Genomic DNA, 72,089 nt, shown 5'->3' with positions numbered 1-72,089 from the left:
GTATTTGGATTTTCAGGAGGCTTTCGATAAGGTCCCACAGAGGAGGTTGGTGAACAAAGTTAGAGCACATGGAATTGGGGGTAATATACTGGCACGGATTGAGAATTGGTTAACAGACAGAAAACAGAGAGTAGGAATAAACGGGTCTTTTTCAGGTTGGCAGACTGTGGGGTACCGCAGGGATCAGTGCTTGGGTCCCAGCTAATCACAATCTATACCAATGATTTGGATGAGGGGACCGAATGTAATATTTGCAAACTTGCTGATGACACAAAACTAGGTGGGAATGTGAGTTGTGAGGAGGATGCAAAGAGGCTTCAAAGGGATATAGACAGGCTAAGTGTGTGGGCAAGAACATGGCAGATGGAATATAATGTGGAAAAATGTGAAGTTATCCACTTTGGCAGGAAAAACAGAAATGCAGGGTATTTTTTAAATGGTGAGAGATTGGGAAATGTTGATGTTCAAAAGGACCTGGGTGTCCTTGTACATGAGTCACTGAAAGCTAACATGCAGGTGCAGCAAGCAATTAGGATGGCAAATGGTATGTTGGCCTTTATTACAAGAGGATTTGAGTACAAGAGTAAAGATGTCTTACTGTAATTATATAGGGCCTTGGTGAGACCCCACCTGGATTATTGTGTACAATTTTAGTCTCCTTACCGAAGAATGGATATACTCGCCATAGAGGGAGTGCAACAAAGGTTCACCAAACTGATTCCTGGGATGGTGGGATTGTCGTATGAGGAGAGATTGAGTAGACTAGGCCTGTATTCTCTAGAGTTTAGAAGAATGAGAGGTAATCTCATTGAAACATACAAAATTCTTACAGGGCTCGACAGGGTAGATGCAAGGAGGATGTTTCCCCTGGCTGGGGAGCCTACAACCAGGGTTCACAGAATAAGGACTGAAATGAGGAGAAATTTCTTCACTCAGAGGGTGGTGAATCTTTGGAATTCTCTGCCCCAGAGGGCTGTGGAGGCTCAGTCATTGAGTACATTCAAAACAGAGATCGATAGATTTCTGGGTATTAAAGGCATCAAGGGATATGGGGATGGTGCAGGAAAATGGCTTTGAGGTCGAAGATCAGCCATGATCTTGTTGAATGGTGGAACAGGCTCGAGGGGCCGGATGGCCTACTCCTGCTCCTATTTGTTATGTTCTTATGTTCTTATCTACTTGATGAATAGTACTGTTTTGTCAACTTACCTTGGCAGTTTCATTTAAGTTTACTATTTTCTGTATCTTTTGCAAGGTCCAGATGGGTCTTTCAACTCTTGTTCATGTTCTCAGACTATTGGCTAGTAAAATTGATGCTCAGATGTGGATGTTGTAAGTTACTCAAACACATCATATTGAAACTTGCCATAGGCTGTTAAAAGTACATAAATAGTTACGTTTTAGGTTGTTGTTCGTACCATTACAGTACAAAACCATAATTCGAATTATATTTATCCAATTTAGGTATCTGGCTTCATACTGGATTATTTTGAGATAGGAGCGATAATTCACAAGTGCTACTTAAAGGTGTGCTGTCCTAATGAAAAATTGTGGGAGTAACCTATATTTATATAATTGCAAACATATGAATTGCATAAAAATGCATCATCATACATGTGTGTGGCATCACCAAGATGAAAATAAGTATTCTCTTAGAAAAACTTACTAAGTTTTTCTGGCTCTGACTCTTCCTACTCCTCTCAAAAAGAGGGACCTCAACACCAACAGGTATTTGATCCTAGCAGAAGTGCCAGGATCTACCAGTCAGGAGCCTCCACCACTGATCAGGGAAGATTTCCTGATTTGTATCCTTGGATGGGCACCTGTGTCACTATGGGTGCACTTGCCTGTTCCAGGAGGCCTGGTACCCGACTAATGTTGTCTAGCTTCAGGACCTTCCCCCCGGAAACCAAGAATATGCAGCCCAATGGCCCCGTTTTTCAAATCCCTTATACCTCCATTAATTCTTGGACACCCAAGGTGGGTCCCACATATGCTGTACCTGGGGGTCAATAAGCCTCTTCCTTCTTAGATACGGGGAACTACTTTTTTGCAGTCAGGGGTTTCATCCCAAGCAAGGCCCTCTGGAAACTGGCAGTGCAGGCTAGGACCTGGCCTATCCAAGTCCCAGCCTAATTTGTGGACCATCTGTTGAAGTTATAGCAGGAGTAGGCCCAAAGATTTTTTTACAGCCAAGGTAACAGGGAGATCGCACTTGTTTAAATAAAAAGCAATTAAGTGGTACAGAATACAATAGAAAGTAATGGTAAAGAAAATGTTGCTACATTAATTGAACAGACAACTTCATAAAATTATTTACAATTTGGTGAAGTAGACTGCACTGTGAATGACATCATGTCAAATTGATACCTGGCACAATTTTCTATCAGTTTATGAAAAGCACAGAAACCATGAATATAGGAGAGTTGACACTACTGTATCCAAAAGACAGAATTCTATTATGCTTCAGCATGCTGGCAGGGTGGTTTTATGTTTCTAATTGGAAATGTTTGGTAATTAAGTGAGCTGGGAGTAAATTGAGACCATCTAATAAAGGAACTATTTCAGCATTAAGGAGAAAGAGGTGTCAGCTTACAAAAGGTAATGGCCTATAGTGCACAGTATCTCTAAAGGAGCAGAACTTTTATTCAACTTGGATTCCTTTTTGTTCCTCACAGCTGCTCCTCAAATCCATGAGTTCTTCCTCCAGCTAGAAGGCCAAATTGAACAAATTGGTGATACTTCCACAGCTTCTGAAATGAACGTTGTTCAATGGTTGGAGGAATACAAGAATATTTACTTGGCTCAAGAAGGATGAAATATCAACTCACTAAATGCAGAATGCTCTAATTACTGGTCTGACTGAGATCTGTTCATCTCCACTGAAAAATTAGCTGCAGAGTTTGTCAGCCCACCAATACAAGAACCATAGAAGTTCACAGCACAGGGGATCATTCAGCCCATGTGTCTGTGCCAGCTCTTTACTCAAGCAATCCAAAACTATTCCCACCACCCTGCTTTCTCCCCATAGACTTGTATCTGCCTCTGCAACAAATATTTATCAATTTTTCCCTTAAAAGAAACAATGGTCTCTACCTCAACCACTCCCTCTGGCAAAGCATTCCATGCTCCAACAACTCTGCATGAAGACATTTCTCCTAACTTCTCCTCTTACTCTCAATAATAATTTTAAATTAATGTCTCCCTTGCCACTGACTCCCCAGGCAAAGGAAACAGTCTCCCTTGTCACGATCAAAACATTTAATGATTTCAGAAACCTCTATTAAATCGCCACTCAGCCTTTGCTCCAGTGAAAATAGTCCCAACATCTCAAGCCTCCCCTTATGACAATAGTTTCCCATCCCTGGAACATCCTGGTGAATCTATGTACTGAACAGTGTCTATGGCTTTAATGTCCTTTCTATAATGGATGCCCAAAACGGTACACAGCATTCTAATTGTGGCCTAACCAATGTTTTGTATAATTTTTACTGTTATACTCTATGCTCCTATTTATAAAACCTGAAATTCTATTAGCCTCTTTTTAATGGCTTTGTCTATCTGCACTTGCGCTGTTAAGGAATTATGTATTGTAATCCCTAGGTCTCTTTTTATACGCACCCTTCAGTGTCTTTCTATTAAATGCACACTCCCATTCTTTGGTTTATTTTTTGCAAAATACATCACTTCACACTTATCTATACTAAGTTGCATCTGTCATCTGTCTGCCCATTCAGCTAACCTGTCAATATCTTATTGAAGTCTTTTACAGTCTTCATTATTTGCCAAAACTCCTTTTATGTCATTTGAAAATTGAGATTGTGTTCTCTATACTCAAGTCCGAATCATCTATATATACACCCAAAACAAAAGTGGACCCAGCACTGATCCCTGGGGTACACCACTTTCAACCTTTCTCCTGTCTGAGCAACACACTAACTTTCTGGCCTAGAAATTCAATGACACTGCTGTTTTACAGGCAAAAAACAGGCTCCAAAGCTTCCAATATGGTGGGCGACGTGTGCACGTTCCACGCTGGAAGTGAGCTGCCTGCTATATTGGTATAGGCATCAAAAGAGGCATCCAGTGGCCGCCTGAAACAGGTATTAGGCCCTTTGCAATAAGGTGCCTCCTTTATTAAATTGGTTTGCCCTGAACGCAACCGAGCCAGGCCACCACCAAAAAAGGAAGATTTTTAAAAATACTTACTTGAATGTGGAGCCAGGAGATGCAGGAGTGATCCTCCTGACTCCCCATTAAAACCATGGACTGCTGCCGACCACCGCTCACACCCCTCCCGATCGATATCTCCCCGACTCTAGTCACCCAACTCCTGATTGCCCTGACCCCCCCTCCCCTCCAGTCGCCCCTCTTCTCCCAAGACCTATCTGACCTTTTGGCGATGCAGCGGCCCCAAATTCAAATGTTCTTCACCAACCAGCTCTCTCAGGATGCCGAGCAGATGTTGGACCTCAGGTCTGGGGATCGGGCAGGAAAGTGGAGTTGAGGTCAAAGATCAACCATGATCTTATTGAATGACGGAGCAGGCTCGAAAGACTGTATGGCCTACTCCTGCTCTTATTTCTTATGTTCTTATGTTCTGCCCGATCTGGCACAGGGACCAATTTCTAGGCCTCTGTTTCCTGTCTGCTAACCAACTTTCTATCCATGTTGTTACCTTTTCTCTGATACCATATGCCTGAATTTTTCTAACAAGCCTTGAGACACCTTCTGAAAATTGATATACATTACATTCTCTTTATCTATCTAATCAGTCACTTCTTAAAAAAAACTCTTAAATACGTGAGACATCACTTGCCATTAAAAAATATGAACCAGCTACCCTTGATTAACCCAAGTATTTCTAAATATCCACCAAATTTATTTTAAATGATGGATCCTAATGGGCCTGTTTTAATCCTGTCTGCTCGATGGGAACGGGCGGGTGGGTGGTTAAAATAGCAGTCAAGCGCTTCCCACTCTTTTCATGATGCGTTCCCGCCCACCGCCATTTTAACCACGCGGTTTTTGGTTTCAGGAAAGGCGCCCACCATGGGCAGGCAGGGGCCTCATTGATACGTAAAAGTCGAGGTCCTAATGTGCAATTAGGAATGCGATTCTATTTTAATTCGAGATCACACAAGTCGCGCACATTACCAGACCTGCGCAAGTTGGAGCAGGCCAGAAGAGGCCCAACAAGGCATGTAATTTATTATTTTATGGGTTCTTTGTGGGCCAGAGGAGCCGGGGTGTTTCTCTGGGCCACACAAGGAAACCTTGGGCCTCCCTTTTCCTCTCTTGACCGCAATCCCCCTCAGACCCCCCACCCACCACCCCCAACCCACGCAGATGAGGCCTAAGAGTTAAAATATCCAGGGCCTTATGTTGCGGGGGTTCGGACAGTTTGCAACCCGTCTTGGCCCCCACCCGCACGACTCTGGTTGGAAGTTAAAATCTAGGCTAACAAGTTTGCCCATAACGGACATTAGACTGACTAAATCTAGATCTATATTTATGCGGTCTATCCCTCACTCCCTCCTTAATTATTCTCATGATTATCTTCAGTATCATTAGTTCTAACCTTATCTTATGACTCTCTTAAGTTTCAGTTTATTCTCTCAATTTAGCCACAGAACCTTGATGCACCCACCTTTTGCCTCCTTTTATTTTGATTTTACTCTATTCATCTCATGGTGAAGATTTCTCACTGCTGATCTGTTCAAATCTGTTTGCTAACTTTTCCACCCAGTTAATTTAGGCCAGATCCATATTGTCTCGCTGAACTGTGTCTTTTTGTAGTCCAGCACCCTTATCTTCAACTCTCCATTTTACATTTGTTCTTATATTGAGCCTATGTTGTAATTATTATTTACCAATTGTTCTCCTACTCTCATCTCAATTATTTTCCCCACTTCATTTCCCAGGACTAAATCAAGCAATGCTTATTACCTTTTTGGACTAAAAACATACTAATCTATGAAGCAGACCCAAATTTTTTTTTAAATTCGTTCATGGGATGTGGGCGTAGCTGGTGAGGTCGGCATTTATTGCCCATCCCGAATTGCCCTTGAGAAGGTGGTGGTGAGCCGCCTTCCTGAACCGCTGCAGTCCGTGTGGTGAAGGTTCTCCCACAGTGCTGTTAGGAAGGAAGTTCCAGGATTTTGACCCAGCGATGATGAAGGAACGGCGATATATTTCCAAGTCGGGATGGTGTGTGACTTGGAGGGGAATGTGCAGGTGGTGTTGTTTCCATGTGCCTGAATGCATTCTTGAAAGTATTCCCCACTCTGACCACATGCATTACCTTTATTCCAGTCTATTTAAAATTACCCATATTATTGCACTGTCATTCTTAGTTATCTCTCTGAACTGCTTAATGATGTCCCCTCTATCTTGTGAGCACATATGAAAGATGCGGATATCCAAATCAGATCACAAGGGGGTACTATTGTTACCCCCCTGGGTTACACTATCGTATAAGTAGATATGGGCAGTGTGATCCACTTATGGGAGTGACTGATGCCACTGAACTGCAGAAGGCATCTACGGAACACTCTAAACTGGTAACAGATACATTGTCCAGCACAGCCAGCATTTGCAACTTCTTTCCCAATAAATAGCAACAGCAGCATGGCACAGGTGCCAAATTTAATCACATTTTTGGATTCCCCAAAGCCCATGTGGTCATCCATAATGTTCAGACATAATGCCATAGCTACAAGGACCAAAACGCAATTCCATCAATGTTTAGCTGGTCAGCAACCATGGACTCCAGGTTGTGCAGGATAATGACTGCTTCCCAGGCAGCAGTCGCAATGCCTCAGAATCTGTGCCACCTTTATTTCTAGCCTGCAGGGATGGCTCCTTACAGACCAAGGCTACCCTTTTCAGTCACAGCTAATGACACCCTTGCACCAACCATAGGCAGAAACACAGTAGATACAACAAGGCCCACACAGCAAACAGAATCATTGTGAAATATATCACTGCCACCTTGAGCCAACACTTGAGATGCCTCAACAGATCAGAAGCACCTTAGAGTGAATTCTTTTCCAATACAAAAAGGTCTAACCATGGAGGGGAATAAGGACACCCACAGCCAAGGCCAGAGCAGGTAATGTTGACAAAAAGGATGTTGTTTCTGAAACACTTTTGCAGTCAGGAAGATGATTGAGCCAGGTGGTCACAGAAGAGATATTCAGCTGAATGCCAGAGCTGGCACTTCGATTCTTGTTGGCATGTGCTCAATTAAGTGACTAAAAACACTGAACACAGCCTACCATCCATGATATCGCTGCTTCCTTTGCTGCACCATCAGAAAGCAGCTCTCTGGACATAGATCAAATAAAGTGCCACCAATTTATTTTCTTACTTTATTTTGTGGTATGCATAGGTGATGTTACTATTTTTTGCTCTGGTACTTCTCCTTAGTGCTTGTATATTGTCTATGCCTTTTTACTCATAACCTGTGACTTCTTCCAAGTGACTCCCCAATGGAAGGATTAAGTGTGTTGGCTTATTGTTGGGTCTCAGTGGGAGCCACTTGGGATAAAGGTGGCCTCGTCAGGAGATGGCCCTCCTACTGCTTTAGTCACATCCACTGCTGACTAGCCCTGATAGAATTCCTCATTAAGATGGAGAGTGAAGTAGTTGAATCCGAAACTAGGGTCCTGAATCTAAATAATGGAAATTACAAAAGTATGAGGTGTGAGTTGGCTATGATAGATTGGGGAACTTTACTAAAAGGGATGATGGTGGATAGGCAATGGCTAATATTTAAAGAACGTGTGCAGGAATTACAACAATTACTCATTCCTGTCTGGCGCAAAAATAAAACAGGAAAGGTGGCTCAACCTTGGCTTACAAAAAAAATTAGGGATAGTATGAGATCCAAAGAGGAGACATATAAAATTGTCAGAAAAAGCGGCAAGGCTGAGGATTGGGAGCAGTTCAGAATTCAGCAAAGGAGGACAAAGAGATTGATTAAGAGGGGAAAAATAGAGTATGAGAGTAAACTAGCAGGGAACATAAAAACTGACCGTAAAACCTTCCATAAATATGTCAAGAGAAAAAGATTAGTGAAGACAAATGTAGGTCCCTTTCAGTCAGAAATGGGGGAAATTATAATGGGGAACAAAGAAATGGCAGAACAATTAAACACATACTTTGGTTCTGTCTTCACAAAGGACGACACAAATAACCTCCCAGAAATGTGCGGGAACCAAGGGTCCAGTGAGAGGGAGGAACTGAAGGAAACCAGTATTAGTAAAAAAAGTGCTAGGGAAATTAATGGGGCTAAAGGCTGACAAATCCCCAGGGCCTGATAATCCACATCCCAGAGTACTAAAAGAAGTGGCCCTGGAAATAGTGGATGCATTGGTGATCATCTTCCAAAATTTTATAGACTCTGGAACAGTTCCTACAGATTGGAGGGTGGCAAATATAACCCCGCTATTTAAAAAAGGAGGGAGGAAAAACAGGGAATTACAGACCAGTTCGCCTAACATCAGTAATGGGGAAAATGCTGGAGTCTATTATAAAAGATGTGATAACAGAACACTTGGAAGGTATTAACGGGATTGGACAAAGTCAGCATGGGTTTATGAAAGGGAAATCATGCTTAACAAATCTACTGGAGTTTTTTGAGGCTGTAACTAGTAGAATAGATAGGGGAGAACCAGTGGATGTGGTGTATTTGGATTTTCAGAAGGCTTTTGATAAGGTCTCACACAAGAGGTTAGTGTGCAGAATTAAAGCACATGGGATTGGGGGGAATATACTGGCATGGATTGAGAATTGGTTGACAGACAGGAAACAGAGAGTAGGAATAAATGGGTCTTTTTCCGGGTGGCAGCCAGTGACTAGTGAGGTACCGCAGGGATCAGTGCTAGGGCCCCAGCTATTCATAATATATATCAATCATTTGGATGAGGGAACTAAATGTTGCATTTCCAAGTTTGCAGATGACAAAAAGCTGGGGTGGAATGTGAGCTGTGAGGAGGATGCAAAGAGGCTCCAATGTGATTTAGACAAGTTGGGTGAGTGGGCAAGAACATGGCAGATACAGTGCAACATGGATAAATGTGAAGTTATCCACTTTGGTTGTAAAAGCAGATTATTATCTGAATGGTGATAGATTGGGAAAAGGGGAGGTGCAATGAGACCTAGGTGTCCTTGTACAACAGTCGCTGAAAGCGAGCATTCAGGTGCAGCAAGCAGTTAGGAAGGCGAATGGTATGTTGGCGTTCATTGCAAGAGGATTTGAGTACAGGAGCAGGGATATCGTACTGCAGTTGTACGGGGCCTTGGTGAGACCACATCTGGAGTATTGTGTGCAGTTTTGGTCTCCTTATCTAAGGAAGGATGTCCTTGCCATGGAGGGAGTGCAACAAAGGTTTACCAGACTGATTCCTAGGATGGCAGGACTGATGTATGAGGAGAGATTGGGTCGACTAGGCTTATATTCACTAGAGTTTAGAAGAATGAGAGGGGATCTCATTGAAACATATAAAATTCTAACAGGACTAGGCAGACTAGATGCAGGGAGGATGTTCCCGATGGCTGGGGAGTCCAGAACCAGGTGTCACAGTCTCAGGATACGGGGTATGCCATTTAGAACCGAGATGAGGAGAAATTTCTTCACTCAGAGGGTGGTGAACCTGTGGAATTCTCTACCACAGAAGGCAGTGGAGGCCAATTCATTAAAATATATTCAAGAAGGAGATAGATATATTTCTTAATGCTAAAGGGATCAAGGGATCAAGGGATATGGGGAAAAAGCGGGAACAGGGTACTGAGTTCGACGATCAGCCATGATCATTTTGAATGGCGGAGCAGGCCCGAAGGGCCGAATGGCCTACTCTTGCTCCTGTTTTCTATGTTTCTATGTGTCAATGTTTGACAAGTAGCAGGCAAATCTGTGTCCACTCCAGCAAGCCTGCTACTGGGGACTCCTTAGCATGACCACTGATCTGTGTGGGAGCATGCATTGGAACAAAAGGAAACGTAGATCAGCAAGGGTAGAGGTGATGGGTGTAGTTGGACAAGCTACCAGACTGCGTTAAGATCGCAGTTCCTGTTCTGATCAATGCAGCTGCACAATCCACTTCCTCATCTGGAGGTAAGGAAGCCCAACATGGAGTGTCTCTTTTCAGGTAATACACTATAGCCTCTTATGGAGCTTCAGCTATTTGAGGGAAATGGAATACCTATTTCCATACATCTGCTGCTACAGTCTACATAGGAGGATAATGGGTATGCATGGTGTCCGAATACCATAGAAGCGTACAGCACAGAAGTTAATTCAGCCCATTTTGTCTGTGCCCGCTCTTTGCTAAAGCAATCCAAAACTGATCTCACTGCCCTGCTGACTCCCCATAGCCCTATTTTCATCTGCTTCAAATGTCCAATTTTTCCTTAAAAGATGCGATGGTCTCTGCCTCAATCATTGTGGCAAAGCATTCTATGCTTCACCAACTCTGCATAAAAAAATGTTTCTTAATCTTTCTCCTCACTAACAATTTTAAATTGTAAGCCCTTCTCACTGACTTGCCAATTGGAGAAAATAGCTCTTCCCTCTACAAAACCACAGAAAAACATGTATCTTGCTGGGCATGCTGTATTCCTTGCACCTTGACACGAGTGGCCTTAAGGATATATGCAATTTCCCTGGACCCACCAGTAGTCTAAGGTTAAGGGTCAAAATACATTCCAGTTATATAAAACTATTGTCCAAGTACTGCACAAGTAACACTTTTAAAACGAACTAAATCATATTAATGGTCTATCTGTAATGATAGATCAGAATATGAGACTTTGGCTTTGGATTCTTTTTTGGTGGTGGCAATCAACAGGGCAGAGAATCTCCATTTTCAGACAGAAATGTTGACAGAAGAAGTGCAAAGAGAAATTTAGGCTGCTTGGCAGCAGTAGGTTACCAGAGTCACTGCAGCGACAAACATCCAGAGGATGTGGGAGCAGATGAGGAGAAAAGTTAATAACCTCAGGAAGTCTGCTAAGGTAAGGCTAGCCAGCATTGCTGTATATCAAGTAGATGAGCATAAGAGGCAGGCTACAGACAGTTTCCTCTCACCCTTGTACAGCCTGGCTGAGGCTGCATGATAAGCCCCCACAAATTGAGTGATTCACATTGGATAGATTTCTTTCAGAAAATAACATTTTAGGATACAGTATATGAATAATTTGAGACATGACATGTGGTAAGTGTAATATGCTTGAGAGGAACAAGATGACTTTGGAACTAGGGTTCCCAAAGCTCTTCACCACTGGGGTTTTCCTCTTGTCATGTCTGTTGTAGATTAATTGATAGAGATTGATTACTATCAGTCAACAACTCCATTATCATTGCATCATGCGACTACCAGGATGGTAGAAGGCGATCTAAATGGAGGGTGGTTTTCTTTCGTCAAGCTATTCCTATGTTCCTTAAACAGCTCTTTTCAAGCTTCACATACATTCCCAGACAGTAGCAGCGCATATCTTATTTCTGCCACTTCACCTGGAACGACTGTTGCATGACTATTTGGAAAGGTGATCCCACAAAACAAACTTACCAGACAACTAACTTACATGTTGCACATTCATTTACTCACTCACTCAGAAACTGGGACGCAGATGGCCACCTCGCTGTCTTTATGTGCTCTTTGAATTTCCAACATCGCAGCACTATTCTCTGTTGCAGAACAAAGTGACGCATAACTTGAGGGAGTAGACCAAACCCTCGGAACTGGTCGTGCTGGACATGGTGGGGCCCGAGATTATAGAGTGAGTGCACCGCAGTGAACCTGGAAACATCACTGAAGCTCAGGGTTAGTATTGCCCTTTTACTGTTATTCTCCTTTCCCTTCACTCATCTATGCAATAGATTTAAATATTAAAATGAGGCTCCTGCCTGTTTTCAGTGAGAGTTCCTAATGCTGCCTTAAAGCCTGGCCAGAAGTTTGTGCATGGCAAAAATCTAGCAAGATCAATCTATTCGATTTTGCAACCCTATAATAGCATACATTTCACTCCAGCTCCACCAATGGTGACTGAACAATCTATTATATATTCAAAAATGCTGAGTATGTTGTAACATTCCATCTCAAAATATGTTGAAAACTCAGATGTCAGGCCTCATTATAGGAAAAAACATTTTAAAAGTGGCAACATTTATCTGCAGTACCTGTTACACCTCGAGGGGACACTGATAGGGCTCTCAATGTTAACTGTGACATTAACCCATAAAATAACAGCTATGAGAATGTAGAGAGTCAAAAATTTAAAAAAACTGGTCGAATCTGCATGAAGTTTCAGGCTCTGGCCACTGAGTATCACTGTAGAACAGCTCAAATCTTACAGCTTCCATTCTATAAGCTATATTGGTATAAGTAAGTAAAGGAGATAAGTGGAATATTTAAATGTAATTTAATTTTTAAAATATTTTGCCCCATTACAGGTCCTGGAGCTCGAAACCCATAGACTGCAGTCTTACTCCCAGCTTTGGTCCTTTTGGTGTGCTGTCTTCATATTCCCACTGGGTCCACAAGGCCACTGCCATTGCCATGCGTGCTACTCAAATGCACAGCTCCTGCTGGCTCCCATTGTCCCAACACTGCCAATGTCTAGTCCACCCTCTCCCCTGCTGGACTTCATTGTGTTCGCTGGTAACTCAGGGCCCTCCAGCCCAAATGCTCCTGGTGCAGTTTCCCCCTTCCACTTAGCTTTTGGCCAATTTATGGACCAGCGATCCTCTTCCCCTGGCTCCTGGCATTTTTTTGTTCCTTAGGCTGTATAGCTTTCTAAGCAGCAACTGACTATTGGGAATCCCCCTCCCACAAAGCAGCATTTAGGGCCTGTATCCTTTGATCACCTCCTCCTCCTCCTCCACCATCAAGACACAATTTAGCATTGAAACTCTATCCCCCAACAAGCATTTTGGCCTTTTTCTAACTCCACAGTTTTTTTTAACATCTCTTTCCCTCTCCTCTTGCTTCCCCCATCCCCATCCCCATCCTCTCATTGTCCAATTACCCTCCAACCTCCCACAACCCTGTTTGACTCCCTTTGTACAATTCAGGGATATCAACATGCATCCTATAATTTTCATCTGATCTGATGTACTCAGTACAAAAATAAAGTCTTAAAAGAGTCAAGAATTAGTTCTCAGAAAGTAAAGAAATAATTGTCCTAAATGTTTAAACTTGTATGTAATGCCAGGATTCTTCAAACACCACAGGCAGTACAATGTCTCACAAAGTAAATTAACCAAAATCAAATGATATTGAGCAGTAAATGTCCATTAAGTTGCTTTATAAAAATGTGGAAACAAGATTTAAAAAGGCATGAAATTATTAAGATTATATATATTAATGTTCAGCTATATGCTGGCTGTCTTTTACAAAAGTTTTTTTTTTGCTTTAAGGCCTCCACAGAAAAACTAACCCTTTATCCATAGTGTTAATGCTCCACTAACCCTAAAACATAATGAAATTTAAACCAGATCAAAGTCCTTGCTATAAAACAGAAATGGTATTATCCAATCAAAGTAAAGATGTTTGATCCTCCCTACATGATGAACTGAAACACAGACCAAAAAAAACACATAAAAATAGTGTTGGGAATTCTAAATCAGAGTGACAGTGCACAAATCAAGTTCTATTTATTATTTTGAAAACAGCCACTGGAAAAACAACAGTCTAAAACACTCCTTACATTTTACTGCAGCTTTGACTAGCTCAAGCCTTCTACAATATAGCTCCCACCCAGTAACAAATGATGTCATATGTCCACCAGGAGTCCAGATGGTTCTATAGAATCTGATTGGTAGGTACAAAAACCTACCAGAAAATTCCTACAACTCGGGCCAGAAGCTCCTTTCTGCAAAGCTTCATCTGGTGGGCAAATGAAAGAATTGCAACTTCTCTTCACCAAGGAAAAGTCAGTCACATAACCTGCAATATGAATTATATACAAATTAAGGTGAAAACAAGTTAAAGATGATATTTAGCATGTTGGATGTGTTCCATTTTACTAAGACCTGTTGCCTTTTACTAAGTTCACATTCTGAGTTTTTCCATATGTTTTCTCCTGTAACAAGCTGATGCCAGCCCAGTGATCATTAGACACACAGACTAGATCTCCAAACAAGTGCAGTTTATTTCCCCCCACATTGGGCTCAATTTTCAAAGGGCTGGGGGGGGGGGGGGTCAATGGGCGTGCGGGTAACCCGACGAATAAAATCTTACCGTTTCCCACGCGATCGCGAGTTAATTGGTGGCCCTTAACATGGCTTCCGGGTTTGCTGTCCGAAAGCTGCGCAGTGGGCGGACTGACCACCCTCATGACAGGCTGTCAGCTGGAGCGGCTCTATTTAAAGGGCCAATGCACCAAAGGATTTTGCTGCAGCAAACACCAAAAAGGCACAGTGGAGCAGTACAGGGGCAAGACTGCTCCAAGATTTAAAGATGCCTCACTGCAGCAGCTACTGGATGGGGTAAGGAGGAGGAGGGAAGTGTTTTACCCCGTGGATAGAAGGAAGTGCTCTGCCTCTGCCACCAAGAAGGCCTGGCTCAAGGCGGCAGAGGAGGTCACCTGTGGCAGCAACATCTCTCACACCTGGGTCCAGTGCAGGAAGTGCTTCAATGACCTAACTAGATCAGCAAAAGTGAGAACACTATTAATTCTCCTGCATTCCGTGTTCCACATCACCACCACCGCACCCCCCACCCCACCCCCCGCCAACTCATTCTGCACTGCCAAGATTACTCCATCACATCACTCCTCACACCCACTTAAGGCTCAGCCTCAACTTATCTTAACTTCCTGAGCACTTCCTCACCTCCCTATGAGTGACCCCGCCACTACCACTCACCACAATCCTCATCCAATATGATGTGATGGCCAATACTGGCATCCCACAAACGTCTGGTGACACAACTTTAACATTCATCACACACAGTATGAATTGATGTTAACAATGCTTGGCATGTTGAACACCTCAGTATGCTCATCGCAACTTGACACATCTGTGATGATGCTTAATATTGCCTTCTGTTTTCTTACAGGCCCTTCAATGACCACAGTGATGGCAGAGGGCAATTCCTCAGAGCAGCTCCTGACATCTGAGGATGCACCGTCACATCTTAGCGAGCCATCCACCAGCACAGATGCTCACACATCGGCGGGTCCTAGTAGTTAGTCATTTGAGTTGGTACCTGGTGAGTCACCACACACAAGTGAGCATGAGCAGACACTGGTGGCAGGGGCAGCTGCGGAGAGTCCGCGTCGATGGGCGCATTCCTCTCCAGGCTCTGCTCAGCTGGACGCAGATGCTGATCCCCGGGGGCCATTCTTTAAAAGGAGAATGATCGAGGGACAACAGCACACTTGAGGTACTGGAACAGGTGCCATGCACACTCTCCACAATAGTGCAGAGGATACAAGAGTCCAATTCCTGCATTAGTGGAATGGTGGCACAGGTAAGTGTGCGAATGTCTGCAATGGAGAGAATGGCAGCCTCCGTTGAGCTTCAAGCACGACTCACAAATTGGCGCTGCTCTTTCCAGGTGGTGTGAGGACTGGACTCTTCACACTTTCTGATGTTAGGAGAACCATTCATATATCAGTGACTCCCTGGCTTCACAAGCAGCCAGGTTAGCCGCTGCTCTGGCCATGGTTTCTTCCTCCTCCTCCTCCATGTGGATGGGGCTTCAAGCGGCACCCCTCTCTGCTTGTGCAGGACACAACACACTACTACAATGCATCCCATTCTGTCTGGTGCGTATTGAAGTGCTCCTCCAGAACGATCAAGGCACCTAAATTGCATCTTGAGCAGCCGTATCGCATGTTCAATTATAGACCTGGTGGTGATGTGGCTGTCATTGTCTTGATACTGTTGCTCGGTGATGGGGTTCTTCAAGTGTCATGAGCTACATGTGCGGGGGTATCCCTTGTCCCCGAGGAGCCAGCACTTTAGGGTGTTCGGTGCGTGGGAAAGGGGCGGGATGTTGGATTCCCTCAATGAAGGAATCGTGGCAACTGCCAGGGAATCTGGCGCACACGTGAAGGAATCTTTTGCGGTGGTCACAAAGGAGCTGAGCGTTGATGGAGTGATACCCCTTTCTGTTGATGAACAGTTCTGGCTCATGTGGAGGTGCTCTGATTGCTATATGGGTGCAATCGATTACAGCCTGCACCCATGGGAAGCCAGCCACAAAGTGGAATCCCACTGCGCTCTCTGTCTGGCTGAGGGAATGGGGAAGGTGACACATTTCAAGGCCTTGTGGAACAAGCCATTGGTGACCTGCCTTATGCACTTGTGTGTGCAGGTGACAGAGTCCCCGGTGATGGCCCTGGTGGCACAGAAGTTGAGGGTTGTGGTGACTTTGACAGCGACGGGTAATGAGATGCCGCTCGGCCCAGCCGTGAGCAGCTCGGCCTGAAGGAGGCTGCAGATGTCTGCGACCACCTGGCGATTCATTCTCAGCCTCTGTATGCACTGGTCCTCAGAGACGTCCAGGAAGCTGAGCCTCGGTCTGTAGACCGTCTGGCGAGGGTAATGGCTCCTGTGAAGTCGCTCTCTCTGTTGTTCCCCTCTGTGCTCTTGTGAAGGTGCCTGTGGCGCAGCACTGTTTTGTGGAGCTCCAAGTGATGAAGTGCACGTCATGCCTGGTGAGGCTGGTGATGTTGCTCATCCTCGGATGTAGTGGTGAATGCAGCCATGGCACCCCCCCATCCTGATGTCAATTTGAGGGGGTCCAAAAAGTTGGTAAATGTGTCAACAGAACAATTCTGAGTGGAAACTAAGAATTTTTAGTGTAAACACAAAGATCTCCCAGCCAAAAGTTTGTCTGAAAGAACTGAGTGCCCTGCTGCAATAATTCACCCTTTATCCCCATCTGTCAAACAAGCATTTCAGTGCCCAACTGGCTGAAACACGTCTCCTTAAACATGGAATGTTTCCCTACAGCACATGAACCACGCTGAGGCTGAATGAAAATCGGTCCCCTGCCTCAATCACCATGAAATTAACTACTTCAAATACTTAAACTATCTAAATAACTGTTTACAATCATCCCGCCAGCTTTAATTGCCAGTGGGACTTCCACATTCGTGAAGCGCACACAGACACGTCTGGGAACCCGGAAATCGGCAGGTTGGAGTCAGCTTCTTCACCTGCTCAGGATTGCCCCAATTTTCAGAGCCACACCCACCGCCATCACACCTGCACTTCATGAAAAATCAAGCCCCTTGTATCTTTACTTACAATAATGACCAAGACAGTGCCAGTATTACTTCTCAGCCTACCACTTATCCCTCTCCAAGGCCCCCTGCTCAACTGAACCATTTCCCAGCCTTTTATTCTTACAGGCTGGGAGTCATTAAAGGCAATTAAGGTCTATGATTTCTTTAAGTTTTATTCCTATCTCAGATACAGAGTTCTCAACATCCTACATCCATTGCTCTCATCCTGTTACATATCCCCCTCGCCAGAAAAAGCCAGGGGCTTGAGTGATTCTTGTCATCAGGCACGATATTCGAGAGAGGGCATCCGCATTCCGCATGAGAAAAATCTGGTGTTCAGCTCCTTGGACTTCTTGATTAAGGCTTTCTTCTGGGCCTCGTCAAACTGATGAACCTGGAGATCCTGTTCACGGTCAAGCGGCCGTCGCTCCTGGGGTCTGTCCTTCTCGTCTTATGTGCATGTCGAGAAGGGACTCCGATCATTTGGATTCATTGTACGTTGCATCCTCCCTGGCCATCTGTTTATTTTTTTGGAGAGACTTGGATACTCCAGTTCTTTCCCAGGGGAGTCTTTGGGAGCTTTCCTTTGCTTGTCAGTCGGAGTATCTGTCCATATGGGCCGGGCAGGTGACCCTCCATTTATACGCCTCTTAAACGTGCTTACGCCCAGGCCTATGCTTTGTAACTCCGGTGGTAGTTCTATCATCCAAGACTCTCTGGATGTATCATCTGTGGCCCTAAGGATTGGCGCTTTGCCTGATCAAAATACTTTTAGAACCCAATCACACTCTGGCCGACTCTGATCACCATGAATACACATTACTGGCCATCCATTTCTCCTCATTCGACTTGTAAGCTCATCACCCCTCAGTTTAATCTCAACCAAAATTATCGTTTTGTTTTCTTTTTCACTCATTCTTTCCTCCATCAACCGCACCAATTTGTCATCTTTCTCAACTTCTTGGCACACAACAATCTGCAGGATGTTGTGATTGGCACAAAGTTCCAACGCTCCAATGTTGTATCTTGTTGAGCTTCAATTTGCATAGGCAGTCTCCACCACTGCTTTCTGCAAGTCAAAATCTGCCTTGACAAGAAGCTCCTTTGGACAGGTAAAGTGGAATGTTCTCTCCGTCCAGAAGGAGGAAGCATCCAGTTTTGTCAATATAATAGTTTACGATTCTCTCTGAATCACTGTCAAATGAACTGCTGTGTTCAATTGCCTTCATATCTAAGCCTTGAGGTGGCTTCTGCTGAACTTTTGCAAACTCTGCTCCACAGAGGTAATTGAGATTGTCAATTGTACCCTCATTATACACGTTTAATAGTAGCTTCTTCTCAGGGTAAGGCTCCAATTCCTGAAGCTTTAGTGTAGCAATACCATTTGCCTCATCCAGCTTAGTTGTCTTATTTCTTCTGAATGGTAAGGTGTCTGCTTTGTCAGGGTAATAAAAGTCTGTGTTTCTGGTAATATCCTTCCACAGCTGCAGTCCCATACTGCTCCTTGGCACTCCCAACAGCAGACTATACAATGCAGCTGTGGGGTGCTTATAAAGCCATAATCTTGGCAAGTTCCCCTCGAGGCACTCACACCCTCAGTAACAGTCTGGGCAAGCTTTGTTTCACACTCCTGCCCCTTTGCTTTATGCAGTCTGCATTCCACTGATGTTAAAATTCACTGCACCTCCCATAACCTCTCCTCTTTGGACAAGTCCTTCAAGACAGCCTGCAGGTCCCTGCACAAGCAACTCAAATTCCTGCTGCCAAATTTCTTCCTTAACACTCTTCTGTATCTCAGGCAAGGCTGGCATCGTTGCCACACCAGACCAGTGAAGTGGCTTCACTACTGGCTTCAGCTCTATTTCCCCAAACAGCTCTCTGCCATAAGTGAAAAACAGGCACAGTACACAATTACTGACCTGAACAGTAGGGCTAAAGCCCATGGAGATGTTCTGGACATTTTTGTTTCACTTTCCCTCCAAATGACATGGTCCTTATGATTTCTTAAAGTGGTAGCCCTATCTCAGATACAGATACAAGCCAAGAAAAGAGAAGGTACTTGGATACAGGCAGTTCCTTTAATAGATGCTGGCATTCACCCTCTGAATCTTTTCCACATGCATCCTCAAACCGGATCATGAGTTCCTTGGTGAGAATATTTTCAAACAGCTCACGAAGGTATTGTTTCCATAAGCTGGCCATCATATTTCCATCATAATCCTCCAGATTGGGAGACTCTTCATGATCATACACAACTTTCAGCTCATCAACTTTTGATTTGGTACCGGATACCCTATAAATACCTTCACACTTCATGCCATAATTCTCCATATAGTCAATGCACTCTCGAAAAGCTGTTGGCAGCTGGATCCCATCATACAGTATAGTCCTCTCTGCAGCTGCAGCCAATGGACCAAAGGTAGGCCTGAGGGAAGAATGAGTATCCATCAGAAATGCTTCGTGGTCTGGAGCAGGCTGCTTCTTTTTCTCTTTCCACTATTATGATTATATCCTAGGATTTTTTCTCCTTGTGTTTTTCATCCCTTGGCTTCTCTTTGACCTTAAAGTCTTTTTCTTTCTTCTTGGAGAAACTAGGCTTTTTGAAAACATGGAACCCTTTGATCCTTTCTTGCTTGATGGGCTCTCTGCTTCATCACCTGAGCTGTCCTCTTGGGAGGCCTTATACCCCTCAGTTATGGTCCATCCACTGCTCCGGCTGGTGTTACCCTTGTGTTTTGTTCCTCCTGCCTCAGAGGAATCTTTCTGCACCTTTCCCTGGTTTTCATCCTTATCTGGCCTCTGAAGTGCTGAATCTACTTTGCATCCTTCAATTGAAATTTTAGTGGAGGACAAATCTCCAGGAGACTCCAACTTGATTAAAGGTTTATCAGTCACTCCATTGGCTAAATCCACATCATCCTCTTTTTGTTCCTCAAGACCATAAGAGATAGGAGTAGGCCATTCGGCCCCTTGAGCCTGCTCCGCCATTCAATGAGATCATCTGATTTTTTACCTCAACTCCACTTTCCCACCTTTTCCCCATATCCTTTGACTCGCTTGCTGATCAAAAATTTGTCTAACTCAGCCTTGAATGTATTCAATGACTCAGCCTCCACAGCTTTTTGGGGTAAAGAATTCCAAAGATTCATGACCCTCTGGGAGAAGAAATTCCTCCTCATTTCAGTCATAAACGGGCGACCCCTTATTCTGAGACTATGCTCCTTAGATTTAGATTCTCCCATGAGGGGGAACATCCTCTCAGCATCTACCCTATCGAGTCCCCTCAGAATCTTGTATGTTTCAATAAGATCTCCTCTCATTCTTCTAAACTCCAATGAGTATAGACCCAACCTGTTCAATCTCTCCTCATAAGACAACCCTTCCATACCTGGAATCAACCTAGTGAACCTTCTCTGAACTGCCTCCAATGCAAGTATATCCTTCCTTAAACAAGGGCACCATAACTGTATGCAGTACTCCAGGTGTGGTCTCACCAGCACTCTGTACAGTTGTAGCATGACTGCCTGCTTTTATACTCCACCCCCCTAGAAATAAAGGCCAATATTCCGTTTGCCTTCTGGATTACCTGCTGCACCTGTATGTTGACTTTTTGTGTTTCATGTACGAGGACACCCAGATCCCTCTGTACCGCAGCATTTTGTAGTGTTTCTCCATTCAAATAATATTTTGCTTTTTTATTTTTCCTCCTAAAGTGGATGACTTCACATTTTCCCACATTATATTCCATCTGCCAAATTTTTGCCCATTCACTTAACCTGTCAATATCCCTTTGCAGATACTTTGTGTCCTCATCGCAACTTGCTTTTCCACCTATCTTTGTATCATCAGCAAATTTGGCCACAAGACACTCTGTTCCTTCATCTAAGTCATTAATATATATTGTAAATAGTTGAGGCCCCAGCACTGAGCCTGCAGCACCCCACTAGTTACAGATTGCCATTTTGAAAATGACCCTTTTATCCCGACTCTTTGTTTTCTGTTAGTTAGCCAATCCTCTATCCATACCAGTATATTACCCTCAACACCACGAGCTCTTATCTTGTGCAGTAATCTTTTATGTGGCACCTTATTGAATGCCTTTTGGAAATCCAAATATATTGCATCCATTGGTTCCCCTTTATCCACCCTGCCCGTTACTTCCTCAAAGAACTCTAATAAAATTGTCAGACACGATTTCCCCTTCATAAAACCATGTTGACTCTCCTTGATTGTATTATGAGTCTCCAAATGTCCTGCTACTACTTTCTTAATAATGGATTCTAGCATTTTCCGCAATGACAGATGTTAGGCTAACTGGTCTATAGTTACCTGCTTTCTGTCTCACTTCCTTCTTGAATAAGGGTGTTACGTTTGCGGTTTTCCAATTCGCTGGGACCTTTCCAGAATCTAGTGAATTCTGGAAGATTACAACCAATGCATCCACTATCTCTGTGTCCACTTCCTTTAAGACCCTCGGATGCAAGCCATCAGGTCCAGGGAACTTGTCAGCCTTTAGACCCATTAGTTTACCTAGTACTTTTTCCTCCAGTGATAGTGATTGTTTTTAGTTCCTCCCTCCCCTCTGCCCCTTGATTTTCTACCATTATTGGTGTATTATTTGTGACTTCTACTGTGAAGACAGATACAAAATATCTGTTCAATTCCTCTGCCATTTCCTTGTTTTCCATTATTATTTCCCCAGTCTCATCCTCTAAGGGACCAATGTTCACTTCAGCTACCCTCTTCCTTTTTATATACTTGTAGAAGCTTTTACTGTCAGTTTTTATATTTCTTGCTAGTTTACTCTCAATTTATTTTCTCCCTCTATTATTCTTTTAGTCATCCTTTGCTGGTTTTTAAAGTTTTCCCAATCTTCAGTCTTATCAGTAATCTTTGCCATGTTGTATGCTTTTTCATTTAACCTGATACCATCCTATACTTCCTTAGTTAGCCATGGTTGGTTCACCTTTTTTGTGGAGTCTTTCCTCCTCACAGGGATATATTTTTGTTGCGAGTCATAAAATATCTTTTTAAATGTTTGCCATTGCTTATCCACCATCATACCATCTAATCTGTTTACCCAGTCCACTTTAGCCAATTCCACCCTCATTCCTTTATAATTGCCCTTATTTAAGTTTAATACAGTAGTTTCAGACCCAAGATCCTCGCTCTCAAACTGGATATGAAATTCTATTATGTTATGATCACTGCTTCCCAAGGGATCCTTTACTTTGAGATCATTAATTAATCCTGTTTCGTTACCCATTACCAGATCCAAAATGGCCTGTTCCCTGGTTGGTTTCCCAATGTATTGGTCTAAGAAACAGTCTCTAATACACTCTATGAACTCCTCCTCAGAGCTATTTTTGCCAATTTGATTTGTCCAATCTATGTGATTATTGCATTACCTTTTTTACAAGCCCCCCTTATTTCCAGATTAATATTTTGCCCTATAGTGTAGCTACTGTTAGGGGGCCTATATACTACTCCCACCAGTGATTTCTTTTCCTTGCTATTTCTTACTTCCACCCAAATTGATTCAACATGTTGATCTTCTGAGCTAAGATCATTTCTCACTATTATACCAATTTCATCCTTTATTAACAGAGCTACCCCACCACCTTTACCTTTTTTTCCTATCCTTCCAAAATGTTAAATAACCCTTACTATTTAGCTCCCAACCTTGGTCACTTTGCAACCACGTCTCTGTATTGGCCACGAGATCATACCTATTTGTTTCTATTTGTGCCATCAATTCATCTATCTTATTACGAATGCTGCACGCATTCAGATAAAGAACCTTTAATTTTGTCTTTTTACCATTCTTTCCTATCCCGGCCCCATTTGCTAGTGCACTCTTATGTTTGTACACTCTGTCCCTTCTTGACACACTCTGTTTATCATTACCCCCATCACTTTCCTGTACTACTTCCTTGTCTTTTCTCTTTATCAATCTAAACTTTGCCCCACCTGAGCCCTTCCCCCCCCCCCCCTCTATTTAGTTTAATAACTTCTCTACTGCCCTAGTTATTCGGTTTGCCAGAACACTGGTCCAGCATAGTTCAGGTGAAGCCCATCCCAACAGAACAGCACCCTCTTTCCCCAGTACTGGTGCCAGTGCCCCATGAATCGGAACCCACTTCTCCCACACCAATCTTTGAGCCACGCATTCATCTCTCTGATCTGATTTACCCTGTGCCAATTTGCTAGAGACTCAGGTAATAATCCAGAGATTATCACCTTTGCGGTTCTGCTTTTTAAATTTAGTCCCTAGCTGCTCAAACTCCCTCAGCAGATCCTCTTTCTTAGTCCTATCTATGTCATTGGTACCTATGTGGACCACAACTGGATCCTCCCCCTCCAAGTTTCTCTCCAGCTCTGAGGAGATGTCCTTAACCCTGGCACCAGGTAGGCAACACAGCCTTCTGGACTCTCGCTCTTGGCTTCAGAGAACAATATCTATAATGTCACCTACAACAACAACATTCCTTTTTACTCCCGCCACTTGAATGGCCCCCAGAACCACGGTGCCATGGCCAGTTTGCCTTACCAGCCCTTTCAGTGCCTTTACACTTTAGGTAAAGCCACTTCGGTTTCCTTCTAAGTTCCATTTGGATTTCTTCCTTCATTCCCTCAAGCTGCACTGATTGTGATGACAAACTTGAAGTCATGCAAAGACCCTCGACTATTTCAGTTTCCACCTTTACAAGCTCAATTATGGCAATTCCAATTGTTTCTTTACATTGTCCTTGACTCTTGTTCTATAATTTCAGTTGCTGGAATCGATGTTTCAACTATTTGTCCCTTCGTTCTCTGCTCATCAGTTCTTTCAAGGGTTTTAGTGATCTCTTCAGATACAGCCTGCGTCATTTCAGTTTCCACATTCTCAGCAACAGCTTCCCTATGCTTTTTGGCTTCAACCAACTGTTGCACACTCAACTGCAGTGAACTGCTCTGTTATCATTGTCGGTTGCCACCTTTTGCACATCCTCTTCAATCTCTTCCTGCTTTGTAATTTCAATACTTCCTTTGCCTTCATGCATAGACTTACTCCCTTCAACTTTTCTAGGGGAAGGAACTGGAGGTGGCCTCATTAGTGACTGGACTCACTTCACCATTTTTGCATCCTTCCACTTCTTGCTTGGGTTCACTGCCCACCTCACCATCTTCATCCTTTTTCATAGTCAACAGCTGCATGGGCTCTGACTTCACCGTGAATTTAAAACCCACAAACTTGAAGGGCTTCTTAAAGCCGATCTCGCTGGCTTCTCCCTCCTCGGGCTGCTCTCCAATTCCTGTGGGCAGATCTCTGCATTCCTGAGCATCTTTCTATCCCTCATCTTTGGCCTTGACGGGCATCTCCTTCTGGTCAAGCTCCATTTCCTCCAGCTCTTCCTCTTGGAATGTGTTTGGCAGTTCACCTTGCCCAACTTCTCCTGGAGTCCATTTAGCTGCTCCAATTTTCCATTGATTGCCTCTTGGTCCTAAGATTTCCCATAGATTACTGAAATCTGGCCATTCTTCTGAATAGGCTTTCTGTCCACCCCCTCCATGTGCTGTCTCTCCTGATCACTTGCCTCCATAATGCTGGCTAGCTCTGCTGTGAGGTCTTCAAAGTCACCTTCTCTCTCTTTTGATTTTCTTATGCTGTTTGAGTGTCCAGGATTTCAACAACTTCATGTGAAGTGGAAGCCTGCTCTACAGTTGAAGGTTGTGCTTTGGCTCTATGGTCAAGCATCTCACTATTAACATCTCCAGTGGCATTGACCTGCTCCTTGTTTTCCTTCTGCTCTCTGCTTGATTCAGTCTTCTCCTCAATGACAAACAGCTCATCTTTAGCCTTCTTGAAACTCGTCTTCCTTCGCAATCCCAAAAAAAACCTTGTTTAAAAAAATCTCTTCAGTGGAGAATCCACAGCGGGGCTTTGTACTGGACTGACCGCAGACTCCACCAGCACTGATTGCCCCTTGGGGTGCTGTTGGTTTCATTTCTGCCTGGCCAGGGCACTCTTCCACTTTCACCCTCATGATCTGTTTCATTTCAGGTTGGAGTCCCTGAATCTTGTTAATCCACTCCCATTGTTCCAATGTGGACAGCATGAATGCTCTCAGCATTTCCTCCATGATGGTGGGTCTTGGCTTTTCTCAGAGTGCCAAGATCTCACTTCTGACATCACATGTAATAAGTTGATGTCAGCCCAGGACCCAGTGGCCATTCAGACACACAGACTAGATCTCCTAACAAGTGCAGTTTATTCACCCACATCGAGTCTTTACTTACAGGACAGGACTAAGTTCCTTATGCTTCAAACTCCCCTGCTCAACTAAACCATTTCCCAGCCTTTTATTCTTACAGGCTGGGAGTTGTTAAAGATAATTAAGGTCTATGATTTCTTAAAGTGGTATCCCTATCTCGGATACAGAGCTCTCAACATCTCACACTGTTACATCTCCATATAGTGATACATTAAGGCTGGTTTTGACTGATTCTTCTGTAGTTTTACAGTTTAATGATCTGGGGCAGTATTGATCTATTTGTGGCTAAAACAGATATTTGGGCAGGACCACCCAAGTGATGATGCACAATTTAGTATATTTTTCATGTAAATTTATTGCTGATTAAAACTTAATTCAGTAAATATTTATAATAATTGTCTCAATTTAACTGGCCAGAAATTAGACCTTTGTTTATTATAATTTGGTGTGGAAAATACCAGCAGCATAATATTAAGCAAAATGGCAGCGCTTTCAAAATGAAGCAGGAAGCCAGTCTTCACAGAATACATGGCAAGGGTTCTGAGCAGACGAACTGCTATTTCTTTTTAGGAAATAAGCATAAGTCCACTAAATCCCAGAGGTTGTGGAATGGCCTGGACAGAGGTGACTGAGCGATCATAATCCAATCTGGCAGAGTGAATGATATGAAGAAAATTGCCAAGGAGAAGGTTACAGTTAACAGCCGAACTTACAGAGGTATTTGAAGACAATGTCACACCCTGAGACCCAAAATATCCACGGGTGAGAGAGTGTGGTAAAGCCTTCTGCTTGGAGTCATTGGAGGGAATTGGTGGTTGTGAGGCTGATCACAACAACATGGATTCTTACCAATGTTTCTAAGTTAATATAAATGTACAATATAAATGTAGTTCTTTTGAATGTATGCACTATTCCCCTTTCTTTATTAATTCCTGCACTTGATCTTCTTTAACAGTTCAGGTCTAATAATTGAATGACCCTTCACCATTCATTCTCTTCCAATCAGCCAGGATATTATCAAAACATCCATAATTGTGGGAATTAGACTCTTCCGCATGGTTAATGAGATGTCTGTGTCAGTGCCTTCTGTTCCATAATTAATCTTAATAATACAAAACTGAATCAGACTACAAGAATATTAACCTTTTTTATTATATCAGTTTGCTTGTCTACTTAAATAGTGTACATTACCACTATTGATTGGGGTCTATTGAAAAATTATACAGTGGACAAATTTAGAAAGAAAAATAATGTGTTTCTCAACCAGTAGTATTTAATAAACTTTTTTTTTTTATTCGTTCACGGGATGTGGGCGTCGCTGGCAAGGCCGGCATTTATTGCCCATCCCTAATTGCCCTCGAGAAGGTGGTGGTGAGCCGCCTTCTTGAACCGCTGCAGTCCGTGTGGTGACGGTTCTCCCACAGTGCTGTTAGGAAGGGAGTTCCAGGATTTTGACCCAGCGACAATGAAGCAACGGCGATATATTTCCAAGTCGGGATGGTGTGTGACTTGGAGGGGAACGTGCAGGTGGTGTTGTTCCCATGCGCCTGCTGCCCTTGTCCTTCTAGGTGGTAGAGGTCGCGGGTTTGGGAGGTGCTGTCGAAGAAGCCTTGGCGAGTTGCTGCAGTGCATCCTGTGGATGGTGCACACTGCAGCCACAGTGCGCCGGTGGTGAAGGGAGTGAATGTTTAGGGTGGTGGATGGGGTGCCAATCAAGCGGGCTGCTTTATCTTGGATGGTGTCGAGCTTCTTGAGTGTTGTTGGAGCTGCACTCATCCAGGCAAATGGAGAGTATTCCATCACACTCCTGACTTGTGCCTTGTAGATGGTGGAAAAGCTTTGGGGAGTCAGGAGGTGAATCACTCGCCGCAGAATACCCAGCCTCTGACCTGCTCTCGTAGCCACAGTATTTATATGGCTGGTCCAGTTAAGTTTCTGGTCAATGGTGACCCCCAGGATGTTGATGGTGGGGGATTCGGCGATGGTAATGCCGTTGAATGTCAAGGGGAGGTGGTTAGACTCTCTCTTGTTGGAGATGGTCATTGCCTGGCACTTATTTGGCGCGAATGTTACTTGCCACTTATCAGCCCAAGCCTGGATGTTGTCCAGGTCTTGCTGCATGCAGGCTCGGACTGCTTCATTATCTGAGGGGTTGCGAATGGAACTGAACACTGTGCAGTCATCAGCGAACATCCCCATTTCTGACCTTATGATGGAGGGAAGGTCATTGATGAAGCAGCTGAAGATGGTTGGGCCTAGGACATTGCCCTGAGGAACTCCTGCAGCAATGCCCTGGGGCTGAGATGATTGGCCTCCAACAACCACTACCATCTTCCTTTGTGCTAGGTATGACTCCAGCCACTGGAGAGTTTTCCCCCTGATTCCCATTGACTTCAATTTTACTAGGGTTCCTTGGTGCCACACTCGGTCAAATGCTGCCTTGATGTCAAGGGCAGTCACTCTCACCTCACCTCTGGAATTCAGCTCTTTTGTCCATGTTTGGACCAAGGCTGCAATGAGGTCTGGAGCCGAGTGGTCCTGGCGGAACCCAAACTGAGCATCGGTGAGCAGGTTATTGGTGAGTAAGTGCCGCTTGATAGCACTGTCGACGACATCTTCCATCACTTTGCTGATGATTGAGAGTAGACTGATGGGGCGGTAATTGGCCGGATTGGATTTGTCCTGCTTTTTGTGGACAGGACATACCTGGGCAATTTTCCACATTGTCGGGTGGATGCCAGTGTTGTAGCTGTACTGGAACAGCTTGGATGTTTTGATAATATCCTGGCTGATTGGAAGGGTCATTCAATTATTAGACCTGAACTGTTAAAGAAGATCAAGTGCAGGAATTAATAAAGAAAGGGGAATAGTGCACACATTCAAAATTCGTGGGCTGCCAATCCCGGCATAAGTACCAGGATCCGCTACTGGGAATCTTTGCTGGAGTTAGGAGGATGCCTGATTCGCATTTGACTGGCGAGCACCTCCGCCCATATGGACATATCCTGGGTGCCTGCCAGGGTGGGGTAAGGGTGGGTAATGCAGTGCTGGGTAGCCTCTTACTTCTACCCAGAAACCCCTGCCCAAGTTATGGGATTTGAAAGGCCTGTTGAAAGAACCCCACTGGCGAGTTTTCTTCAGGAGTTAGGCCAGGACCCAAGTCTAGATCCCCAGGTAGGCTTTACATCCAATGCTGAACAGGCCAGTGCGCCTCATTTCTCCTGGTGTACTAGCCACTCAGCATAATCCAGGCTACAGCTGAGGAAATTTCTGCCCTGGGAATTCCCTCCTTCTGGCCAAGTACGGGGGTGTGTTTGGGCAGATGGAGGCTCTGCCCAAAATAGGCCCCCCCAGAAAATTTACACTGGGAGTATGCCGCAAAGGCCTGTAGATTTCCAGAGGCCACATAGTATCATAGTAGGTATAGCACAGGATGAGGCCAATCGGCCCATCGTGCCTATGCTGGTTCTTTGAAAGAGCTATCCAATTAGTCTCATTCCCTTGCTCTTTCCCCATTGGCCTGTAAATTTTTTCCCTTCAAGTATTTATCCAATTTCCTTTTGAAAGTTATTATTGAATCTGCCTCCACCACCCTTTCAGGCAGTGCATTCCAGATCATAACAACTTGCTGTGTAAAAAAATGTTTCCTCCTGTCGCCTCTGGCTCTTTCGCCGATCACCTTAAATCTGTGTCCTCTGGTTACCGACCCTTCTGCCACTGGAAAGAGTTTCTCCTTATTTACTCTATCAAAACTGTTCATGATTTTGAACAAATCTATCAAATCTGCCATTAACCTTCTCTGTTCTACGGAGAACAAACTTAGCTTCTCTAGTCTTTCCACATAACGGAAGTCCCTCATCCCTGGTACCATTCTGGTAAATTTCTTCTGCACCCTCTCTAAGGCCTTGACATCCTTCCTAACGTGTGGTGCCCAGAATTGAACACAATATTTCAGCTGAGGCCTAACCAATGTTTTATAAAGGTTTAGCATAACTTCTTTACTTTTGAACCCTATGCCTCTATTAATAAAGCCCAGGATCCCACATGCCTTTTTAACAGCCTTCTCAACTTGTCCTGCCACCTTCAAAGATTTGTGTGTGTGCACCCCAGGTCTCTTTATTCCTACAGCCCCTTTAAAATTGTACCATTTAGTTTATATTGCCTCTTCTCATTCTTCCTACCAAAATGTATCACTTCACACTCCTCTGCATTAAATTTCTTCTGCCATGTGTCTGTCCTTTTCACCAGTCTGTCTATATCCTCCTGAAGTCTCTTACTATCCTCCATATTGTTTACTACATTTCTGAGTTTCTGGAAGTTACATGTGAGAAAAGCACATAAGGATCACAGTGCATTAAAAAGATCTGGGCTCTGAATGTCCTCTTTATCATCAGCACTTACGCCATTGTTACGCTGTTATTGGGCTGAAATGATTGAAATGTGCTTTTCACTACATTTGCAACGTTATTGTGCTAAACATATGTTTTCTCAATCTTTTTTAACAGGGCAAATCTTATACCCATCAAAACCCTTCAGGGATCAATTGCATAGCTGCACTGTTCAAGTACAACGAAGTTTCCAGGATTTATGACGCTCCTGCACTCGGTGTAAGTTTAAAAAAATCGCGCTAACAGCTCATGCAAGTGTTAGTGAGGAGTTGGTGAGCTGAAGAGGGCACCAACTTCCCTTACTCATTACAGGCTTCCTAGGAACTTTTTAACCTGATCCATCACATTTTTTAATCACTGACACCTGCACTACATTTTACAATAGTGCTTTCATCTCTTCCCATATTCAGATCGACATCAGACAAGGGATGGCATTCCCCGGACGTACCACTCTATGCCATCATAATGGAGGAGGAGTTGCAGCAGCAGTGGCGTGTCAAGGTTAGGAGAATCAGGCAGCATAGCTGAGGACAGAAGCCCACCAGGTATTACCCTCCCAATGCGTGCACAGGCCATACCTGTCCTACAAGGACCCCTCCGAGGAGCTGTTGGGCATCTCTGCCAACTTTATCATGAAGATCTGCAGACTCGCTCCACTGCCACAATTGCTGTCTCTGTCACAATTAAAGTGACAGCAGCCCTCAACATTTACAGCTCCACATCCTTCCAGGCTGTTAAAGGGCATCTGTGCAACATTAGCCAGGGAGCTGTCAGGACATGTATCCTGCAGGTGATGGATGTCCTCTTTCATAGAGCAGCCAAATTCTTCCACTTTGGCGTTATCGCCAGGCAGCAGAGGCACAGAGCTAGGGACTTCTATAGGATAGCTGGATTCTTCAGTGTGCGGAATGCCAGGATGGCATGCACATGGCACCGAAAGTGCCAACCGAGGAGCTGCTGACGTATATAAAGAGGAAGGGGTTACATTCCCAAGAGGTCTAGCTTAGGTCTGTGATGCAAATCAGGCCAAGTCCTCACTCGGTGCTGCAAGGGGCATGAGAGAGCAGATTCTGCAGGATATCTTCATGGACTTAGCGATTTAGAGGTAGCACCTTAATCTTACCTTCTTCTATACATTCTACAAAAGCAGTTCTCTTTAGCCCAGCAGGACCAATGTAAAGAAGGCTGAATAGTCTATTTCCTAACTTACTGTAATGTGCATAAAATAACAAATCATGAGACAAGTGCCCAGTATATTTCAAAGTATTTCAAAGTAAACATTTATTTTATTGCAAGCAAAAGGGGTGGAAGGTTGTGTGTGTGAAGATAAGGCTGTCAGTTACGGAGTCTGGCAATTGTGATGGGAAAGGTGAAGTGAGACATGTCGGGGGTGTGAGGATGTTAGAGTGGAGGAAGATGTTCTGGGATTGTGCAAGGCAGATGGTGAGTGTTAGAGGAGTTGTTGGCACCTTTATCCAGAGCTATGTGGAGGATTCGTAATGAAAGTGTTGTTTTAAAAGGGTAAAGAGTGTGGTGGTGCCCAGGGTGGGCAGGGAGAAAAGGGAGAGTGTGGTGACATGTTCGTCTTTTCACTTCTTTCTGCACTGTTGATCAGTCCAGCATGTGAGGTATTGGAGACAGTGCCAGTGCCAGTGCCAGTGCCAGTGCCAGCACCCTGCAGGAGACACAACTGATGTTGGTGTGCGGCTTGGTGAAAAACCTAGGAGCGGGAGGCTCCTGTCGTACCTCTGGAGGAGGGCTTGGAAATCTTCATCAAAGAAGCCTATTGTACTTCTTCTACCTGCTGCCCTAGCATGGTGCCCAGTGGGCACAACTGGCACCTAAGTGGGCATGGTGGTGCCAATCTGGACTAATGCTGTGAGTGAGAGATGTCGTCAAATGATTTGATGGAATTCACCAGCAAAACCACTTGTCAACTGCTTACCTTGCCTTTGGACAGTGTTCTGCCAGGCGTCCGTAGAATGCTTTAAAAAAGTTACGCCATTGTTGCACAGAAGTTTCCTGGGGGAGGGGTGCATGTGTCAGCAACTTACGCTGTTTTTACACTCAAGTTACACTAGAGTTTCACCATTTCAATTTAAATTAACTTACCCCAGGAAACTTGTATGTACTTCCCTCTGCTGGTGAATGGTGTAACTTTCAGATGCAACTATGACATAACTGACATCAAGGGAATTCAGGGCCCTGGACGATGGGATCTTGGCCAAAGCTCAGAAGACTTGAGTGTATAACAACACTGGAGTGTGGAAAGGAACACCCGAAGGCTTGTGAGAACAGGGGGAACCTGAATGAGGCAAAGACCCCTTTCCCCGGTTGTGTGTGTGTGTTCTAGCAGCAGCAGTGAGGAAGGGCAGGGGTGGATTAACGCAAAAGCCTATGGGGCCTGTGCCCAGGGGCCCCAGCTAAATATAGCACTCCCAGTAAAACACACCATAATGCAGAAAAACTGCTGAATCAGTTTCATGTAAGTGTAGCATATTGTGATATGATTTGCTTTGTTACATTTCCAAGTCACACACCATCTTGACTTGGAAATATATCGCCGTTCCTTCATCGTCACTGGGTCAAAATCCTGGAACTCCCTTCCTAACAGCACTGTGAGAGAACCTTCACCACACGGACTGCAGCAGTTCAAGAAGGCAGCTCACCGCCACCTTCTCAAGGGCAATTAGGGATGGACAATAAATGCCGGCCTTGTCAGCGACGCCCACATCTCATGAATGCATTTAAAAAATGCAGTTTGTAAACATTCTACAGGCCTATTTCCTTATGCATTTTACGACTCGTTTGTGTTTTAATGGATTGGGGGGTTAGGAACCGAAGGGTTCCAAATCTTCTTGGGGCTCAGGGCCCTAAGAATTTTCAATCTTGCTCTCAGGATGGGGAAACAATGAAAGAAACAATCAGAAAGATAGCTGAGCTGAATGAGAGGAAAGAGGTGGAGCCCCAGCTGTGTAAGAAGGAAAAGAATGTTTATAAAGTAGGATCAGGGTCAAGGAGCAGACAGCCTGAGGAAATAAGACAGAAAGAGGGAAAGACTGAAGTTAATTCTTCACTTAAAAGGAAAAAGACAGGAAAAAAGAGCAAAATTTAATGATAATTGAGATTAAGGAAACCAAACAAAGCTTAAAGAATCAAGTATTGAACAGTACTAGAGTGAAAAGAAGGAAATCTCAAAGCAACAGACACTGCAACAAAAGTCCTACAGGAAAGCACAGACTGTGTCAGAAATTAAAATAGAATAAATCTGAAGCTAAAACCATTTATGCAAATATGGAAACTTTCAAGAGGGATGTAAATGTCTCTGGACCAAAGAAAAAGAATAATTGAGAGTGAAATGGTAACATCATAAGTGAGAGAAAACTAGAAGTGGTATGTAGAACAACAGTGTGTAACTACACAAACACTTGGGCCACAAAATTCCAATGGATTGGTGGGGCATAAAACTAGAGGATCTATGGGGATGGGGTGCGGAATTTGGGAATTAGAGAGGATCCGCTGGCCAAACATCTCATTTAAGTTACATCATAAATTCTGTTGGAAGTAAGCAATGGTGTAAGGTACATCCACCCTTGCAAGAGTGCAGTCATACAAATGATGGGTTTAGGCCAAAATGACATCACAGGCTTGAAATTCCTTGGGTATCTATCGGTGTCACGCTGCAACTCTGGTGGGAGATTGTTGGAATCTCAGAGAAACAACATAAACAACTTAAAATGTCCATTTACATCATTGCCTGGGGGATCCATCAGTAGAACCCTTATAGAATTTCAGGGCCCATCCATCCTAAATTCCAATATTTCTGTCCTATGAACCATTCATCTAAGATACCTTGGCTGGTGTGTGCAAGTGATAGGATTCATGGTGCAGTGATCTAATTTCTGCTGGCTGTGCCAGATGTTGAAGATTCTGACATTGGTTCCTTCTCTCTCAACAGCTTTCTTGTTTCTGGTGTGTGCGGAGATAAGAAGAAAGAGAAACGCAACAAGTTTCCTGATGTCCACATTTTCCTTCCTGTTGGGTTTTCTCAGAGTATGAGCCTCAAAAAAGAGAAACCATTTCTGATCTTTGACCATTAGCATTTGGTCAGCAGAAGCCATCAGTAGGTGCAGGCCCTCTTGTGTTTCTATCCTCTACGGCATTAACTGAGTGAGTTCCTAAGAGGTTCTATCTCCTCTTCCTCCTCTCCCCTTGTATTCTACAATTCTTGGGAATTGTGTGCAATCTTGAATGCTTGCTATTATCAGTCACAGACTGTTTAATTTGGTAATGGTTTGAGAATTCTCATCACTTCTCTTATACAATTCCCACAGAAGTACTGAGGCGTCTTTGGCCATGCGTGCATTACAGGATACTGTATCTATTTAATTGAAGTCTTCCATGTGCAACTGTCACTACAGTTCATTTAGTGCTCAGGGTAATACACTTAGGTTTGTGAATGCACTTTCAGGATAAATATATGTCTGCTGTCTGAAATGTGCAAAATATATATCAACGTCAGCATGCTGCCATAATACTTACCTTTTCTGAACTAGTGAGGTTATTAAACTTCATCCTGCTTTGGAGAGGGATCCTGGGGGTTAATGAGTTGCCATTTACTATATGTGCACATCCTATCATAGGGTTCTGGCAAATATACTGGCTCGTCTCTTGCCACCTGCACCTAATATTCCATACCTCCTGTACCTATTTTCACTCTGAAGAATAGTTATGTCATTCTCTGAGAAGTTTGGTGCTCTCCACTTACTTATTCTTGTTGGAGCCATATCTTCACCTTCCTGCCTGCTGGCTCTGCTTTAAGTTGTTTAACTTTAAGTGCTGCAGTTGCACCCTTAGAAGTACTTCCTCCGCTCACCCCTCATACTTTATGGGCTTCCCAGGTGCATCTCACCAATTGATGGTGGCACTCCCGTCTTTGTCCCGTTCAGTAAAATTCTAATGAGCTGACTCCGCAATTTCTGGTGGGGTCACATTATGGCCACAGGACTGATCTGTCTCACCTTGCTGCACTTCTGGCAGCAGGTCATGGGATTTGGAATTTCAGGGCCCAGGAGAGGCATTGGGGATTTTACGAAGCTTGCAATGGAAGTGGAACGAGGGCAGCAGTCTGTTAAGGTGGAGATAGAGGCACTGACTGCTCCCCGGTCGATTTTCAGTGGGGGTCTGCTGCAGAGTCCAATGAAGCTGCCAGGCACTCCACTGATGTCTGTAATGAACAAAAAGCTTCCCTGAGTTGCCAGAAATTAAAATTGTTGCCACATGTCCTCAGAGACTGACTTCAGAGTCTCCACATTGGTGTGATGTTTTTCAAACAGCCTTCTTTCATGTGAGCACTCATGAGTTCTGGGTCCTATAACTCCAAAGCCATGTACAGCCTTCTTCTCACCCTTCAGTAGAAAGAGGACACATCCTACCCATTTCCTACTTCTCTGGCTCCCTTGTGCTCCATGAATCACTTGGCGTCATGTCCTCACTAACACTATCTCATTTCCCTGGGTGAAAGTATCTGAGCTGGTGCATGGTAGGGAAAAGACAAGTGATGCAGGGAATGAGATTGAGGATGTTGTGGCAAAGAAACATGGGGCAGGAGGTCATTGCAAAAACTCATGGATGGGCTTGAATCTGATTTCCTCTCTCACTTCATCATTATCCTCACCTTTGTCATCCTCATAATCCACAATCAAATACTTGCATCTTCCTTCCTCCTCCTCTTTATCATCATCCTTATCATCATCATCTTTTTCCACCATTACTGTGGTGAATCAGCAGAAAAGGAGGCTACAAGCTAAGAATGGGTGAGCATTACCCCCTTGGGATCAAGGCAACAGGGAAGAGGGTAGAATCTTGGGTCTATGTGGTGCTTCACATGGATGCTGCAGTGTTTGGTCACTAACCTATGGTCACCGAACTATGTCTCCAATCTTGCTATCTCCCACAACAAGAGTAGAGTACATGTCCATGAGCTCTATGGTTTGCTCCTCATTGGGGGTGAGGTCATTCAGAAAGGGATCCCCCCACATGTAGCTTGCCTCTCGTGGGAATTGTACGCCAGTTTGTCCTGAAACAAGATTCAGTAAATTAGATGAAGGCTAGCAATTGAGGAGTGTGTGCCAAGTGGCTTGGGATACTGAAATAAGAGATGTCGTGGTATCACCTTGTAAAATGGAGGAAGGGGTTTTAGGGTTGCGCATGAAAGTAATTGCTGTAGGGGAGATCTGTAACCATACTGTAAGATTCCGAGTTGATGCCCCCTTATCCTGAGAGGGTTAGTTACTTTTAGAGAGTGAAGAGTGCGCTGGTGTCCAGGGAAGAAAAGGTAGAGTGGCTGGTGTGTTATCTTACCTACTCTGGTCAGGTCATTGAACTTCCTGCAGCACTGGTCTGCAGTCCTCGGGGTGAGAGATTTGGCATTCATTGCCAACTCTCTCCACATGGCATGAGTGACATTTTTGGCAGCCGATCCTGTGATAGACCTTCTTGAAAAATGATACAACAATACTCATAAGACATCCAGTCAAGCTAGCTGACAGCCAACTCACTGAGTGAAGCATTTTGCTACTTTTCTGTTGCTTCCCAGCCTGTTGCTGCGATCTTCAGCCATAACTGGCTTTTTAAAGACTGTGGTCTAATTTCCAAGCACCCCAGCACATTATTCATGTTTTACATAAGATTCATGTCAGTGATTTCTCCAAAAGAAATGTAAATGAGCTGATCCACAAAGTTTTGATGTTACTGGCTCTGCAGACCATCAGTGGACACAACTTATCTTGCATTAGCAGAAATGCACACAACACATATGGAAATTCTGTATGGGGGAGCCCGGAGGTGGATTCATTGAGCATAGGTCAGCAGTAGCAGGAGGAAGTAGAAGAGGCAGCCTATCAAACAGAGGAGGAAAGTGCCTCCTTCAGCAGCTGAACAGGCAGTGAACCCAGATCTCCGAGGTCCTGCTTTCAAAAGATGAATGCTTTAAAGCAGGACAGCCTACTGTAGTCCTTGAGTGATATGCCAAGCTGCTTCCATCACACGGTGACACGTGTGGAGGACTGCATATTCCGCATGCCAGAGGAGAGGTGAGAGTAATCGCCCCCGATATCAAGGCAGCATTTGACCATTTATGCCACCAAGGAGCCATACAAGGCTGAGGGCAATGGGGATGAAAAGAAAAACCTGCACCGTGGCCTCCTCAGTGGAGAGGCTTACAGACGAAGTTGTTCAAACCTGGAGAGAGACAGTGGACAGCTTGCTCAATGCCACTTCTGTACTGGGGTCTGACAACCTTCAGATCAGTGGGTTGAGTGTCACAGAGGCTGGGAGAAGGGGAAGATCAGAACAAACAGTGGATGCTGGGTCAATCTCTCCAGACTGTTCCACTTCCATTGAAGCTATCCTCACCCCTGCGGAGATGCATGAAAGCAGTCAGGGCCAGGCTGCCCCAGCAGTGGTAAAGGTGAAGCCTGAAGCTGACCCATCTGGTGTGCTAACTGGGGTCCCAGAGTCTGACAACAATTAGTTGCCATTCTTTGGCCCTGTTCCTTCCTCTATGGAAGCATTTAGAAGAAGGACCAGATTAGTTAGCTGTGCACAGAAGACACGCACTGTTAGGACAGGGAATTACTGTGGTGGAAAAAGTTAATTATACACTGACAGATCTGTGCAATAAATTTGATGACACTAGTATATGGCACGTGTAAATTTCATTTAATTGTAGACAGAATGAAAGGCTTTTTAGGTGGTGGAATGGTGATGATAGGGGAAAATGGCAGTATCTTTCCAGATATCTATGGGATGTTTTATTGGATCGGAACGTAAAGAAGGCAGGAAGACAAAAGTTTCTGTCATGGAATGAGTGGTTTGGGAGAAAGTCTCCAGTTGAGGTTCTTCCATTTGGTGCTTGATTGCCCTGGGTCCTTTCGAGAGGGCCTTCCTCCTTTTCCTTCAATATATCCTTCTGCTCCTCAGCAGACCAGTTCTCCTCGTGATCATCTAGCCGAATGCTCCTATCTATTGCAATATTATGCAGCACACAACACACAACTTTTATTCTAGAAACCTGCTCTGCTCCTCACTAAGTTCAGGAAAGTCCTTCAGCGACAATATACCTCCACAGCTGGATCTCTTCTAGTGGAAACTCTCCTACTCTGGTGCCTTCTGACTACTAGGGCATTCTGCAGTGCTTCCAGTTCATGCTCCTTGACCAGCTAAAACATGTACAGGGGAATTCCACAAGGAGTCTGCGCAATATGGTCCCCTCGCAGCAGCTAAAACCCTCACAACAGAAAATCCAAGTTTATTTTTGAAACCACACCCATTTAACGAATCAAAATTCCTCAAGGATTCCACTGCTGTCCCACTGTAACTCCAGCGAGAGACAGCAGAATTGGCAGGAAAATGGGTCCCAGTGTTTCTGTGAAAGATAGGTGTTTTGGCTGAAGTAAAGGTGGATGCGGAGTCCCCCACTGGAGTCCAGACTTGGTAAGTACCCTGGGGCGGGTTACCACCAGCGTTTCCCACAGTCTTGAGCACATTAGTGCCGAAGCTGCACTGAAGTGGCACTTGCACCTTCCTGTCCCTTGCTAATAAGGTACCCTCCCACTGACCCCACATACTCCGATGACATGAGCACGGAGGGCATTAGTAAGTGCAATACCGCCATTACCACTGGGACCATGACCCAAGGAATTTTGGGCTTGGTGTTCAAAGAACTAAATTCTAATTGCTCTATTACTTGACCAATTGAAGTTTCAGGTCACAAAGCATTGGAAAAGCACTTGAGTTTTTTTTTAACAGTACCTTCTTTTCATGTGTGCAATTTGCACATGACCTGAGGCAGGTGGTGCTGCAGGAAATGGGATCGCAAGTCATTCTGTCATCATAAATGCTGCAAGAAGTCTTCATTTACATCGATGTGAATTCAGAGGACATTTCTAATCCACAAGAGCTTGGCTCTTGTAGTTTATGTAAGGAATCTTACAACACCAGGTTATAGTCCAACAAATTTATTTTAAAATCACAAGCTTTCGGAGATTATCCCCTTCGTCAGATGAATGAGTGAAAAGGTTCTCAAATCGCATATCTTATACTATGTTGGGACAGCATCACACCAATCAAAAGGTCATGATGTGGAGATGCCGGTGATGGACTGGGGTTGACAATTGTAAACAATTTTACAACACCAAGTTATAGTCCAGCAATTTTATTTTAAATTCACAAGCTTTCGGAGGCTTCCTCCTTCCTCAGGTAAATGTTCAGGAGCTCCTCGAATATGCATTTATACATATAGAACAATACATGGTGTTTACAGAATGCCCCTGCAACTGCCCGTTGCCAAGGCAATCACCGTGTTCAGACAGAGAGGTGTCACCTGCAGAACCCCCGAATACACATTCAACAAAAGAACAAACAGGAAAAAAAACAGAGAGAGGCAGAAACATCCGGAAGGCAGAGAAAGCCAGCAAATGACCCATTATATTAAAAACAGATAACATTTGTTCGCTGGTGGGGTAACGTGTAGCGTGACATGAACCCAAGATCCCGGTTGAGGCCGTCCTCATGGGTGCGGAACTTGGCTATCAATTTCTGCTCGACGATTTTGCGTTGTCGTGTGTCTCGAAGGCCGCCTTGGAGTACGCTTACCCGAAGGTCGGTGGATGAATGTCCATGACTGCTGAAGTGTTCCCCGACTGGGAGGGAACCCTCCTGTTTGGCGATTGTTGCGCGGTGTCCGGGGTTTATTCGGGGGTTCTGCAGGTGACACCTCTCTGTCTGAACACGGTGATTGCCTTGGCAACGGGCAGTTGCAGGGGCATTCTGTAAACACCATGTATTGTTCTATATGTATAAATGCGTAGGCTTCGAGGAGCTCCTGAACATTTACCTGAGGAAGGAGGAAGCCTCCGAAAGCTTGTGAATTTACAATAAAGGTGTCGTTGTTATTCAAACAGGCTTGTAGTTTATGACATCATTTGTATGCCTTGTTTGTATCATTACCATAATTCTTCTATTCTAGGTGTGCTGTATATTAGAATCTGCTTATCATAGAATTTCAAAACAACAAATCATTTCTAATAATTCATCCCATTTTATGATTCAGCAGAACCTATTTAAAAGGGTTGCACTGTCTCATGGGGGTAGCAAGTCAGTGTGAACATCTCACATTTGAACAGGCTTTACTGTTACCATAGCAACAACATCTGTGCGGCAGTACTATGTCAAACACTGAACTCAGACTGCTATGTGAAATTAAAGAAGTTAGTGGAATGTGCAAGGCTACCAAATTTTTCTCTCATTTCAACATTTTTAATAGTTGCTTTCTGGAGTTGCCCCCAACAGCTGAGCAGCTAACCACATCACATGCCATGGTACTGAGCCACCTTGGCCAGGGAAGTCTCAAATTTGATTCCTGGTCTGCTTTGATTCAGATGATTTCGGTGTGGCAATAGGGATGCTGCAACTGACCAACACATCTGCTGAAAGGGTGTCTGACTGGTCCTGTGTGCTTTCTGACACATCTAATGTCACTTGTGCAGGGAGTGCAGGCTGGATGAGCAGGATGCAGTGTTGGCTTGAGAGACAGCAATCTCATCCATTCCTATTCCAGCCATGCTCCTGCTGCTTGGCATTCCCTCAGAATTTCCACTGATCTGTGTGGGAATAATGGGCAGCAGTGGGGTCAGTGACAGTCTGCCTCAAAACACCTCTCAATCTGAACCCCCAGTATGTTGAAACCCAACAAGAGAGCCTTGTAAGCTGGAACCCAAACCTCTCTAGAAGCAGTCAGAGTATCTGTGAGAGATGCTCTGACTTGTCTTGGCATCTATGCCAGTGGAGGCTTGGTTGAATATGCCCCTGGAGTTGTCACATGGTCCATGGTAGGGTGCAGTGCAAGGAAGCCTTCCTGTACAACTACAGACGCAACTCGTGGATTCCTTCACACTCTTGGCCACATTTTGCTTTGATAGACTCAATTTCTGTTCCTACCTGCAGGCAGAGAAGTAGTGTTGGAAGTTTCAAGAGCACATAAAGTAACTCTCAGGTTCCCATCCTGCATCTCAGGCCATATGTGAGTAAATTAACATGCATCATGCACCTAGTTTGTGTTGGAAGAATTTTTGGTATGAAGCCCTTTAAAGTGTTAGTGTGACAAGGATTCCAGTTCTAAGTTACAGCTTGAATGTGTGCTCTGCTGTAATATGGGCATGCATGGTAAGTAATCAAAGAGCTTTAAGGTTGTCTGAGTACTTTACATGAGAAGCAGCAAATGCATAACCGGCTGACAGGCAACTCTTTGTGGAATGAATACTTGAACCATTTACCTGGTATATGGTATCGTTGGTTAGCCTGTTGTTCATTGTTCAGTTCCATTCACAACCCCTCAAATAATGAAGCAGTCCGTGCCCGCATGCAACAAGACCTGGACAACATCCAGGCTTGGGCTGATAAGTGGCAAGTAACATTCGCACCAAACAAGTGCCAGGCAATGACCATCTCCAACAAGAGAGAGTCCAACCACCTCCCTTTGACATTCAACAGCATTACCATCGCCGAATCCCCCACCATCAACATCCTGGGGGTCACCATTGACCAGAAACTAAACTGGACCAGCCATATAAATAACATGGCTACAAGAGCAGGCCAGAGATTAGATATTCTGTGGCGAGTGACTCACATCCTGACACCCCAATGCCTTTCCACCATCTACAAGGCACAAGTCAGGAGCGTGATGGAATACTCCCTACTTGCCTGGATGAGTGCAGCTCCAACAACACTCAAGAAGCTCGACACCATCCAGGACAAAGGAGCCCACTTGATTGGCACCCCATCCACCACCTTAAACATTCACTCCCTCCACCTCCGGCGTACCGTGGCTGCAGTGTGTACCATCTACAAGATGCACTGCAGCAACTTGCCAAGGCTTTTTCGACAGCTCCTCCCAAACCCGCGACCTCTACCACCTAGAAGGACAAGGGCAGCAGACGCATGGGAACACCACCACCTGCACTTTCCCCTCCAAGTCACATCCCATCCTGACTTGGAAATATATCGCCGTTCCTTCATCATCGCTGGGTCAAAATCCTGGAACTCCCTACTTAATAGCACTGTGGGAGAACCTTCACCACACGGAATGCAGCGGTTCAAGAAGGCGGCTCACCACCGGTTTCTCATGGGCAATTAGGGATGAGCAATAAATGCCGGCCTCGCAGCGATGCCCACATCCCATAAATGAATTTTTAAAAAGCCTGTTGGCAGTTTTGTTCAGATCTGCTATCTTTTTACACATTTACTGTCACGTTCTGTGGGTATTGGAGATAGCACTAAGTCTGGCCACTGCCTCTTCCAATGCATGCTGGGGGCAGCCCTCTTTGTATCCCATCTCATGGAGCACCAGCTCCACTCAAGCATCTGTAAATCTGACGGTTCATCTGCTGGGATATAACTTCCTCAGATAGTCAGGTTGCTGCCTCAGCAGTTTGACTTGACATCCGCTTGCTTCCCTTTAAATGGCTGCTGCAGCAGTCTAAATCCTGCTTCTCTGTGTGCCAACTCCCATAGACGGCCCACTGTATGGGCAACAGCTTGCAATTAATGCCTGGAAGTTCAGGTGGGAACTGCTCTTTGCATGAACAAGTGTCATGGCATATATATGTGAGACCATCTCCTCCCCAGAATTACAAAATTGGGATTTCTTCAGAGTAAAACTCTTGGGGTGTGAAATCGTGTCATAGGCAAGCCCGCTGATTTGCAGTTTGCATTGCAAAAGAAATAGAATCAAGAATATGATCCCTATAAACACTTGTAAAACTCTTGGAGTCTCATGTAACAAAATAGAAGTTGACATTCATTCATCATAAAGTAATGGCCCTGAGGTGTTTGAAATCATTGACGCTCTATGGAATTAACCTGTTACACAGTGTAGACAGTGATGGTGCTCGAGAAGGATAGCATATTTTTCATCGAGTTCATATAAATTGCAACATTTCTCCAAATGCCAATCAAGTACAAAACATTTGATATAAACTTGTAAATGATATCCACAGATTGATAATTATGAAAGAGAATATTTTATAAGAACATTAAATTTGCCTAGTTCCCATTCACAGAAGTAATGTGTTAATGACAGAGAATGGCTGGGCTTCCTCTTATTCATTGTGGTCATTACCTGGCACTTATGTGGCATGAATGTAACCTGTCACTTATCAGCTCAAGCATGGATGTTTTCCAGGTCCTGATATAAGCTGGTATGGGCTGGGCTGCTTTATTATGGGAGGAGTTGTGAATGCAGCTGAATATTGTAGCATTGTTGGCGAAAAGTTCCACTTATCTTATGACAGAAGGAAGTTCATTGATGAAACAGCTGTGGACAATTCCCTGAGAAAGTCCTGCAGTTGTTGGATAGTAACTTTGGGTCAATATAATGGGTTTGAATGAAAAGGGTTAATCAGGGCAGCTGCAGGATTCACATAGCTGAACTGAAGTGATATGGTGAAGTTTGCTAGTGCAGTACTGCCAATAATTTGTTTTTATATAAGGTTACTGAGCATATCGTAGCTGTGGAAATAGACAAGATAGTATAGAAATGCCCTTGTGACAAGTGCTCAAGTTGGGATTAGAAGCATCTGAAGGCCTGGGAATCAACAGCAGACTCCCAAGGATGAATTGTTTTCAGAGATGGTAAGGTAGCTAGCATTTAATGGGGCTCGGTGCAAGGACACCAAAATCATCAGCATAAGAGTGCCGTCTGCTCAGACAAATGTAATAAAGTTCATGAAAACAAAGGGGAATGACGGCCTGTAAGACATGCTGGCTGTCACGTAGCAGTGATAAGAAGGGACATAAAGGGAAAGGGTCTCCACCTGGGAGCTGGGCTATGGTGAGTCCTCCACAGAAGAAACCTTGGTTGGTGTGGCTCCCAGTGCAGAGATAATATCACTATGTCCTGAATTGGTATGGTTGCCTCATAGTGGAATGTAGTGAGGTGTCCTCTTACTGCTATGAAATGTTACTGCTTTGCTGGCATACTTGAAGTCTGTCATAAATAAAGATTAAATTGATTTTGGAATACATATATGTGTAATCATGTCTGATTCGATAGGCCTGAATCCAAATTATACCGAGAGACAAATGGCTAACACAGTGATTTCCCAGGGCTGTGATGACTAGCCTCTGACAGCCACAACCATCTTCCTTTGTGTCAGGTATGACTCCAGTCACTAAAGGGTTTTTCCTTTGACCCCAGTTGAACTCAATAATGTTTGAGCAACTTGGTGTTGTACTCAGATGAGTGCTGCCTTGATGTTGAGGGCAGTTACTCTCACCTCTTGCGATTCAGCTCGTGTCCATGTCTGGATAGAGGCTATGATGAAGTCTGAGCCAAGTGGTTCTGATGGAAACCAAACTGAGCGTCAGTGATCAGGTTATTGGTGAGTAGATTTTGCTTGATGGCACTATTAAAGACTCCTTCCATCACTTTACTGATGATTGCGAGGAGGCTGATAGGGCGGTAGGAAAACTTAGAGGGAATCCAATATATTTGTGCATCAAGGCACTGTTTTGGCTATTCTATAAGTGCAGTTTTGTATTGCTCCATAATGATCAGCCTATTAACATGCATTCTGGCATTTTGAAATTCCATACAGCTGTTGGGAGAAAATAGCTTCAAATGACACATCACAAGTGCAATGTCCATTTCTTCTCCTTGATCGAAAGAAGCACAGCTCAGTGTTTCGCTTTTTAAAAAATTTCCATTATTTCTCCTTTTTCCAAGTCTGATGTAGATTTCTATGGTAACCTGTGGTTCTCTGATTTTTGGTTCAATGAAGATCCTTCATTTGTGAATGTGAACAGTGAGAATGAGTAGACTAGTTGACTGTTGAGCCAATTTCGACCTCACCTATTGTCCACACAACAACAACAACTTGAGTTTACAGATCGCCTTTAACGTACTATAACATCCCAAGACACTTCACAGGAGTGTTATCAAACAAAATTTGACACTGAGCCATATAAGGAGTTATTAGGACAGGACAAGTGACCAAAAGCTTGGTAAAAAAGGTAGCTTTTATGCAGCACCTTAAAGGAGGAGAGAGAGGTTGAGAGGCGGAGAGGCTTAAGGAGGGAATTCCAGAGCTTAGGGCCTAGGCAGCTGAAAGCACCGTTGCCAACGGTGGAGTGATTAAAATCGGGGATGCGCAAGAGGCAAGAATTGGAGGAGTGCAGAGATCTCGGAGGGTTGTAGGGCTGGAGAAGGTTACAGAGATGGGAGGGGCGGGGCCATGGAGGGATTTGAAAACAAGGATGAGAATTTTAAAATCGAGGCGTTACTGGACCGGGAGCCAATGTAGATCAGTGAGCACAGGGGTGATGGATGAACTGGACTTGGTGCGAGTTAGGATACAGGCAGCAGAGTTTTGAATGAGCTCAAGTTTATGGAGGGTGGAAGATGGGAGGCCAGCCAGGAGAGCATTGGATTAGTCGAGTCTAGAGGTAACAAAGGCATGGATGAGGGTTCCAGCAGTAGATGAGCTGAGGCAGGGACAGAGACGGGTAATGTTAGAGAGGTGGAAGTGGACGGTCTTGGTGATGGAGCAGATATGTGGTCGGAAGTTCATCTCAGGGTCATCTCAGGACACCAAGGTTGCGAATGGTCTGGTTAAGCCTCAGACAGTGGCCAGGGAGAGGGATGGAGTCGGTGGCTAGGGAACGGAGTTTGCGGCAGGGACCAAAGACAATGGCTTCGGTCCTCCCAATGTTTAGTTGGAGGAAATTTTTGCTCATCCCAGACAAGCAGTGTGACAAATGAGAGGCAGTGGAAGGTTTAAGAGAGGTGGTGGTGAGGTAGAGCTGGGTGTCGTCAGCATACATGTGGAATCTGAAGTTGAGTTTTCAGATGATGTCGCCGAGGGGCAGCATGTAGATGAGAAATAGGAGGGGGCCAACGATAGATCCTCGGGGGCTCCAGAGGTAATGGTGTGGGAGCAGGAAGAGAAACCATTGCAGGTGATTCTTTGGCTACGACTAGATAGATAAGAATGGAACCAGGCGAGCAAAGTCCCACCCAGCTGGACGATGGAGGAGAGGCATTGGAGGATGGTGTGGTCAACCATGTCAAAGGCTGCAGACAGGCCAAGAAGGATGAGAAGAGATAGTTTACCTTGATCACAGTCACATAGGATGTCATTTGTGACTTTAATAAGGGCCGTTTCAGTACTGTGGCAGGGGCTGAAACCCGATTGGAGGGATTCAAACATTGACTTGCGGGAAAGATGGGCACAGATTTGGGAGGCGACAACACGTTCAAGGACTTTGGAGAGAAAAGGGAGGTTGGAGATGGGGTGGTAATTTGCAAGGACAAAGGGGTCAAGGGTGGGTTTTTTGAGGAGGGGGGTGATGATGACTGATTTGAAAGAGAGGGGGACTGTACCTGAGGAGAGGAAACCATTGACAATATCAGCTAACATGGGGGCCAGGAAGTTGGGTGGTCAGCAGTTTGGTGGGAATAGGGTCGAGGGAGCAGGAGATGGGTCTCATGGTTAAGATGAGCTTGGAGAGGGCATGAGGGGAGATAGGAGAGAAACGAGAGAAAGATGCAAGTTCAGGACTAGGGCGGGGGGACTTTAGGGGAAGTTTGTCTTGGTGGGCTAGGGGAAAGGAGGGAAGCGGCAGAGGCAGCTGAATGGATGGTCTCAATCTTGGTGACAAAGTCCATGAGTTCCTCACACTTTTCGTTGGAGGTGAGAGTGGAGGGGGCAGGGGAGAGGGGCTTAAGAAGATGGTTTATAGTGGAGAAGAGAAGCTGGGGGTTATCTTTGCATTCCAGGATGATCCTAGAATAGTGAGCAGTTTTGGCAAGGAGAGCAGGACCCGATAGTGCTTTACGTGATCCAGCCAGATCTGGCGATGAATGACGAAACCAGTTGTATGCCATGAACAACAAATTCAAGTCTGCGTCCATTGGATTTAAGGGAACAAAGATGAGGGCCATACCAGGGGGAACGACTAGGGTGAGAGACAGTAATAGTTTCAATGGAGACAAAGACATCAAAGGTGGAGGTGAGGGTGTGATTGAACAGATTGGTGGCTGCAGAAATGTCGTGGTGAATGGAGGGCCAAAGGCTCGACAAACGGGAATTTGAAAGTGCAATTGTAAGTGACTTGGGGGAGACACAGAAGCAAGTGGGGTTGCGAGGGGGAATGTGGTTGGAGAGGGATACAAGGAAGTGATCAGAGATGGCTTTATCCGTTATTGACATGATTGGAGTAGAGAGGCCACGTGAGACGGCAAGGTCGAGAGGGTGGCTGTGAATATGGGTAGGGGAGTTTATATGGAGGGAGAGATTAAGGGAGGATAGGAAGGCAGTGAACTCGGGAGAGAGAGCATGAGGAATTGAGATGGAGGTTGAAAACACCTCCAGCACATTTTCAACATGGGTCACTGGATTGCAATTAGGAGCTCTGGCCATTTTTTCCCCTTCCATTCCCAGGTACACTGGGACCAATTGTAGTGATTTCTCGAAACCCTTATCCCAGCTATGATTGGCTAACCAAGCAGAGACAAAAGATCGAATTTGGGTCTTCCCTCGAGTATATGGCTCAGGGCCACACCACCTGTAACATTTATCCACTGAGCTACTGGTGATTTTGGACACTTGGGCCATAAAACCAAATACAACTGTAAGATTTTTATTCCTACATGCTATTATTGTACTGCTGAGTGGTCGTGGCAATTTGCCATATTAAAATTAATAAAGTTCTGTTGCCAGCACCTGGACTCACCATGAAACAAAAGCTGTGCTAATGCATTTTTGTATAATGCAAGCTAAACATGATCTTTCCACAGTAGGCAGGGGAGTGATTTTTCACAATAGTGTATTTTTGGCCCTCTGGCAAGGGCATTCGAAATATCAAGCACGCTACACTTACTTGACATCTATTGCATCAGAGTTCCAGGTTGACTGAAAAGGCTGAAATGAAGGTTCTTTTGAACTGCTGGCAGGAACCATGAGACAGATTGAACTGGCATGCTGAAATGAACAGATTTTCTGATGTGATATGGGCAAGTCAAATACTCAAGAAGTCTTGCAGTGCAGCTGTCAGCTGGTATAAATATTAATGAAGTCAGGCTTTTCAAGTGTCACCCATTTTGAGTGACAAACACTAAATTTTGATTTATAAATCTGACCTACTTTGATGTATATATGTCACTTAAAAATAAACACACTTTCACATTTAAAGGGACTTGCAATCTATGCCCATCTTACTGATTCTAAAATCTCTGTGATGTTGATAGTTTTGGTGAAGTCTTATGATATGACACACAAGAAGCATGGAATGAGAAAAATCCATTCAGCTCATCAGGCCTGTTCTTTTCACAGACCATATACATTCAACCATATTAAGGACTTTACAGAAGCTATTTATCGCCCAAGGAAAGGTTTAGCAAAATTTATTTTCTTCTGTTTCCCAAAGATAAATCAATAAACATTTCAGAATATCTTACTGGTCTTGAATCCTATATTATCATAGAATCATAGAATGATACAGCACAGAAGGAGGCCATTAAGCCCATTGTGCCTGTGCCGGCTCGTTGAAAGAACTATCCAATTAGTCCCACTGCCCTACTCTTTCTCCAGAGCCCTGTAAATTTTTCCCCTTCAAGTATTTATCCATATTCCATTTTGAAATTTATTATTGAATCTGCTTCCACCACCCTTTCAGGCAGTGCGTTCCAGATCATAACAACTCGCTGTGTAATTTTTTTTCCCTCATGTCGCCTCTGGTTCTTTTGCCAATTACCTTAAATCTGTGACCTCTGGTCAGTGACCCTTCTGCCACTGAAAACAATTTCTCCTTATTTACTCTATCAAAACCCTTCATGATTTTGAAAACCTCTGTCAAATCTCCTCTTAACCTTTTCTGCTCTAAGGAGAACAACCCCAGTTTATCGAGTCTCTCCACATAACTGAAGTCCTTTATCCCCGGTATTTTTCTAGTAAATTGCCTATGCATCCTCTCCAAGGCCGTGACATCCTTCTTAAATGTGGTGTCCCTAACTGGCCACAATACTCCAGCTGGAACCTAACCAGTATTTTATAAAGGTTTAGCATAACTTCCTTGCTTTTGCACTCTATGCCTCTATTTATAAAGCCAAGGATCCCGTATATCTTTTGAACAGCCTTCTCAACTTGTCCAGCCACCTTCAAAGACTTGTGCACATAGACCCCCCAGGTCTCTCTGTTCCTGCACCACCATTAAAATTGTACCATTTAGTTTATATTGCCTCTCCACATTCTTCCTACCAAAATGTATCACTTCACACTTCGCTGCGTTAAATTTCATCTGCCATGTGTCTGCCTATTTCACCATTCTATCTCCTCCTGAAGTCCATTACTACCCTCCTCACTGTTTACTACATTTCCGAGTTTTGTTTGATCTTCAATATTTGAAATTACACCCTCTATACCCAAGTCCAGATAATTTATATATATCAAAAAGAGTAGTGGTCCGAACACCCACCCCTGGGGGACACCACTGCACACTTAACTCCAATCTGAAAAACAACTGTTCACCACTACTCTCTGCTTTCTGTCCCTTAGCCAATTTCTTATCCATGCAGCCTCTGCCCCTTTAATCCCATGGGCTTCAATTTTGCTAACAAGTCAGTTATGTGGTACTTTATCAAACGCCTTTTGAAAGTCTGTATACACAACATCAACTATATCACCCTCATCAACACTATCCACTTGTTCATCAAAGAACTCAATAAAGTTAGTTAAACATGATTTTCCTTTAACAAATCCGTGCTGGCTTTCATTTATTAACCCGTATTTTTGCACGTGCCAATTAATTTTGTCCCAGATTAGCGTCTCTAAAAGTTTCCCACCATGGACGTTAGGCTGACTGGCCTGTAATTGCCAAGTTTATCCCTCTCCCCTTTTATGAACAGGGGTGTAACATTTGCAATCCTCCAATCTTCTGGCACCGCTCCCATATGTAAGGAGAATTGGAAGATTTTGCCCAGAGCCTCCGCAATTTCCACCCATACTTCCCTCAGCAACCTAGGATACATCCCATCCGGACCAGGTGACTACAACCTTGATTTGTTGCCTATGTTGGCATAACATATTTATGATTAAAGTTCTGGATCCAACATGTTCCATACATCCTCAATCATCTTTATCTAAGTTGATCCACATAAACCTGGATCCCAATCTTTTTCAGATGTTCATTCAGCTCTTTTTTAAAGGTATTAAAGTAAGTACTTTAACCAGGAATCTATTCCACATGTTCTTTGGAAAAACAATCCTTCCAAGCTTAAATCTTGCTGGAGGCTTGTTAACTTTTGTACTTGTGTCCTATGGACCTCTGGAACAGGTTTTGCGGTGAATGCCAATTCAATGAATTCCTTCAAGCGAGAGCTAGACTTGTTTCTGACTGGGGCGGAGATCACCTTGTACAAAAGGTAGGTACTGTATGACATTAATCATGGCCAGATTGGTCTCCTGGACTAGTTTTGATCACCCAAGGGGGTTGGAGAGGAATTTTCAAGATTTTTATCTGATTTCTCGCCTCTTCCAAGAGATTACGTGGCTTGTGGGTGCGGTAGGGAATGTATATTGTGATGCACAAGGCATCGCAGTTGTATGGGACAGGTTGGATGGACTAGAGGGTCTTTTCCTGTCTGTCATTGTTCATATGGTTCTATATTAACAATCTTAATAACTAGGGAAATTGAGAGAATAACAAGAGACTGTGAGAGAGAAAGAGAGCAAGAGGCATCATGAAACAGAGAAAAAGGAGATTAAAGAAATTCTGAGTTCAAAAAACTTTTATAGAACAGGGGCAAAAATACATAAGGTCAGTGAGATAAAAAAGAAAGTAGTCAGAGACTACAACAGGAAGATAAAGGTAAGTCACTCAAGTACCTCTTAAGCACGTCTTCCTCTAACTTGTATTCTATTGCTCTTGCTACATGTTTCAGAATTCTATTTGATTTGTTGCTCCATAATGATTGGTTGTGTTGAGTCTGAGTCTACTAGGAAGCTGTAAGTATGTATAATTGACAGCAAATTGGATTAAGATCAAATCTGGTTTCAAGGTACAAATAAAATAATGTTAAACGTAATTTTTCTAACAAAAGCAATGCTAAGGGTCAGAGAAACCAAACTTAGATCTGAGTTCACAAGACTCATTGTGACTTCCATCACCCAATTACCCATTTCATAATCATCAGGAATTTACTGATCTGTGTCCTAATCCCGGTCGTGTGCATCCTTCTTTCATGATATTAAAGAGGCTTTTTTATTGTTGTAAAATTATCTATGTACAATTGTATTAGAAGCGTAAAAAGAGATTTAAAAAAGACATCAGGATATCATTATATCATCAGTGGCCTTTGTGCCAAGAAGTATTAAAAGTTTGGTGAAACTGAAAAGGCCACCCAAAAATCTCATCACAATATTTTATGCAAAGGCCAGTATGGCACCTCAAAAAGTGAGTTTTCTTCACAGCTTAATCTTTGTTATTCCGTCATTTCTCCTTCCCTGTTTTCATTGCAATTTATTTCCCCCTTCCCTCTCTCCTTCACTGCTATCCATTTCCCTTCATTGACAACCATTCCCTCTCCCCTCAGTGCTGCTCTTTCCTGATCCCAACTGAGAAATGATTCCAGTTGCCAAGTGGGCAAGAACTCCTGTCGTCAAAAGAATTCCCATAACAGCATGCAGCAGCCAGGATCACTTTGCAGCTAGACTTAGGAGAAGCAGTACGGAGCCTGTTCTGATTTTTATCAGCAAATGCTGACACACTGAGCAGGCCCCCAAAATGCTGGCTGTCAGCACAAAACACAGGCAGCTAGCATGTAAGCTGACGTTCCAAGTTCTCTGTGTTGGTTAAGAGTATTGCTTTCTCCTTAACCCTTTTCCCAAAAAAGGTATATTTTAAGAATTGTTCTTCCCTTAAATGTGTACACTGTAAGATTTCTTAAACAAAAAAATCCAAATGCCCATCGTGTCCAGTTTATTAAAGCTGTTTTTCAGCTCGAGCCGATTGATTTTCTTTCTCTCTGACAACTGTAATTTTAGCTATGCAGCCTTGAAGGAAGGATATTAAAATGACCTTATCAAGAAATATTTGAGTAAATTTTAAATAAAAGGTGAATCTAGAGCACTGGTTCAAAATAAACAGTCTCAGTAAGGGAACACAAATTCAAACTGGTAAAAGGTAAACTTGAGACTGATGTCAGGAAGTTCTTCTTCACAGAAAGAGTTATCAACACATGAAATGAATTTCCAGATAAAATAGTGGTGGCCTGAAATCATTTAATACATAGCTGGATGTCATTATGATAGGACTGAAGGTTCTTTCTGGAAAAATTAGCTAAAATGAGCTGGATGATCATCCTCGTTGATGTATATCTTGTGACATTAATTTTGAAAAACGCATTTTAATGAAATAATCACATTAGTGGCAGTCATTGGGAACAGCAGTCATTCGCTTTAGTTTAAACACGTGGCCTAATTTGGCATATCTCACCAGTAAAAAATAAACACAGCTTCCAGTAAGTTTAGACGGGATTTTAAGCAATTGTGGCTGATGGGAACGGTTTAATTTGCGTGTTAAGCTTCCTATCACGCCGACCAGGGACATAACCCACTCATGACAGTAACATGATGGAGCCACGCTGCACTCAGAGATAACGGCAGCGCGAGGCTCAGCAACAAAGAACAAGGCGCGCGCGCGCGCACCGGACCTCTCTCCCCCCCCCCGAAATTGGCCGAAAATAAAGCTAGCACGTGCAAACACCGGCGAGTACGTCTTACCTGCGCGATGACGTCTGCGGACGACGCACGCCTGTCAAAGGCATTGGCAAAAAGCGGTTAATCGGGGAGGGGTTCGTCGGTTGTAAAGCGGCGGGTGGATAAGAGCGGGGAGGCAGCGCTGTTAGTGGAGGCGGAGAGGAGCGGCAATAACAAGCTCGGCGCGGCGCAGGGCCGGGCGGGTGGATCACAGTGCCCAGTCAGAGCGGCTTTTTCTCCTCCGCGTCCCCCCCCCCCCCCTACTCCTGTCAGTACTTGTGAAGAAAGAACGAGGGATGGACACTTCCAACGAAGGTAAATCGAACTGCGCCAAATTAAAACGGGAGCCTTGAGGCGCCGCTTTATTTAAATTGGTCACGAGCGCTGTGTCCAAGGGAGCGCGCTGCTGCTGCTGCTGGTGTGCAGTTTGTGGCGATGCGATAGCCATGGGGTTGCAGCCCACGCCCGTCGCTGATTTAAAGGCCACCTTAATCTGGTTGACGAATTTCCTTTTAAAACTCATTTTTTTAAAAAATTGGGTGATTTCTTCAAAAGAAAAACATAGTTTGGTGAAAGTGACATGTCTGCCCATCGCCTGAAACTGTACAGTCACACCTTGAGGCGAGATCGACGCTTGTGCCAACAGCTGGTTTATTTGTGTGTTATAAAAAAATGGGCCAATTGCAATTATTTAATTTGCTAATTGCTGAAAATGCAGTAATATATTTCCAAGAGTTTTTATTCAAGTGTTTTTAGACCCGTATAAGGTGGTAGGTTATTTGTAACTATTATGCCATATTTTTAGTTTTAGAAGAGAATGTACTCAAACTAACATTTTATATTAAACAGTGTTTGATAAATGGCACATAATCTACAAATGGGAGTTATTTCTGGACAATTGAAGGTTGTTTGCAGAAAGTGCACCACACATGGCATAATACTTAAATGTCAGTAACTAAATCAGTTATGTGCTGTACGCTGCAATTCCAGGCGTGGGCTATAAGAAGTTGTATGCTTGTAATGTAATGAGTTTGTCAAGTAACTGCTTCAATCTCTAAGCCACTTATTAAACACGGCATATGACTGATTTTGAAACACTTGGCAGGTAGTACATGAGGAATTTTCTAATGGAAGTTAGTTGCAACTAGCTTTTGAACTGCAAAATTTAAATATAACTCCTCATCCTACCCTGCAAATTTTTTTTCTTTCCTCAAAATGGTGATTTGTGCTGGGGTATGTTTCTTCAACATTGGCAGTCTTCTGGCACCTCACCCAATTGGCTATATTTATATCTGCAGGGTACTCAATCTGATGGGCATTTTAGGTAGATCTGATTTTCTCCTCGTCTAATGGCTGTTCTAGATGGGCCTGATTCTGATTCTGTCTTCATTTGATGTGTGCTTTGCAGCAGCAATTGTTGCATGATCAGGAAAGAGAATCTTATTTGATGCCTTTTTTAAAACAAAAACTCATTTCCTCCTCCCAAAACCAGTTGTGGTACTTGTACTTATGTGATTATTTCACCAGGCCTATTTCAGGAATTGAACCTGGAAGCTATTTGCTTCAGTTGGTCAATGAATTTATACTGACATCAAAAGGAGCCACCTTGCAAATGCATGTAGATATCCTGTTATTTTATATTGGTCTAGACTTTGTTCTTAGCTGGGATTGTGTAGAGATTTTTTTGTTGAGATGTCCTTTTGGATTAAAAAATAAAATTTTGCTTTAGCTTGCTATTAGTGTCTTGGTGTTGTCCCAGAATTTACTAGATAAATTATGGTGAGAAGGATATTTAGTGGATTTTTGGCTAATTTTTCAAGAAAGAATGACATCCAATTATTTCTCAAATGTTTCCAGGTATTTCTCTTCCATTGCCCTACCCAGAAGCACGTTCCATATGATACTAGTTTTAAATTTGCTGTTTACTAGTTTGAACCACTGTTGCCTTGGCTTATTCAGTTTAGTTTCAAGTAATTTTTCTAATCTACCTTTTTCTGTATTGTTTATTATCTATACTTCAGTCACTTCCAGAAAAGCCCAATATTCTCCAGTCCCTCCTCAGTCCTTTCATGCCGGGTTGGTCGCATTGCTTATTTTCTAAACTGCTTCCAGGGTCTGAATGTTTCTGTCATGTCTTGTTGAACAAAAGTAGTTGCAGCACCCAAGATGTGGTCTGATATAGTACTATACAGTTTGAGTATGATTTTCCTCTATTACTGTTTTTCTTATATAGCTTATTATTGCTACTCCATGATATGCTGAGTGTTGAATTGACTAAAATGCCTTGATCTCTCAACTAAACTGTGGCTATTTTTGAGGAACTGACATCTCAAGTGGACTAGAAAGCTTATGGTATACCTAGACTGCAAAAAGCATTTGACATTGTTCTTCAGGAAAGGCTACTAGTTTAAGCATTGGGGTTTCAGAATATAACTTGGAAGTGTGTAAGAAATTGGCTGACAGTTAAATGATTACAGCGGCTATGCTGGGGGGAGGGCAGGAGGTGCTGAGTGGAGTGTTCCAGGGATTGTTGTTGGGACCTTACAGTTCCTAATTTAGAGTACAGAGTTGGATTCAGAAATTGGTCAAATTTCCAAACTAGGAGAGGCAGTTGATCCTAAAGAGACAGCTTGGAAACTACGGTATGAGTTCAACAAAATATCCAATTAGATTGGTCAGCCATAATTTTTCCCCCTCTGAATCCTGGTATGTATATATTTTCAGTTATTCCTGAATTTCACTTCTAGTAATTCCATTCGTCTTACTTCAACACCATGTAAAAAATGGGTTTCTAATTGCCACCCTTTTTGAAAATGCACAAACTATATAGTGCTGTGATATTAGCTGTTTGTTAAATGACTGAACTAGGTTTTATAGTTAGCATCTTCCCCTAGCAAAGGCCAGAGATAGGATGCCAACTATAAAAACAAATGATTTGTTTTAATCAGTGCAAAGACTTGCACTTAACAGCCTGGAGATTAAATTTGGAGTCACCTTGGTTGCTAGGACTTTGTGTCTCACCATAGAGTTTGCCAATGTTTATACGTTGAACCAACAAGGATCATGTTGAAGTTTTAAAAAAAAAAGTTGTCAGATCAGTTTTTGACTAAATTGTGCACTTCAAGGTATATCTAGAATGCCAGCAGAAATGCTGTCTTTATGTGGACTGTTGTATATTTGTTTCATATCACACTATTACCATATGAGTGACTTTAATAGAATGGTTCCAGCTCGGAAGGAAGCCATTCGGCCCATCGAGCCTGTGCCGGCCCTTTGTAAGAATGATCCAGTTAGTCCCATTCCCCCGCTCTTTCCCTGTAGCCCTGCAGATTTTTTCCCTTCAAGTATTTGTCCAATTCCTTTTTTGAAAACTGCAATTAAATCTGCTTCCACCACCCTTTCAGGCAGCGCATTCCAGATCATAATTACTTGCTGCACAGCAAAAAAAGATTTTCCTTATGTTGCCTTTGGTTCTTTTGCCATTACCTTTAAATTTGTGTCTTCTAGTTCTCGACCCTTCCGCCAATGGTAACAGTTTCTCTCTATCTACTCTGTCTAAACCCCTCATAATTCTGCGCACCTATCAAATCTGCTCTAAGGAGAGCAATGCCAGCTTCTCCGGTCTATCCATGTAACTGATGTCCCTCATCCCTGGAATCACTCTAGTAAATCTTTTCTGCGCCCTTTCTAAAGCCTTCCAAAAGTGCGGTGCCCAGAATTGGATGCAATACTCCAGTTGTGGCCGAACCAGTGTTTTTTAAAGGTTCGTCATAACTTCCTTGCTTTTGTACTCTGTGCCTCTGTTTATAAAGCTCAGGATCCCGTATGCTTTTTTTAACTGCTTTCTCAACCTGCCCTGCCACCTTCAGTGAACTGTGCACATACACCCCCAGGTCTCTGTTCCTGTGCGCCCCCCCCCCCCCCCCTTAGCATTGTATCCTTTAGTTTATATTGCCTCTCCTCGTTCTTCCTACCAAAATGTATCACTTCGCACTTCTCTGCATTAAATTTCATCTGCCATGTGTCTGCCCGTTGCACCAGCCTGTATGCCCTCTTGAAGTCTATCACTATCCTCCTCACTGTTTTACTACACCCAAGTTTAGTCATCTGCAAATTTTGAAATTGTGTCCTGTACATCCTGCGTCACACACTATATTGGTTCGGGCGCCTTGACTGCCAGGGAGCCCATCTTGGAACTGGTGTTAAGTCATAGATTTGAATAGGCAGTAGGCCTAATGCCGATTTCAGGCCCCTTTACAAAATTGGTTCCTGATTGACTGCAACATGTGCTGTTTTCTGTGGTAAACAGCAGTTTTTAAAGGGTCCATTGGAGACTGCGAGCCTAACAGTGTGTGTTTTTCATACCTGCATATGGAGTCAGGAGGAGCAGGTGTGCTCTGCAGCTGGCCACCGCTCTCTGCCCCCGCCCCTCCCCCACCCACCCCCACCCCTCACTAAGCCGGTGCTGGCATCCCTGCCAGACAATCTTTTTTTCTTCATGTCCAGTGCACTGCCTCTTGGAGTGCGACTGGCATGAGCCTCTGTTTTCAGGAGGAGTTTCATATCAGACGCATGATTTACCAGTCTCGAGTAGTTGATCTCCCTTGTGTTCATGAATTTATGTAAATTAGTGTCTTGCCTCTATGCAGTGCTCCTAATGAGCATGCTCATTGTAATACAATCAAATAAGTTGAAGAGATGGTGCTCTACAACACTTGAGCATTACATCTAACATTTTATATAGGTTTAAAAAGATTTTCCTAAAAATTAGTCTTGAAGAGGAAATAAAGCCTTGGAGGAGTCTATTGCTTTCTACAATAAGGGTGAGTATTTTGAGCAAGACCTCGGCCCTTAACTTCCTCTTAAATGTATGCAATTCATCCCTAAATAACTTCAAACCACTTTTTATTTTGTCCATTTCATTTAAAAAGAGCACGTTTTGTAGGCTACTGTATAGGAATGAAATATAGAAACTACCTTTTGATTGTCAGTTGCCTTGCATTCAATTTGAAGCGTGATATAGTGAATTATGATCTTGTATACGTCTCAGTAGAAGCCTATTGGATTTGATTCTGCCGGTTGCCTTTCTGAAAAATGCATATTAGCAATTCCAAAGCACTGTTGGTGTTTAAGCAATGTTAAGTGACCGACTCCATCCATCAGGGAAAAAAAACCATTATGGTGACCTGGATTAACATGGATTTATCCAGCGAACCTGCTTTATTTCCACCCCATAACTCTTGACTTATATACCAAGTGAATCAAAAGCGCACAACTACTTGGGTGGAAAGGACTGCTACAAATTAGTGTGAAGTCACGCTTTTCAAAACTTGGTGTTTGTAACTGTTTCATGTTAAAACTAAAGGTGCTTAAGCATCTAATTCTGAGCTTGAATTATTTTGACACTTTTTTAATAGACACATTTCACTGATTCTTTGCGATTTATGCAAAACTTAACTAGTTGTACCTAAATTAATAATTTTATATTGGGTGCTGTTAAATGTTAGGTGGGCCAAAATTGTACCTAACTTTTACGTCCCTATTGTATAGAAATTGTTGTAACATTGGAAACCAGTTTACCTCCTAGTAAAAAAAAAAAAATCTGCTTGTTCTGGAGTAGGTTTGCATGTAAATATGACTATAAAATTTTTAGTTTGTGATCAGGAATAGTGCTGCTCCATATTAATGAATAGCTGCCAGGATTGCTATGATTTCAGATATTATCTTTGTTTGCAGACTTTGTAATTCCTGCATCAGAACAATTTATCTAATACATTTTTTTAAAAAGCTAACTTTTTGGTCTTCAGGCCACCAGGTGGGTAAATGTACTAGAGCTTCCTTTTTTAAATTGTAAACAATTTTACAACACCAAGTTATAGTCCAGCAATTTTATTTTAAATTCACAAGCTTTCGGAGATTTCCTCCTTCCTCAGGCAAATGTTTCAAGAGCTCCTTGAAGCCTACGCATTTATACATATAGAACAATACATGGTGTTTACAGACTGCCCCTGCAACTGCCCGTTGCCAAGGCAATCACCGTGTTCAGACAGAGAGGTGTCACCTGCAGAACCCCCGAATACACATTCAACAAAAAAACAAACAGGGAAAAAAAACAGAGAAAAAAAACAGAGAGAGGCAGAAACATCCGGAAGGCAGAGAGAGCCAGCAAATGACCCATTATATTAAAAACAGATAACATTTGTTCGCTGGTGGGGTAACGTGTAGCGTGACATGAACCCAAGATCCCGGTTGAGGCCGTCCTCATGGGTGCGGAACTTGGCTATCAATTTCTGCTCGACGATTTTGCGTTGTCGTGTGTCTCGAAGGCCGCCTTGGAGTACGCTTACCCGAAGGTCGGTGGATGAATGTCCATGACTGCTGAAGTGTTCCCCGACTGGGAGGGAACCCTCCTGTTTGGCGATTGTTGCGCGGTGTCCGTTCATCCGTTGTCGCAGCGTCTGCATGGTCTCGCCAATGTACCATGCTCTGGGGCATCCTTTCCTGCAACGTATGAGGTAGACAACGTTGGCCGAGTCACAGGAGTATGAACCATGCACCTGGTGGGTGGTGTCCTCTCGTGTGATGGTGGTATCTGTGTCGATGATCTGGCATGTCTTGCAGAGGTTACCGTGGCAGGGTTGTGTGGCGTCGTGGACGCTGTTCTCTTGAAAGCGAGGTAGTTTGCTGCGAACGATGGTCTGTTTGAGGTTGGGTGGCTGTTTAAAGGCGAGTAGTGGAGGTGTGGGGATGGCCATAGCGAGGTGTTTGTCCTCATTGATGACATGCAGGTGACACCTCTCTGTCTGAACACGGTGATTGCCTTGGCAACGGGCAGTTGCAGGGGCAGTCTGTAAACACCATGTATTGTTCTATATGTATAAATGCGTAGGCTTCAAGGAGCTCTTGAAACATTTGCCTGAGGAAGGAGGAAATCTCCGAAAGCTTGTGAATTTAAAGTAAAATTGCTGGACTATAACTTGGTGTTGTAAAATTGTTTACAATTGTCAACCCCAGTCCATCACCGGCATCTCCACATCCTTTTTTAAAGGAAGAGTTTATTTTTTTTTAAAAATCTGCATTGTACAGATGTTAGAATGAGTTTTTTTTATAATTAAACAAATTGTCAAGCTGGTGACAGCTTCTTTAATGCCAGGTTGAAAGTAGATGCAGGACAGTAAGTGAAAAATGTTGTGTATTTTGTTTACGTCGAGGCTGCAGCACAAACAGACCATTCGGCCCAACTGGTCTGCGTTTATGCTCCCCACGAGCCTCCTCCCTCCCTACTTCATCTAATCTGATCAGCATACCCTTATATTCCTTTGTCCTTTGTGTGCTTATCCAGCTTCCCTTAAATGCATCTGTGCTATTCGCCTCAACCACCTTGTGGTAGTGCGTTCCACATTCTTGCCACTCTTTGGGTAAAGAAGTTTCTCCTGAATTCCTTATTGGATTTATTAGTGACTATCTTATATTTATGACCTCTGGTTTTGGACTCCCCCACAAGTGGAAACACTTTCTCTATACATTCTCGATCAAACCCTTTCATTATCTGGAAGACCTCTATCAGGTCACCCCTTGGTCTTTTTTTTTCTAACGTTTTTTTAAACCTTTCCTGATAAGTATATCCTCAGTTCTGGTATCACCCTTGTGAATCTTTTTTGTGCCTTTGCCAATGCATCTATATTTTTTTATAATATGGAGACCAGAACTGTTCACGGTACTCCAAGTGTGGTCAAACCAAGGTTCTATACAAGTTTAACATAACTTCTCTGCTTTTCAATTCTATCCCTCGAGAAATGAAACCCAGTGCTTTGTTTGCCTTTTTTATGGCCTTATTAACCTGTGTCGCTACTTTGTAATTTTTGTATCTGTATCCCCAGATCCCTTTGCCCCTCTCGCCCATTTAGACTTATTATCCAAGTAAGATGTGGCCTCCTTATTCTTCCTACCAAAATGCACCACTTTTTTTATTCGTTCATGGGATGTGGGCATCACTGGCAAGGCCAGCATTTATTGCCCATCCAAACTTATCCATGTTGAAATTCATTTGTCAATTAGATGCCCATTCTGCAAGTTTATTAATGTCCTCTTGCATTTTGACGCACTCTTCCTTTTTGTATTAACTACGCCCTCCCCTTTCCAATTTGGTGGTGTCCGCAAATTTTAAAATTGTACTTCCGATTCCTGAGTCCAAATCATTGATGTAAATTGCGAACAACAGTGGTCCAGCACCGATCCTTGTGGAACACCACTTCCCACCTTTTGCCAGTCTGAGTAGCTACCCTTAACTCCTAGTCTGTTTTCTGTTTTGTAGCCAGCTTGCTCTCCATTCTGCTACATGTCCCCTGACTCCACATGCCCTGACCTTAGTCCTGAATCTAAAATGCAGCACCTTATCAAAGGCCTTTTGAAAATCCAAATATATTACAACTACTGCATTACCCTTGTCAACCCTTTGTTATTTCTTCAAAGAATTCAATAAGATTGGTCAAGCATGACTTTCCCTTCTGAAATCCGTGCTGACTATTCTTTTTATTTTCATTTTCGAGATGTTTTTCTGTTACATCCTTGAGTAAAGATTCCATTATCTTTCCACCACCGACGTTAAGCTAACTGGTTTATCGTTCCCTGGACTTACTCCTATATTTAAAAAAAAGGGATAGGATAACATTATTTGTACCTATTTTAGTATTTGATAGACTTTAGCACAGTTATTTCACTTGTTATAATAACACAGGTACTGTGTCTCATACTGTACTATGATTATCAAAGGCAACCTTTGAAACCAACTTCAAAATAATACATATTTCGTTTTAACTTTTTGATTTTTGAATGTTAAAATCTTTTTTTAAAATAGCGCGTGGATAAAGCCATAACAAAGCCAATAGGATTTTCAGTTTTATAAATAGGGGTTTAGATTATAAGAGTAAAGAAGCAATGGTTAGGCCATGGTGTACAGTTTTGGGTGTTCAATATAGAAAAGTCATTAAAGTTGTAGAGTGTGTATTCACCAAGATGATGGCAGGGATGGGGTAACTAATGGCTATAGGGAGTGACAAGATACTGGGACTTTCTCCGTTTGGAGCAGAAGTGATTTGATATGGATTTTTAAAAAAGAATTTGCAGGGTTTTGTTGGGTTTGAATTGGGCAGACTATTTCCTTTGGTTAGCCAGCGATAAAAGGTCAGTAATTTAAAATTCTTACTAAAACAATGAGAAGGCAAGTTGAGAGAGTTTATGGAGAAGATTGTTGCAGCATGGAATGCTTTGCCACAATGTGTAGTTGATGCAGGGACCGTTGGATTTTTTTTAAAAGGGAAAATCTGATCAACACTTGAAGCGGAGAAAGATGCAAGGCAGACAGAATGGCAGTGGGATTGTTCTGTATTGCTCTAGCACAGATGAAGGACTGAATGGTGGCCTCCAGTGCTGTAAACATCTATGGTTCTGAATGTTAATTTCCTGTATGGTTCATGGTTAAATGGTTACCTGGTGTGGTAAGGAGGCATACAGTCCAACAGGGTGGGGAAACCCATCAGCCAGAGTTCCTGCTTCTCATTGCTAGCCAGTGACCTCTACTAGAATGTTTGGAAGTTGGGCAAGGGTAGTACTTTTACCTTTTCTTCCCATTTTCTTCATTTTTTTTCCCCCACCCATTGACGAACCTGCTCCTTAGTGTTGTCACCTTTTAGGAGGAAGGGCAATCGTATTGGGGATGGTGAAAATTAAACCTCTATTGATGCTTGATAGGATATTGCTGCATTTATATCTGTAGTGAAGATCTTGTAATTTATTTAGGGAATTGTGAATCTCTTGACATCAACTTAGAAATACACGTTTCTATATACTGGTATATGCTATGGTGTTTGACTTTTTATGTCACATCAAGCTGTAAGGTGAAGGTATTTTTTAAACAGTGTTAGCCATTGGATACTTCAGTTAGAATGCCACAATGTTAATTTGTTCGAGATATAATGCTTGCGCTAAGTTTTGATTGTTCCTTCAGTCAGTTTGTAGTAGCCATCAAAAGCTTCAGACTTCTCTGTCTGACATCTGTCATGTTACAACCTTCATACACATCAAGAAGGTTCAAATAATGTCTTCGATTGGATTTATACTGCACTTTTTTTTTTGGAAAAACTTGTTAGTTTGAGTTAGACACATATAGTCAGTTTTGTGCTGATGTGCACCCAAAACTACTTTGGCTGATGCAAAAATGGCAGTATAAATGCAGTCTTAAACTTTTCCTTTCTGCCTGTGGTTTGACTTCACACTAACCCTTCTTGCAACTTTGTTCTAAATTTTTCTTTTAAATATGGGAGGGGGTGTGCTGAAAGCATATTTCGCTTCTCTGGTAATTGATCTTAACTAATGTCCCATTTATGTCTTGCCACTGTCGAATGGGCATTCAAATTAATACAGTCTCCCTTTTTAAAGTTGAAGTTTCATACAGAAGACTAGCTTTGAGGCATCTGTTAGTGTTGCCCTTAACCCAGCTATGAAATTTGCTTAGTCTTTGCTTGGTACTGCAGCCATTTGGCATACTTGAGATTTGGAGTTGACATTTTCACCTATAGCTCCTTATCTGTCCAATGGTTGAATCTTGTGTTGATAGGTATGCATGTGTTATGATTTATATGTGCTTTTGTATTGGGATATGTTGACTAGGCTCCATTTTAATGCTGCTTGATTTGACAGGGTAATTTTTGCTAGTGAGTTTACAATTCAGTATTAACTTTTTTGCTTGTTGTGGTTATATTTTGCTTCAAATTTCATTTTTTTTTAGTAGAAGAGTGAATTTTCTGTAATCACCAGCAGAAACTTTCTGTCCATTTCTCTGAAATTTTGCTGTTGTTTTTTTTTCTCTTCTGCATGCCCACATGTTATGCAGCTAAGACTTGGGTTTAAATTCTTTAAGAATTTCACTATTCTTAGGTAGTAACTTGAAAATATTTTTTATAACCCATTGGTTCCCTGATGGTGGAATAAGGAATTGAATTAGAAATTTGTGGTTTAAAAATTAGTTGGCTTTGTTAGTCCTTGTTCTGCATTTTGTACACAAACTAAGTTTGTACCATGTAGGACTTGTCTAACAATCCTTTCTTGTTTTTTAAAAGCCATGCAAATGATGTCAACAGATCACTTGCATATTTGGTGCAAAAAGTACCCCTGATGACGCCGTAAACTTTAGTTGTTATTACAGCCCATTTGTCCTTTCTAGTTGGTTTTTAATTGGAAACAAGGAATCCATTTATAGGATTTGGGTGGACTGTTATTTGCTGCATGATGTTCATTTTTAAAAAAATTGAAATGAAGCAGCCTTAACATGAAGGTGCAGTGCATTTCTTGGGAGCAATACAGACAAGTGCCAGCACATCCTTGTTCTGAATTGAAATTGGAAACTAGCCATGTTATGTAATGCCTTATGGTACAACCTTGAACAATAAGCTTAGTACTGCATGTACTGGGGTGAACTGCCTCTGCTACCCTGATTGGTAGATTATTCCAAATGCTTTACTCTTTGAAAACTTTTTTTAAAAACTTATTTACTTTTATGCTCTCTGTGGCTTTTTCAGTGTACTTTCTCACAATCTATGTTTACTGTATCTTTACAATTTGATTTATGTACTTTAAATTTGTTAGAATTCATTAATTTGTGATAGATGGTAACTTTGATTCATTATCTGAACTGCAAACACAGAATAATTTGGTATTGAACTGACCAGATTGTGCATGACAGTACGTTGGGAAACATTACTGAGGAAGAGAAATGTTTTGGAGACATGGGGGGAATTTTAATCCCCAAGAACGGATGGGTTGGCGGCGGGTGGGAGGTGAAAATCAAAGGTTTTATTTTGATCATGACAGTAACCCAGCCCCAACATGGGCACGTTTGGATATGTCCACAGAACGTACATGCTGAGGTCCTGTCCTCAATTAATGCTGGCAGGTGGGTTATTAGTGGGCAATTAATGTTATGAGTTGTCAAGGACCTTTTTTTTTCATTGAATTTAACATAAGTTCAAATTTCACTTCTCCAGCGCAGGTTTCCCGGGCCTTCTGATTTCTCGCCGGTGAGAAAGGCCAGATCATCAGGTTGAGTGTCTTTGCACTACTTGTGGGCTAGGAGGAGCAGGAATGTTTCCTCCAAGCTTGACAAGCTTACCTGTTATGATCGGACCCCGCGATCAGCCAGTCTCCCTTTCTCCTCCCTCCCCCGATCTTCACCATGGGCCCACGATATCTTTTCTCCCCCCCTCCCCCCCCCGGCTGCGGCCTGCTACCGCAGGCCTCTCATTCAATTAGATTGCAGTGGCACATTCCGACCTGCCAACTTTACTTCCTGAACCCCCGCCGGCTGTCTTCCCGACTCCAAGTCAAAACCATGCCCAGGAGAGGGACCTAAAGGAGAGACTTGCAGAGATGGGGACAAGTTGGGTTAATTTGTACCAAGACAACAGTGAACGTAAATATGGGAGTAAAAGAGAGAGAGTCATGAAATTAAAGTGGGGATGAGCAGACACAGTTGCAAGAGAATTTTTTTTAATATATACCTTTTGGCAAAATCACAAGTGATTACCAAGATAGTACTAAGTTTAAAGGCAATTGTGGGCTTAAGCACACCTGGAACTAAATTGAAATTGCTGGAAGTAACTTCATGTAGATCTTTTGTAATCACGGAGGGAAGTTTTGAAGAAATACTGAAGGCACTAACAATCTTTTCCTGAAGATTTTGGTACCATTCCTGCTTCCAGAGGACTGCAAGGTGGAAAATGTTTTAACCCCTGTTCCCGGTGATGGACTGGGGTGGACAAATGTAAGGAATCTTACAACACCAGGTTTTAGTCCAACAGTTTTATTTGAAAATTACAAGCTTTCAGAGGCTTTCTCCTTCGTCAGGTGAGTGTGACAAAGGAGAAAGCCTCAAAGCTTGTGATTTTCAAATAAAATTGTTGGACTATAACCTGGTGTTGTAAGATTCCTTACATTTGCCCAAAAATAAAGGATAAGGTTGGTAATTATACACCAGTTAGCCTTGTGTTGGTAATAGAAAAACTGCTAAAGACTGTGATTTAAGGTTAGTGATTAGTACTAAAAGGTATTGGCTATTTGGAGCGTGTCTGTTACGTCTCCTTGGTATTTAAATATGATGGCCTAGGTAGACGATGACTGAAGGATAGAAAGCAATGAGAGCAAATCAGTGTTTCTTGAGTTGGCAAGATGTAGCAAATGGTGTGCGCCTGAGATAACAGCAACAACTTGCATTTATATAGCATCTTTAAGGTGGAAAAACATCCCAACCTAGGTCTCGGTTGGAGCCTCTTCTCCTTATGCATAAATAATTTGGACATGGGAACTGGGAATATCAAAATTTTCTGATGTCATATTTAATTAGTTTGCCATGCTCCATAATAAGAGGGCATGGGTTAGGGATTGGATAATATAGAGCAAATACAGTTCAATGGAGGTAAATATGAAGTGGTACTTGTTTAGGGGAGGAGAAAGAACCCAGAATAGAACTATACTCCAAATGGTAAAGTTCTCAGCAGAATAGATGAACTGAATTCTCGGGGTGCAAATCCTTAAAAGCAGGATTCTAGATTTTGGGGGGGACCAAAGAAAGGGTAAATTGGATTATCTTGTTTTATATATTGGGCATTAACTACAAAAGCCAAGAAGTGGCAATGAATCTGTACAAGAGGTTGGTTAGGCCAAACTTGGGAGTACTGTGTGTAGTTTTGAACATTATAGAAAGAATATTTGAGCCATGGAAAAGGAGCAATGACATTTAAGAGGGAGTTGGATGAACATGTAAAAAATATTGGAACAGGAAAATTGACCTAGAGTAGAAGATTCTAATGTAAAGTTGGCACCAGTATAATGGGCTAAAAGTACATATTTCTGTACTTTTTGTATTTTTTATGGCTACCTATGTGGAGTTTCAATTCATAAGTACTTGCACATAGAAGCATCTGTGTTTGAAGTTTAAAACGAAACAATTATAGGGATTGATCTGGTAGGCTAAGATGACTTTAGATTTGTATCATTTATTATAATTTGGAGTTGGTCAGGAACCTGCATGTTTAATTGGATTACAGTGCTGGATGGAAAGATGCAACAACTTGTGAGATGGTGGTCATTCAGACTTTTGTGCTGTTGAACCCTGTAGTATGTCTGCAAAATAATGCAATTTTTTTTTGTTGCAGTGGAATTTTAATTCTACAGTGGCCTTAGTGAGCAGAACAATCTTCACTTTTTTTCATTTTAAAGACCCAGTTCAAATTTGTGACAGTTACATTTCACACCTGAAAATATCTAGCAGATATGTAGCAAGATGAAGATGGTAGTATTGAGTTTTTATATAATGGGGAAATATAATGCTATAAAGATAGCCTCAGTTCGTGAATAGTTGAGGAGGGGAGAGAGGTCTGAAATTGAAACCAGAGAAATTGTAAAACCGGTTAAGATCCAGCCATCTAGAAAAGCAGCATGATGCCAAAGGTGCAGCCTCCCCCGCAAGCATGATGTTCTGACTGAGAATCTTCACCCAAGTGCCAACCTGCCTTCTGACAGACTCATCTCACATTGCAGAATCCAGTGCCATAAATAAACTGGAAGCTGTAATTAAGATCTGCAGTTATTTGTCACTGTTCAGGCCAGAGAGCTGCAGAGTACTAGGGAAAGAGAGAGCTGTTCCGTTGGGATGGACTACACCTGAACCATGCTGGGACCGGAGTTCTGGCGAATTGAATAACTAGGGAGGTAGATAGGGCTTTAAACTAAATAAGGGCGGGGGGGGGGGGGGGTCCCAGTGGAGAGAAATCTAGAATGCTAAAGAGAAAAGACAAAGAAGCAGTGCAGGAAAGTGATTAGGGTAAGGACAACCAGATTGTGTCAGGAAGGGACAGAGCGTACAAACAAAAGACAACAAATAGGGTCCGGGTAAGAAAAAATGGTAATAAGACAAATAGGGCCATAGTACAAAAAAATGTTAAGATGTCTAAAAATGTTAAAGACAAATCTAAAGGCACTGTATCTGAATGCACAGAGCATTCGTAATAAGGTAGACGAATTAACAGCACAAATAGATGTAAACGGATATGATACAATAGCAATTACAGAGACATGGCTGCAGGGTGACCAAGGCTGGGAGCTGAATACCCATGGGTATTCAATATTTAGGAGGACAGGCAAAAAGATAAAGGAGGTGGGGTGACTTTGTTAGTAAAGGATGAAATCACAGCAATAGGGAGAGGATATTGGCTCAGAAAATCAAGATGTAGAATCAGTCTGGGTGGAGTTAAGAAGCACCAAGGGGCAGAAAACACTGGTGGGAGTTGTCTATAAGCCTCCAATCAGTCGTGGTGATGTAGAGGATGGCATCAAACAGGAAATTGGAGATGCATGTAACAAGGGTACTACAGTAATCATAGGTGACTTTAATCTACGTATAGACTGGCCAAACCAAATTAGCAATAATACTGTGGAGGATGCATTCCTGGAGTGAGTTTTTTTTATATACCAGTATGTTGAGAAGCCAACCAGGGAACAGGATATCCTCGATTGGGTATTGTGCAATGAGGAGGGGTTAATTAATAATCATGTTGTGCGAGGTCCTTTTAGGGAAGAGTGAACATAACATGATAGAATTCTTCATTAAGATGGTAAGTGAAGTAGTCCAATCCGAAACTAGGGTCCTAAATCTAAACAAAAGAAACTACGAAGGTATGAGGAGTGAGTTGGCTATGATAGATTGGGAAGCCTCATTAAAAGGCATGACGCTGGATAGGCAATGGCTAACATTTAAGGAACGAATGCATGAATTTCAACAGTTATACATTCCTTTCTGGCGCAAAAACACTAGGAAAAGCGGCCCAACCATGGCTAACAAAGGAAATTAAGGATAGTATTAGATCCAAAGAAGTCATATAAAGTTGCCAGAAAAAGTAGCAAGCCTGAGAATTGGGAGCAATTTAGAATTCAGCAAAAAAGGACCAAGAGATTGATTGAGGGGAAAAATAAAGTATGACAGTAAACTTGCAAGGAACATAAGTTTTTTTTTATTCGTTCATGGGATGTGGGCGTCACTGGCGAGGCCAGCATTTATTGCCCATCCCTAATTGCCCTTGAGAAGGTGGTGGTGAGCCGTCGTCTTGAACTGCTGCAGTCCGTGTGGTGACTGTTCTCCCACAGTGCTGTTAGGAAGGGAATTCCAGGATTTTGACCCAGCGATGATGAAGGAACGGCGATATATTTCCAAGTCGGGATGGTGTGTGACTTGGAGGGGAACGTGCAGGTGGTGGTGTTCCCATGTGCCTGCTGCTCTTGTCCTTCTAGGTGGTAGAGGTCGCGGGTTTGGGAGGTGCTGTCGAAGAAGCCTTGGCGAGTTGCTGCAGTGCATCCTGTGGATGGTGCACACTGCAGCCACTGTGCATCGGTGGTGAAGGGAGTGAATGTTTAGGGTGGTGGATGGGGTGCCAATCAAGCGGGCTGCTTTGTCCTGGATGGTGTCGAGCTTCTTGAGTGTTGTTGGAGCTGCACTCATCCAGGCAAGTGGAGAGTATTCCATCACACTCCTGATTTGTGCCTTGTAGATGGTGGAAAGGCTTTGGGGAGTCAGTTGGTGAGTCATTCGCCACAGAATCCCCAGCCTCTGACCTGCTCTCGCAGCCACAGTATTTATATGGCTGGTCCAGTTAAGTTTCTGGTCAATGGTGACCCCCAGGATGTTGATGATGGGGTATTCGGCGATGGTAATGCAGTTGAATGTCAAGGGGAGGTGGTTAGATTCTCTCTTGTTGGAGATGGTCATTGCCTGGCACTTATCTGGCACGAATGTTACTTGCCACTTATGAGCCCAAGCCTGGATGTTGTCCAGGTCATGCTGCATGCGGGCTCCGACTGCTTCATTATTTGAGGGGTTGCGAATGGAACTGAATACTGTGCAATCATCAGCGAACATCCCCATTTCTAACCTAATGATGGAGGGAAGGTCATTGATGAAGCAGCTGAAGATGGTTGGACCTCGGACACTGCCCTGAGGAACTCCTGCAGCAATGTCCTGGGGCTGAGATGATTGGCCTCCAACAACCACTACCATCTTCCTTTGTGCTAAGTATGACTCCAGCCACTGGAGAGTTTTCCCCCTGATTCCCATTGACTTCAATTTTACTAGGGCTCTTTGGTGCCACACTCTGTCAAATGCTGCCTTGATGTCAAGGGCAGTCACTCTCACCTCACCTCTGGAATTCAGTTCTTTTGTCCATGTTTGGACCAAGGCTGTAATGAGGTCTGGAGCCGAGTGGTCCTGGCGGAACCCAAACTGAGCATTGGTGAGTAAGTGCCGCTTGATAGCACTGTCGACGACACCTTCCATCACTTTGCTGATGATTGAGAGTAGACTGATGGGGCGGTAATTGGCTGGATTGGATTTGTCCTGCTTTTTGTGGACAGGACATCCCTGGGCAATTTTCCACATTGTCGGATAGATGCCAGTGGTGTCGCTGTACTTGAACAGCTTGGCTAGAGGCGCAGCTAGTTCTGGAGCACATGTCTTCAGCACTACAGCCAGGATGTTGTCGGGGCCCATAGCCTTTGCTGTATCCAGTGCAAGTATGTAAAAAGATTAGTGAAGACAAATGTTGGTCCCTTACAGTCAGAAACGGGAGAATTTATAATGAGAAACAGGGAAATGGCAGAGCAATTAAACAAATACTTTGGTTCTGTCTTCACTGAAAAGGACACAAATAACTTCCCAGAAGTGCTAGGGAAGCAAGGGACAAGTGAGAAGGAGGAATTAAAGGAAATTAGTATTAGTTTAAAAAAAAATAGTGCTGGAAAAATCAATAGGACTGAAAGCCAGTAAATCCCCTGGACCAGATAATCTGCATCCCAGAGTACCAAGAGGTAGCCATGGAAATAGTGGATGCGTTAGTTGCCATCTTCCATAATCTATAGAATTTGGGAACAGTTCCTGTGGAGGGTGGCAAATGTAACCCCACTTTTTTTTTAAAAAGGGAACTACAGACTGGTTAGCCTAACATCAGTAGTAGGGAAAATGCTAGAGTCTATTACAAAGGATGTGATAACAGGACACTTAGAAAATATCAACGGGATTCGACAAAGTCAACATGGATTTATGAAAAGAAAATCATATTTGACAAACCTACTGGAGTTTTTTTGAGGATGTAACTGGTAGACTAGATAATGGAGAACAAGTGGATGTGGTGTATTTAGATTTTCAGAAGGCCTTTGATAAAGTCCCACATGAGAGGTTAGTGTGCAAAATTAAAGCACATGAGATTGGGGGTAATATACTGGCATGGATTGAAAATTGGTTAACAGACAGGAAACAGAGAGTAGGAATAAATGGGTCTTTTTCGGGGTGGCAGGCAGTGACTGGTGGGATACCGCAGGGATCGGTGCTTGGGCCCCAGCTATTCACAATATATAAACGATTTGGATGAGGGCACTAAATGTACTATTTCCAAATTTGCTGACGACACACAACTAGGTGGGATTATGAGTTCTGAGGAGGATGCGAAGAGGCTTCAAGGCGATTTAGACAAGTTGAGTGAGTGGGCAAATACATGGCAGATGCAGTATAATGTGGGTAAATGTGAAGTTATCCACTTTGGAAGGAAAAACAGAAAGGTGCAGAGTATTATTTAAATAGTGGTAGATTGGGAAATGTTGTACAAAGGGACCTGGGTGTCCTTGTACACCAGTCACTGAAAGCAAACATGCAGGTGCAGCAAGAAGTTCGGAAGGCAAATGGTATGTTGGCCTTTATTGCAAGAGGATTTGAGTATAGGAGCAAGGATGTCTTACTGCAGTTATACAGGGCCTTGGTGAGACCACACCTGGAGTATTGTGTGCAGTTTTGGTCTCCTTACTTAAGAAAGGATATACTTGCCATAGAAGGAGTGCAGCGAAGGATCACCAGACTGATCCCTGGGATGGCAGGACTGTCGTATGAGGAGAGATTGGGTCGACTCTGCCTGTATTCGCTCGGGTTTAGAAGAATGAGGGGATCTCATTGAAACATATAAAATTCTGACTGGGCTAAACAGACTGGAGGCAGGGAGGATATTTCCCCTGGCTGGGGGTCCAGAATGAGGGGTCACAGTCTCAGGATATGGCGTAGGACATTTAGGACTGAGATGAGGAGAAATTTCTTCACTGAGGGTGGTGAACCTGTGGAATTCTCTACCACAGAAGGCTGTGGAGGCCAAGTCACTGAATATATTTTAGAAGGAGCTAGATAGATTTCTGGACACAAAAGGCATCAAGGGGTGTGGGGAGAGAGCGGGAATATGGTATTGAGATAGAGGATCAGCCATGATCATATTGAATGGCAGAGCAGGCTCCAAGGGCCGAATGGCCTA

General features: G+C 43.3%; 1 protein-coding gene and 1 pseudogene across 1 annotated transcript in view; one reads left to right on the top strand and one right to left on the bottom strand.

Annotated features, from left to right (window-relative positions):
- Nucleotides 1-18,320: 18,320 nt before the first annotated feature.
- On the bottom strand, nt 18,321-20,232 carry LOC137308448 (ralA-binding protein 1-A-like; annotated as a pseudogene).
- Nucleotides 20,233-52,749: 32,517 nt separating this feature from the next.
- tpd52 (tumor protein D52) overlaps nt 52,750-72,089 on the top strand; it is a 228,400-nt gene continuing 209,060 nt past the window's right edge. Inside the window, exon 1 of the mRNA XM_067977154.1 lies at nt 52,750-53,016. Within this exon, the coding sequence (XP_067833255.1) occupies nt 52,998-53,016 (19 nt within the window). The 5' untranslated portion in view covers nt 52,750-52,997. The remainder of the gene's footprint in view (nt 53,017-72,089) is intronic.

The sequence above is a fragment of the Heptranchias perlo genome, chromosome 3 (genome assembly GCF_035084215.1).
Source record: "Heptranchias perlo isolate sHepPer1 chromosome 3, sHepPer1.hap1, whole genome shotgun sequence".
Lineage (NCBI taxonomy): Eukaryota > Metazoa > Chordata > Chondrichthyes > Hexanchiformes > Hexanchidae > Heptranchias > Heptranchias perlo.
Note: the sequence above shows the minus strand (reverse complement) of the source record. Positions and strands in the feature narration are given on the sequence as shown.